The 58,540-nt window shown below is 33.9% G+C and overlaps 2 protein-coding genes across 2 annotated transcripts; both read left to right on the top strand.

Moving 5' to 3' along the window:
• The first annotated feature begins 24,499 nt into the window (after positions 1-24,499).
• On the top strand, positions 24,500-38,859 carry LOC131950619 (multiple epidermal growth factor-like domains protein 6). The gene is made up of 6 exons (XM_059312824.1): positions 24,500-24,641; positions 34,148-34,288; positions 35,954-36,187; positions 36,467-36,640; positions 37,102-37,299; positions 38,593-38,859. Exons 1-6 carry the CDS (start codon positions 24,500-24,502, stop codon positions 38,604-38,606), a joined length of 903 nt encoding a protein of 300 aa, XP_059168807.1. The 3' UTR covers positions 38,607-38,859.
• A 2,488-nt stretch (positions 38,860-41,347) lies between these two features.
• On the top strand, positions 41,348-49,587 carry LOC131950620 (uncharacterized). The gene is made up of 9 exons (XM_059312825.1): positions 41,348-41,417; positions 42,793-42,924; positions 43,606-43,779; positions 44,513-44,707; positions 45,316-45,546; positions 46,197-46,409; positions 47,875-48,018; positions 48,864-49,097; positions 49,505-49,587. Exons 1-9 carry the CDS (start codon positions 41,354-41,356, stop codon positions 49,585-49,587), a joined length of 1,470 nt encoding a protein of 489 aa, XP_059168808.1. The 5' UTR covers positions 41,348-41,353.
• Positions 49,588-58,540: the final 8,953 nt, after the last annotated feature.

Consider the following 58,540-nt stretch of genomic DNA (forward strand, 5'->3'; position numbering starts at 1 on the left):
CTGTTTTAGCTTAATAAACGACTATAGTACCCCAACTTATTCATAGTCTTTTGCACTCACTTAAACGAACGCGCCTGTTTCAATTTAATAAACAATTATAATACTCCAAGTTTATCCGTAAAATACCTACAACATTTGCACTTGATCAATCCCCGCTAATTATGTAATTATTTTTTTTCCCAACATCAAAACAAAGTAATAAAAAGTAAATTCTTTTCCACTAATGCAATGGTTTTATAAAGGGAAGTAATTGTGTTTTTCTAATTTATCAAAGGGAAGTAGGCGCTATAGGACTAAATAAAGACATAATTAGAATTTTTGTAAAAGATGATATTTTTTTAAAATTGTGTTTAATGAACATGCCGACAATTATTACTATCAGTTTGAAAAATGAAAATTATTTCCCAACACTTTCATTAGTAATTTTTTAACTCATAAATTTAGACAAATGCGTACGATAATAGTCTAACACTTTAATCCATCGAAGTATGTCAACGACAAACATATTTATTTTTACATACAGAATTGAGCTTTATATATTAGATGTACTAAAAAATTAGAAAATAAATTATACACTACTATTTAAATTACTATAAAGAAAAGCGCGGGTCTCTTCCTAAATATTAGTAAAGGTATCCAATAGATACTAAAGCGACCCACGCTTTTCTTTATAGTAATTTAAATAGTAGTGTATATTTTATTTTCTACTTTTTGGTGTATTATCACATAAAAGCATTTTATTAAAACGTTTTTTTTTTAAATTTTTATTGTAAAGACTCTCCACTAGAGTATTTAATTGCATGTTGTAAAAATGACAAGAAATACTCACACACGGACTTTAATCTTAGCAACTTCTATAGAAATTTAACTAATAAAAGAATTTTAAATATAACAAAGGTTACTTTGTTTATCGATATAACATATTTGTGCAACTTTCGAATCAACAAACGATTAAATAATAATATCAGTAAGGGGTCGTCCATAAATGACGTCAAACTCGTAAGGGGGAAGGGGGTGTCCGTAATTTTGTGACTGCGTGTGATGAGTGGGAAGGGGTGGGGGTTCAGATGGTGGGACGTCACATTTTTGCATTAACAAAAAGTAATGTTGGATAACGAATTTTAGTCGTTACTAGATTACCCATTATCTAGTTAGATAACTGTGGGTTTCGGGGGTCATCCATATATGACATCACGTCTGTCACTAATTATCACAAAATAACCAGACTCCACATTCAAAAAGGCGTCACATCTCAGACATTTTCCCACGTTTTCTTTAACTTGCTTTCTCTGTTTGTTTTTCCAATCAAATCTTGCGATCGAAATTTCTGGCACTTCCCAGTTAGCTAGCGCGCTGAAATTTTCAGGGAAGCTTTCTTTTGGATGACCATAGAATATTCAATTGTTATTATTACTAAATTGATCAATGGAAACATTTTATTGAGCATTTTAGACCGCTATATAATCTATATATATAATTCTCCTCTGCGAGCCATTAGAAAAAAAACGAGCGACGCGTAGCTCGCCTCTCTCTTGCCGCGCGCAGTGAAGAGAACGATCCCACGTCGCGATAGGCTTAGGGGCAGATAATTTAATTTGAACCGACTTTAAACTTACAGGAGGTAACTATTACCACTGGTGGCCAGTTTGGGGGAGACGATATGGTCGAGTGGTTGGGCACACGATTGCTATCCCACTCGACACGGGTTCAAATCTATGTGTTCTAGTCAGTAACCAGCCCTCGTCCTAACCGCTATCAACTAACCTCTGACAATCATTCACTTGCGATTGAGACCGAAGAAGAAAGGGTCTCTCGTTTTTTACGAGTTGTCTTTTTACGAGTTGTCTTCGTTTACCCAAACAAAAGTGAAAAGATAAAATCGATAGCAAGATTTCAATGCAAACAAACAGACAAAGACTAAAAAGTAGAAAATAATAATCATTAAAAAAGTTTTAAAAAACCCACGTTTTCTGATTGAACTAAAAAGTAGAAAATAAATACTATACATCACAATAATGCAAGCGATCACTCTACTATAAGCGATGAAAAACGTGGGGCGCCGTGATTTTCTTACAGTTTCTAATACTGTTGACTCTCTACAAGCTCCCTAATAAAAGTCAATAGTATTATCTAATCAATAGTAATATAACTTTTACTTCGGCGCCCCACGTTTTTCATCGCTTATAGAAGAGTGATCGCTTGCATTATTGTGATGTATAGTATTTATTTTCTACTTTTTAGTTCAATCAGAAAACGTGGGTTTTTTAAACTTTTTTAATGATTATTATTTGTCTTAAAAACACTGACTTTGTCTAAGCATGGGTCTGACAACACTATCCCTTTAAATGCTGAGGTCACAAAAACAGGTCAACTCTACTTCACCTGCCCAGTGTCCTCACAACTCAGACATGTTTTTGTCTGTGAAAACACAGATTCTGGCTGAGCGTCGGTCTGACCACACTATCTCTTCATATGCTGTCGTCACAGGTGAACTTTACACCTATCTAACACTACTTCACCTGCCCAGTGTTCCACCAAGTCTCAGACAACATGTTTTATCTTTAAAAAAAAAAAATTCCGGCCGAGCATGGCTCTTACGACACTATCCACGTTATATACTGTGGACAAAGAAACAGGTGAACTCTACTTCACCTGCCTTGTATCCCGCTAAGTTCCAATAGGCAAAGGCAACATTATCATTCACAACTTTAAAAAAAAAAAACAGGCATGTCTAGAACCCATGCCACCCACATGGTAATCTAATGTTCTAACCTCTTAGCTATCTAGGCTCATTATCCCGACAAGTTAAAAAATCCTTTCGAACCTCCGCTCATTCGCTATGGTAAAAACTGCATTTGTTCGAGGTTTTTTGGCTTTTCCGGAAAATCCAGATAGGAATTCCGGGAATTTTTTTTTGGCCCACAATCATCCTTGAAACTTGCTTAACATATTTGCTTTGGAACTAGTCCTCGATATTGCTTCGTTAAGGAGGAGATACGACTGAAAGCTGCGGACATCCATCCATCCATCCATCCATCCATCCATCCATCCATCCATCCATCCATCCATTCCCAGAAATGACGAGTTAATAAGCGCAATTCTCCAGAATGGAAATTGCGCTAAAAATATATTGATAGCAGCTGTCGAATTTTAACTGTTGTTAAAAATTTTAATGAGTCCACCATTATTGAGTATTTGCGAGGCATCGCTCACAATCTGTCATTTTAAAGTTATAATAAAAATAAAAGTTTTTGTCTAATGTTTGTTTTGTATTTTTATATTAATTTTGTTTCTCATCATCTTTGGTTTTTTCTTATATAAACCTCAATTGGGGGGTTTTTGTCCAAGGGGTTTATGTCGGGGGGTATATGTCCAGGGGGTTTTTGACCGGGAGCCGCATGGAGGGGTCGCTACGCCTCTGAAGTAATACACACTAAAAACACAATCTATAATTGAAACTATTTATTAAACTATTTAAATCCTCAAATATCGCAGATCTTATAATTCGAGAATGCAATGAATGTATCTTGATCTAGATTCTAGAACATAGATCTAGATTTTCTAGATCTAGATCTAGAGCTACGGAAAAACTAGACTTAAGCCAGGCATATATTCTAGATCTAAAATCTATGCCAATAATGAGTTTCTATACTAAACTATTTCAGGCATTAATTATTTTATACAAATCTTTGTTTGTTTAGCTATAGAATTGGCTAATTTGGAATATAATTTAATTTGAAATAATGGGCCTATTCGCGTAACTCGAGTTTCTTACGCGGACTCTATAAGTAAACTATCCCACTAATTTTGTACGGAATCGGAAGTGCTTAGATAGCTGAGTTGATAGTGCAATAGTTTCCATGTGTGTGGTACGTGTTGGAGACACATGATGGCAATAATAATTCTTTTCTTCATTTTTTCTTAGATCTGAATGATAAAGTTGCCTATCGGGACTTGTCGGGAAACGGGGTAGGTGAAGTAAAGTTTACCTGTTTCAGTGTTCTCAGCATATGAAAGGATAGTGTGGTAGGACCCATGCTCAGCCGAAATAGGTGTTTTTAAAAGACAACTCGTTGCCGGAGGTCTGACGTCTTTTTCAATCTGAGGTCTGACAATTTGGGGAAGAGGTGTGACAGTGGAAAGGTGAAAGATTAAAATCGTCAAATAAATATGACATTTTTTATGGATGACCCCCGAAACACACGGTTATTTAAGAATAACGGGTAGTCTAGTATACTACTAAAGCTCAAGTTTGTTTACAAGTTTGTATGTTTATTATTTTGCACTATGTGTAGAACTGTAAAATAAGTATTTAGGTATAGAATAATGTTCTTTTTTACCAAACTTTTAGTCACAAATTTATTTAAAGACGTTAATTAATTTATTGATATATCCATTGGTAGAATACCACTTTAATTATAAAAGTTCAGAACAATGACTTTGGTGACGTCATATAATTCATTTACTTTTTACATTAAATTTTGGCGGCTTCTATGAAAGATCATGTTGCCCATTCAAAAGATTAACGCATTATAAAGCTAAAGTTTCCGTCAGCTATAGCGTTAACGATACGTCCGTTTGCTATTTTTATTAGGTTTCAACACTATTATCAATTTTGAACAGTTTTTCTAATTTGAGTATACAATACATTTCTTTAGATCTACAGATGAGCTGTCGGAGGATGGGAAAGAACCTAGATCTAACATATAATCAAACCAAAATTAATTAGTTAAAAATAAAAAAAATATAAAAACACAATAAATTAATGAGTTTCTTTATTAAACTATTAGACCTTAAATATTTGATATAAATCTTTGCTTTTTAGCTTCAATGATCATCTAATTTGAGACTACAAGGGATTTATCTATCTAGATCTAGAATCTAGAGCTACGGAAAAATTAGACTTAAGCCAGCCTTAGATTCTAGATCAAGATCTAGCTCTATCTAGATCGAGAATCTATGCCAATAATGAGTTTCTATACTAAACTATTTCAGGGCGTAATTACTTTATAAAAAATTGTGTTTGTTTAGCTTTGGAATTGGCTAATTTGAGATACAATTTAATTTGAAATAATAGGGCCTATTCGCGCAACTCAAGTTTCTAACGCTGTCTCTAGATCTAAGTAAAGTACCCCACAAATTCTGCACCTAATCGGAAGTGCCTAGATAGCTGAGATGATAGTGTAGTAGTTCCCTTCGGGTGATACGGGTTGGAGACACATTACGTCAATGTTAAAATTTTATTTTAATTTTTTTTATTTTTTTTTAGATGTTAATAATAAAGTTGCCTATCGGGACTTAACGAGACACGGGGCAGGTGAAGTAGAGTTTACCTCTTTCTATGTTATCAGCACATGAAGGTATTGTTTGGTCAGACCTATAGTTAGCTGAAATAGGTGTTTTTAAAAGACAATAACGTGTTGCCTGAGGTGTGACGTCTTTTTGAAACAGTGGGAAGGGGAGAGGAATGATATATATATATGTTATATTAAGTGTAAAACAATCGTCCCGTGAGTGGGACCAGTGTTTCTTCCAGACTTTTTTCTCCGGGGTGGGGGGGGGGGGGGCACTTGAAATTGTCGGGGGCGATAGACTTTCTTCGGGGGGGAAGGGCGGACACTGTTAAAATTATATATTTTCTATATAAATTATATAAATTTCATTTCGTTCAGGAGGGCGGTAAAAAAATTTCGGGGGGTTCTAAGCCCCCCCCCCCCTAAGAGATGCCTGGAAGAAACTCTAAGTGGGACAATAGCAGCGAATGCCCCGTGTAGATTGTTACTCAAACGTCCCACTTATGGGACAACACGGGTGTAATTATTTGGGTAACTCATAAATTAAACTTGCACATAGGACCTTTCTAGTGGTGATAATTCTGTTGAAATACTTCGATCACTAGGCCAATGCCAAGCCTTGCCGTCTGTAATTAAATTGTGACGGCATATACCTAAACTAAAAGTTAATATATTAAAAACATATGAGTGCTTACTTGAAATTGTAAATCGAGTGATAATTCTGTTGAAATACTTCGATCACTAGGCCAATGCCAAGCCTTGCCGTCTGTAATTAAATTGTGACGGCATATACCTAAACTAAAAGTTAATATATTAAAAACATATGAGTGCTTACTTGAAATTGTAAATCGACAAAATCTTAGATACTGTAATAATACTTAAATTGTTTTTTTTATTGTTATATTACTACACTATGTATTGTTATACAAATTGTAGCATAGTCTTCAATAGGAAGGTAACCTATATACCAAAAATAGATACATATTAATCTTCGGTATATGATGTCATCTATAATATATATTGTCAGGAGACGAACATTTAATATATCTAATAAGATTCTACTTTGAATTTTCAAGTAGCGCCAAGTTTTAGACCGTACTTTTAATAAATACAAGTTGGCAGGTTTCTATGATTATTAGGAACATTAATACTGGATCTTTAGTGATTACATACACTTAAAAATTACCTCTCATAACGTATGGATTAAGTGTTATCTATTTGGCCTAGTGTTTAATGGTAACACAACTGTTGTTTACTTTTTCATTTGTTTTAAAAATAGAAATATAGCTTAGAGAAATGTAGAATAATATACGACATTCAAATTCTAAATAAACCGGGAGTGATCTCCCCTAACCTTTCTCGAATATCTATCTATAATAATAGTTTCGCTGTCTGTCTATCTATCTATCTATCTATCTATCTATCTGTCTGTCTGTCTGTCTGTCTGTCTGTCTGTCTGTCTGTCTGTCTGTCTGTCTGTCTGTCTGTCTGTCTGTCTGTCTGTCTGTCTGTCTGTCTGTCTGTCTGTCTGTCTGTCTGTCTGTCTGTCTGTCTGTCTGTCTGTCTGTCTGTCTGTCTGTCTGTCTGTCTGTCTGTCTGTCTGTCTGTCTGTCTGTCTGTCTGTCTGTCTGTCTGTCTGTCTGTCTGTCTGTCTGTCTGTCTGTCTGTCTGTCTGTCTGTCTGTCTGTCTGTCTGTCTGTCTGTCTGTCTGTCTGTCTGTCTGTCTGTCTGTCTGTCTGTCTGTCTGTCTGTCTGTCTGTCTGTCTGTCTGTCTGTCTGTCTGTCTGTCTGTCTGTCTGTCTGTCTGTCTGCCTGCCTGCCTGCCTGCCTGCCTGCCTGCCTGCCTGCCTGCCTGCCTGCCTGCCTGCCTGCCTGCCTGCCTGCCTGCCTGCCTGCCTGCCTGCCTGCCTGCCTGCCTGCCTGCCTGCCTGCCTGCCTGCCTGCCTGCCTGCCTGCCTGCCTGCCTGCCTGCCTGCCTGCCTGCCTGCCTGCCTGCCTGCCTGCCTGCCTACCTACCTACCTACCTACCTACCTACCTACCTACCTACCTACCTACCTTTCTATCTATCTATCTATCTATCTATCTATCTATCTATCTATCTATCTATCTATCTATCTATCTATCTATCTATCTATCTATCTATCTATCTATCTATCTATCTATCTATCTATCTATCTATCTATCTATCTATCTATCTATCTATCTATCTATCTATCTATCTATCTATCTATCTATCTATCTATCTATCTATCTATCTATCTATCTATCTATCTATCTATCTATCTATCTATCTATCTATCTATCTATCTATCTATCTATCTATCTATCTATCTATCTATCTATCTATCTATCTATCTATCTATCTATCTATCTATCTATCTATCTATCTATCTATCTATCTATCTATCTATCTATCTATCTATCTATCTATCTATCTATCTATCTATCTATCTATCTATCTATCTATCTATCTATCTATCTATCTATCTATCTATCTATCTATCTATCTATCTATCTATCTATCTATCTATCTATCTATCTATCTATCTATCTATCTATCTATCTATCTATCTATCTATCTATCTATCTATCTATCTATCTATCTATCTATCTATCTATCTATCTATCTATCTATCTATCTATCTATCTATCTATCTATCTATCTATCTATCTATCTATCTATCTATCTATCTATCTATCTATCTATCTATCTATCTATCTATCTATCTATCTATCTATCTATCTATCTATCTATCTATCTATCTATCTATCTATCTATCTATCTATCTATCTATCTATCTATCTATCTATCTATCTATCTATCTATCTATCTATCTATCTATCTATCTATCTATCTATCTATCTATCTATCTATCTATCTATCTATCTATCTATCTATCTATCTATCTATCTATCTATCTATCTATCTATCTATCTATCTATCTATCTATCTATCTATCTATCTATCTATCTATCTATCTATCTATCTATCTATCTATCTATCTATCTATCTATCTATCTATCTATCTATCTATCTATCTATCTATCTATCTATCTATCTATCTATCTATCTATCTATCTATCTATCTATCTATCTATCTATCTATCTATCTATCTATCTATCTATCTATCTATCTATCTATCTATCTATCTATCTATCTATCTATCTATCTATCTATCTATCTATCTATCTATCTATCTATCTATCTATCTATCTATCTATCTATCTATCTATCTATCTATCTATCTATCTATCTATCTATCTATCTATCTATCTATCTATCTATCTATCTATCTATCTATCTATCTATCTATCTATCTATCTATCTATCTATCTATCTATCTATCTATCTATCTATCTATCTATCTATCTATCTATCTATCTATCTATCTATCTATCTATCTATCTATCTATCTATCTATCTATCTATCTATCTATCTATCTATCTATCTATCTATCTATCTATCTATCTATCTATCTATCTATCTATCTATCTATCTATCTATCTATCTATCTATCTATCTATCTATCTATCTATCTATCTATCTATCTATCTATCTATCTATCTATCTATCTATCTATCTATCTATCTATCTATCTATCTATCTATCTATCTATCTATCTATCTATCTATCTATCTATCTATCTATCTATCTATCTATCTATCTATCTATCTATCTATCTATCTATCTATCTATCTATCTATCTATCTATCTATCTATCTATCTATCTATCTATCTATCTATCTATCTATCTATCTATCTATCTATCTATCTATCTATCTATCTATCTATCTATCTATCTATCTATCTATCTATCTATCTATCTATCTATCTATCTATCTATCTATCTATCTATCTATCTATCTATCTATCTATCTATCTATCTATCTATCTATCTATCTATCTATCTATCTATCTATCTATCTATCTATCTATCTATCTATCTATCTATCTATCTATCTATCTATCTATCTATCTATCTATCTATCTATCTATCTATCTATCTATCTATCTATCTATCTATCTATCTATCTATCTATCTATCTATCTATCTATCTATCTATCTATCTATCTATCTATCTATCTATCTATCTATCTATCTATCTATCTATCTATCTATCTATCTATCTATCTATCTATCTATCTATCTATCTATCTATCTATCTATCTATCTATCTATCTATCTATCTATCTATCTATCTATCTATCTATCTATCTATCTATCTATCTATCTATCTATCTATCTATCTATCTATCTATCTATCTATCTATCTATCTATCTATCTATCTATCTATCTATCTATCTATCTATCTATCTATCTATCTATCTATCTATCTATCTATCTATCTATCTATCTATCTATCTATCTATCTATCTATCTATCTATCTATCTATCTATCTATCTATCTATCTATCTATCTATCTATCTATCTATCTATCTATCTATCTATCTATCTATCTATCTATCTATCTATCTATCTATCTATCTATCTATCTATCTATCTATCTATCTATCTATCTATCTATCTATCTATCTATCTATCTATCTATCTATCTATCTATCTATCTATCTATCTATCTATCTATCTATCTATCTATCTATCTATCTATCTATCTATCTATCTATCTATCTATCTATCTATCTATCTATCTATCTATCTATCTATCTATCTATCTATCTATCTATCTATCTATCTATCTATCTATCTATCTATCTATCTATCTATCTATCTATCTATCTATCTATCTATCTATCTATCTATCTATCTATCTATCTATCTATCTATCTATCTATCTATCTATCTATCTATCTATCTATCTATCTATCTATCTATCTATCTATCTATCTATCTATCTATCTATCTATCTATCTATCTATCTATCTATCTATCTATCTATCTATCTATCTATCTATCTATCTATCTATCTATCTATCTATCTATCTATCTATCTATCTATCTATCTATCTATCTATCTATCTATCTATCTATCTATCTATCTATCTATCTATCTATCTATCTATCTATCTATCTATCTATCTATCTATCTATCTATCTATCTATCTATCTATCTATCTATCTATCTATCTATCTATCTATCTATCTATCTATCTATCTATCTATCTATCTATCTATCTATCTATCTATCTATCTATCTATCTATCTATCTATCTATCTATCTATCTATCTATCTATCTATCTATCTATCTATCTATCTATCTATCTATCTATCTATCTATCTATCTATCTATCTATCTATCTATCTATCTATCTATCTATCTATCTATCTATCTATCTATCTATCTATCTATCTATCTATCTATCTATCTATCTATCTATCTATCTATCTATCTATCTATCTATCTATCTATCTATCTATCTATCTATCTATCTATCTATCTATCTATCTATCTATCTATCTATCTATCTATCTATCTATCTATCTATCTATCTATCTATCTATCTATCTATCTATCTATCTATCTATCTATCTATCTATCTATCTATCTATCTATCTATCTATCTATCTATCTATCTATCTATCTATCTATCTATCTATCTATCTATCTATCTATCTATCTATCTATCTATCTATCTATCTATCTATCTATCTATCTATCTATCTATCTATCTATCTATCTATCTATCTATCTATCTATCTATCTATCTATCTATCTATCTATCTATCTATCTATCTATCTATCTATCTATCTATCTATCTATCTATCTATCTATCTATCTATCTATCTATCTATCTATCTATCTATCTATCTATCTATCTATCTATCTATCTATCTATCTATCTATCTATCTATCTATCTATCTATCTATCTATCTATCTATCTATCTATCTATCTATCTATCTATCTATCTATCTATCTATCTATCTATCTATCTATCTATCTATCTATCTATCTATCTATCTATCTATCTATCTATCTATCTATCTATCTATCTATCTATCTATCTATCTATCTATCTATCTATCTATCTATCTATCTATCTATCTATCTATCTATCTATCTATCTATCTATCTATCTATCTATCTATCTATCTATCTATCTATCTATCTATCTATCTATCTATCTATCTATCTATCTATCTATCTATCTATCTATCTATCTATCTATCTATCTATCTATCTATCTATCTATCTATCTATCTATCTATCTATCTATCTATCTATCTATCTATCTATCTATCTATCTATCTATCTATCTATCTATCTATCTATCTATCTATCTATCTATCTATCTATCTATCTATCTATCTATCTATCTATCTATCTATCTATCTATCTATCTATCTATCTATCTATCTATCTATCTATCTATCTATCTATCTATCTATCTATCTATCTATCTATCTATCTATCTATCTATCTATCTATCTATCTATCTATCTATCTATCTATCTATCTATCTATCTATCTATCTATCTATCTATCTATCTATCTATCTATCTATCTATCTATCTATCTATCTATCTATCTATCTATCTATCTATCTATCTATCTATCTATCTATCTATCTATCTATCTATCTATCTATCTATCTATCTATCTATCTATCTATCTATCTATCTATCTATCTATCTATCTATCTATCTATCTATCTATCTATCTATCTATCTATCTATCTATCTATCTATCTATCTATCTATCTATCTATCTATCTATCTATCTATCTATCTATCTATCTATCTATCTATCTATCTATCTATCTATCTATCTATCTATCTATCTATCTATCTATCTATCTATCTATCTATCTATCTATCTATCTATCTATCTATCTATCTATCTATCTATCTATCTATCTATCTATCTATCTATCTATCTATCTATCTATCTATCTATCTATCTATCTATCTATCTATCTATCTATCTATCTATCTATCTATCTATCTATCTATCTATCTATCTATCTATCTATCTATCTATCTATCTATCTATCTATCTATCTATCTATCTATCTATCTATCTATCTATCTATCTATCTATCTATCTATCTATCTATCTATCTATCTATCTATCTATCTATCTATCTATCTATCTATCTATCTATCTATCTATCTATCTATCTATCTATCTATCTATCTATCTATCTATCTATCTATCTATCTATCTATCTATCTATCTATCTATCTATCTATCTATCTATCTATCTATCTATCTATCTATCTATCTATCTATCTATCTATCTATCTATCTATCTATCTATCTATCTATCTATCTATCTATCTATCTATCTATCTATCTATCTATCTATCTATCTATCTATCTATCTATCTATCTATCTATCTATCTATCTATCTATCTATCTATCTATCTATCTATCTATCTATCTATCTATCTATCTATCTATCTATCTATCTATCTATCTATCTATCTATCTATCTATCTATCTATCTATCTATCTATCTATCTATCTATCTATCTATCTATCTATCTATCTATCTATCTATCTATCTATCTATCTATCTATCTATCTATCTATCTATCTATCTATCTATCTATCTATCTATCTATCTATCTATCTATCTATCTATCTATCTATCTATCTATCTATCTATCTATCTATCTATCTATCTATCTATCTATCTATCTATCTATCTATCTATCTATCTATCTATCTATCTATCTATCTATCTATCTATCTATCTATCTATCTATCTATCTATCTATCTATCTATCTATCTATCTATCTATCTATCTATCTATCTATCTATCTATCTATCTATCTATCTATCTATCTATCTATCTATCTATCTATCTATCTATCTATCTATCTATCTATCTATCTATCTATCTATCTATCTATCTATCTATCTATCTATCTATCTATCTATCTATCTATCTATCTATCTATCTATCTATCTATCTATCTATCTATCTATCTATCTATCTATCTATCTATCTATCTATCTATCTATCTATCTATCTATCTATCTATCTATCTATCTATCTATCTATCTATCTATCTATCTATCTATCTATCTATCTATCTATCTATCTATCTATCTATCTATCTATCTATCTATCTATCTATCTATCTATCTATCTATCTATCTATCTATCTATCTATCTATCTATCTATCTATCTATCTATCTATCTATCTATCTATCTATCTATCTATCTATCTATCTATCTATCTATCTATCTATCTATCTATCTATCTATCTATCTATCTATCTATCTATCTATCTATCTATCTATCTATCTATCTATCTATCTATCTATCTATCTATCTATCTATCTATCTATCTATCTATCTATCTATCTATCTATCTATCTATCTATCTATCTATCTATCTATCTATCTATCTATCTATCTATCTATCTATCTATCTATCTATCTATCTATCTATCTATCTATCTATCTATCTATCTATCTATCTATCTATCTATCTATCTATCTATCTATCTATCTATCTATCTATCTATCTATCTATCTATCTATCTATCTATCTATCTATCTATCTATCTATCTATCTATCTATCTATCTATCTATCTATCTATCTATCTATCTATCTATCTATCTATCTATCTATCTATCTATCTATCTATCTATCTATCTATCTATCTATCTATCTATCTATCTATCTATCTATCTATCTATCTATCTATCTATCTATCTATCTATCTATCTATCTATCTATCTATCTATCTATCTATCTATCTATCTATCTATCTATCTATCTATCTATCTATCTATCTATCTATCTATCTATCTATCTATCTATCTATCTATCTATCTATCTATCTATCTATCTATCTATCTATCTATCTATCTATCTATCTATCTATCTATCTATCTATCTATCTATCTATCTATCTATCTATCTATCTATCTATCTATCTATCTATCTATCTATCTATCTATCTATCTATCTATCTATCTATCTATCTATCTATCTATCTATCTATCTATCTATCTATCTATCTATCTATCTATCTATCTATCTATCTATCTATCTATCTATCTATCTATCTATCTATCTATCTATCTATCTATCTATCTATCTATCTATCTATCTATCTATCTATCTATCTATCTATCTATCTATCTATCTATCTATCTATCTATCTATCTATCTATCTATCTATCTATCTATCTATCTATCTATCTATCTATCTATCTATCTATCTATCTATCTATCTATCTATCTATCTATCTATCTATCTATCTATCTATCTATCTATCTATCTATCTATCTATCTATCTATCTATCTATCTATCTATCTATCTATCTATCTATCTATCTATCTATCTATCTATCTATCTATCTATCTATCTATCTATCTATCTATCTATCTATCTATCTATCTATCTATCTATCTATCTATCTATCTATCTATCTATCTATCTATCTATCTATCTATCTATCTATCTATCTATCTATCTATCTATCTATCTATCTATCTATCTATCTATCTATCTATCTATCTATCTATCTATCTATCTATCTATCTATCTATCTATCTATCTATCTATCTATCTATCTATCTATCTATCTATCTATCTATCTATCTATCTATCTATCTATCTATCTATCTATCTATCTATCTATCTATCTATCTATCTATCTATCTATCTATCTATCTATCTATCTATCTATCTATCTATCTATCTATCTATCTATCTATCTATCTATCTATCTATCTATCTATCTATCTATCTATCTATCTATCTATCTATCTATCTATCTATCTATCTATCTATCTATCTATCTATCTATCTATCTATCTATCTATCTATCTATCTATCTATCTATCTATCTATCTATCTATCTATCTATCTATCTATCTATCTATCTATCTATCTATCTATCTATCTATCTATCTATCTATCTATCTATCTATCTATCTATCTATCTATCTATCTATCTATCTATCTATCTATCTATCTATCTATCTATCTATCTATCTATCTATCTATCTATCTATCTATCTATCTATCTATCTATCTATCTATCTATCTATCTATCTATCTATCTATCTATCTATCTATCTATCTATCTATCTATCTATCTATCTATCTATCTATCTATCTATCTATCTATCTATCTATCTATCTATCTATCTATCTATCTATCTATCTATCTATCTATCTATCTATCTATCTATCTATCTATCTATCTATCTATCTATCTATCTATCTATCTATCTATCTATCTATCTATCTATCTATCTATCTATCTATCTATCTATCTATCTATCTATCTATCTATCTATCTATCTATCTATCTATCTATCTATCTATCTATCTATCTATCTATCTATCTATCTATCTATCTATCTATCTATCTATCTATCTATCTATCTATCTATCTATCTATCTATCTATCTATCTATCTATCTATCTATCTATCTATCTATCTATCTATCTATCTATCTATCTATCTATCTATCTATCTATCTATCTATCTATCTATCTATCTATCTATCTATCTATCTATCTATCTATCTATCTATCTATCTATCTATCTATCTATCTATCTATCTATCTATCTATCTATCTATCTATCTATCTATCTATCTATCTATCTATCTATCTATCTATCTATCTATCTATCTATCTATCTATCTATCTATCTATCTATCTATCTATCTATCTATCTATCTATCTATCTATCTATCTATCTATCTATCTATCTATCTATCTATCTATCTATCTATCTATCTATCTATCTATCTATCTATCTATCTATCTATCTATCTATCTATCTATCTATCTATCTATCTATCTATCTATCTATCTATCTATCTATCTATCTATCTATCTATCTATCTATCTATCTATCTATCTATCTATCTATCTATCTATCTATCTATCTATCTATCTATCTATCTATCTATCTATCTATCTATCTATCTATCTATCTATCTATCTATCTATCTATCTATCTATCTATCTATCTATCTATCTATCTATCTATCTATCTATCTATCTATCTATCTATCTATCTATCTATCTATCTATCTATCTATCTATCTATCTATCTATCTATCTATCTATCTATCTATCTATCTATCTATCTATCTATCTATCTATCTATCTATCTATCTATCTATCTATCTATCTATCTATCTATCTATCTATCTATCTATCTATCTATCTATCTATCTATCTATCTATCTATCTATCTATCTATCTATCTATCTATCTATCTATCTATCTATCTATCTATCTATCTATCTATCTATCTATCTATCTATCTATCTATCTATCTATCTATCTATCTATCTATCTATCTATCTATCTATCTATCTATCTATCTATCTATCTATCTATCTATCTATCTATCTATCTATCTATCTATCTATCTATCTATCTATCTATCTATCTATCTATCTATCTATCTATCTATCTATCTATCTATCTATCTATCTAAGAACGTCTGAGCTCCCCCCCCCCTCCCCAACTCAAAAGAAATTTCTTCATCGATACTCTATAATAAAATTACCGCCTAATTAATGTGTCTAATCTAAAAAGTGGTTTTCTTGCAATTTCTTTAATGCAATTCTTCGGGTAGTGGCTAAGCGCGACACCAGTTTTTCTTTCAGACTTTTTCCTCCCCGGAGGCGGGGGGATCTTTTTCTAATCTAAAAAGTGTTTAGTGTGCAGTTTTTTTTTCAAGCATCTCTTCCGGTAGGGCCTAAGCCCCGCCCAGATTCTTCCTTTAGTTTGTATGATCTAAAAATGCGACCAGTGTTTCTTTCAGACTTTTTCCTCCGCGGAGAGGGGTGGGGGTACTTGAAATTTTCGGGGGCGTGGGTAGAATTTTCTGGGAGGGGGCGGACACTGGAAAAGGTATATAATTATATTTCTTTGAATGGGTCGGTAGACATGTTTTGTTGGAGTGTGTGTGGGGGGGGGGGGCTAAGCCCCCTTATCCCCAGTAGAGTTGCCTGAAAGAATCTCTAAATGCGACTTTTGTCATGAATGAGATTAGGTGTATGGTTTATTGATATGCCTATGACTATATTTTGTATAAATTAAAGTACCGAGAAAATAGACAGCACTATCAACCTAGCGCCCGTTGTATCCTTCCTCAACGGGCCATTTTTCTCGTATCTATAATATAAGGGGGCAAGTAGTATGTCAGTCCTTCCTTCCTTTCGTCATCGCTATAGAGTTTGGAACCATAAAAGTAAACATCGCACCATTCAGTGCTTTTCAGTGCACCGCAGTGTCTTTTTATAAATTTTAGAGCAGGGTTTGTTGATATAACGACAAAAGGTTATTTTAAAAATTGCACTGTTTTTACTCTTTCGCATAACGTCAAGAAAATATTAAATACACGCACACTGCTAATACATATTTAAAAGATTAATGTCAAATATCATTTTCGTTTAGATTCCCAGAAAAAGTGAATACATTTTAATAACAATAACAGTAGGGTAGAAAAATCAAATTAATTTAACTCTTTTTTCTAATTTTGACAAGGGAGGTAATTTAAAAATAAATTTAACTCACGCTAATTTTAAAAAATGTGAATGCAAATCTACGGACGTTTTAGAAGGAATTAGTGTTGCAATAATATAATTAGCAAAATGTCAATGCAAATTGTGCTGATGTGGAAGTGGAAATTATTGTTAGAAAATTATAATTAGCATCGATTGATAAAAGGCAATCTTTTATTTATTTTATTCACTGAATGTACTGTTTACTACTTATAATTTTTAATCAACTATTCCGCACAATTTTAGACGCGTCATCACGTTCATTGGGTGCACAATGGTTTTAGTTATGAAACTCTATTGTACATTTTTAAAATTTAAAGTACTTGGAAAAAATGCGTGAATTGTTAAAGTGATATATGGTAGGTAAAACACGGAAATTTTAAATATTTCCTATTATTAATTGTATATTATTTATTATTATTCTATATTTCGGTTTGCGGACAAGCTGGGGGTTTTATAGGAGAGGCGTAGCGAGGGGAGGGGAGGGGAGCATATGTCCGCGAGTGCCGACCTTAGGGGGCGCCAAAGTGGGTTGGAAAAAATTTGCGGGGGGGGGGGTGGAAATCGAAAGTTTGAAGGGGGTGCAAATCAAAAGTTTGAGCAGGGGGAATTTCAAATCAAAAGTGGTGCAAATCAAAAGTCTGAGAGGGGTACGAATCGAAAGTTTAAGGGGGTGGGGTGGAAATTGAAATTTTGAGGGGAGGGGGTGCAAATCGTAAGTTTGAGGGGGGGTCAAATCGAACGTTTGTCCCCGGGCGCAGGATAGGGTCGCTACGCCTCTGTTGTATAGTCATTCACTGTGTCAGATGCGTCCGCCGGCGCTCGGAAAGGTCGCGATTTGGCGCTACGGGCTAGACTGTGAGCAATACGCCTTTATGGTTGCATTTAAATTGTGTTTATGTTATGAGTGTTGTGTTTGTTTTTTCGTTTGTGTTTTTTTTTTGCTTTCGTTTGTGTTGTGTTTAGTTTTGTTATGTTCCCAAGTTGGTACATTTTAAAAATATTTACCGTGGCGGAGCACGGGATGCAGCTAGTCTTATATATCACTACGGGGGATGGCAACTCAGTATATAGACATGATTTTAAATCCATTTTTACTTTCTCGTATAAGCGAAGTATAGACAAAGTCTTGTAATCGTGCAAAAAAAAAAAGATTTTTGCAAATATCGACGTTTTACAGCTCCCTGAGTCTGAAAAACATAGTTTTGCAATCTTGTGCGTAGATCTATGTCTGTTTAAGTTTAGTATTTTAAGTGGATTAAAAGTCATGTCTATATCCCGAGTTGCCATCCCCTGTTTGTTTTATATAAGAATATTCAAGAAAGTTTAGGGGAGATCTCGCAGAAGAAAGAATTGCGCACCAAGTCAACGCCAAAAAAATGCACTTAAAAAAATTTCAAAAATGTACAAAAAATTAGTACTTTATAAATTCACATGCGTTTTTTGAGAAATCAGAAATAGCAAACATTACTACTTTCGGTCAACGGAAATTACTCAAAATTAGATTGAAGGTAGAGAAATAAATATTATACGTGCATGTGAAATTTCATTTATCTATCTGAAATAGTACTCAAGTTATAGGCTTTTGTAAAATAAAAAGTAGAAAAAGTTCCACTTACGGTTATCGTAAATCGCTCAAAAGTCGCTCCGGATCTACGATTTTGATATAATACTTATATATGAAATTTCATCAACCTAGCCGTAACGGTACTCAAGTTATCGTGTTTACAGACAAACACACACACACACACACACACACAGACATACGGACAAGATTGCAAAAATCTCGATTTATTTTTGCACGATTACAAGACTTTCTCTATACTTTGTTTATACGAGAAAGTAAAAAAAAAAATTGAAATCAATGATAAAAACGTATTCAAAATATCTGGTGTTTTTTTAGAAGACGTAACCATACCCAGTGCTTTCGCTACAAGCCCGACGGCAGAAACAAGCTACCTAGTAGATGGTAACGACAACACCTGTATCAATATAACATCAATTACCTATGATGCCATGGGTAGCGGGAAGGCCACCATCTTTACATGGATGAGGATTATATTTCAAAACGAAGGTAAAAAAAAATATGTGTAAATCCCCTTATAATACATCCTGATATTAAGAGTAAATTTAACAAAGAAAATATGCATATGTTTGTATGTTGCGTGTTACAATTATCAATAGAATATTGGTATAATTTTTGTATAATTTTAGCTGTTGGGAAACATTTAATTTATTATGGTTTATCGAAGTTCATATGCATTAATTATCAATTCCACAACACGGAATTAAAATAGGGGAACAGAAAATTCGTAGCATTTTGTTTTGCACACGGTCATTTAAAGACGCCAACCCCTAAACACTGAAACTGGCTGAAAACTACCCTACCTACCCCGACCGCCCTTTCCACTCCTCACTTATATGATGCAACGGTAGAGAAAATATTTTTAATTTAACCACTCTGTTCAGGAAACAATACATCACGATTTAAAATGTTCGTGGATTTTACGGCAGTCTAACATACCACAATCTATAGAAAAGGTCTTGAGCAGTAAAATAAATTACATTGTAATTATTGTCTAGGACTATCCATACAAAGAAATAATTGACTACAGCACTAAATCCAGACAGAACTTTTTTGCAAAGGATAATAAGTTATTTTCTTTATAAATTGGTAAAAACGAATTATATTAGAGATTGTATTTATCAAAAGTAGAAATTAAATGACCTCAAGAGGACATTTGAAGAGTTCTGTACTGGTCGTGAACATCGACATCACCCACCAAAGACGATGAAGGTGATACAAATTTTCTTGTAAACGACTGGTCAAACTCATAGAAATGAGTCAAAGACCAGAAGAGGTGAAGATTTTTTATACCGAAACCGGATTCCATCTCGAGTTTTGTAACATTTTCTTGTTCGCATATACACATTTCTGATGACAGGACAAATTATATCAGGTAAAATATCTCAACGACAAAATATATGTGGACAAAAAAATCTCCGAACAAAAGAAATAAGATATTCTCAGATCTTTGTAATGTACCCGAATAGCTACAATAGTCGTAGTTATAATCGAAAAGCACTTTATGAATGCGTCTGTGTTTTTGGTAATGTATCTCTATTCTCGAACATAATCAACAAGTGTTTCTTTCTTGTTTTATTTTTTTTAAACCTAGCTGTAAGTTACGATACTAGTTACAATTAATTTTTTTTTTCTCGATTGGCCGAAGGAATGACAACGCACCCCGTGTACTTGAAATTCAAATCTTATTTTGATGGACACAATGACACATGTGAGAATTTCCAGAGCTACGTGGTGGACAGTAGGTCACGTGACGTGTACTGTTACAGAACGCAGTTGGCGACCATTGTTTACCTTGATTTCGGTACACCAATAACAATATGTTCACTGCAAATTAGTGGCGGTAAGTGGTGGGTAGTGGTGTGTAGGGTAATGATGTTTAGTGGTCTATCCAACCACACCACACGCGTCATCAGGTTCAATAGCTGCGCCATCACGTTCAGTAGGCGCGCAATGGTTTTTAGTCATGTAACTCTATTGTAAATAAAACATGTAAAGTACTGAAAAAAAAATTCATGAAAAACGTAATAATGCACTAAAAAGTAAAAAGTAAATTATAGACTATTATTTAAATAACTATAAAGAAAAGCGAGGGTGTCTTCCTTAACATTAGTAAAGGTATCCAATAGATACTAAAGTGACCCACGCTTTTCTTCATAGTTATTTAAATAGTAGTCTATAATTTATTTTCTACTTTTAGTGCATTATTACATAAAAGCGTGTTATTAAAACGTTTTTTATGATTTTTTTTAAAATTTATTTTGAATACACAATACGCTTGCGTCCAGCTTTACCATAAAAATATACAACCAATAACAGAAATAACTTGGAACTATAGTAGTACAATTTTACTAGCTAGGCTTTATTACAGAAAACATCAAATCTAGATGAATATGTTCAACGTTAAGTTAATTAAAAATTTTGCATATTTCTTTCAAAACAAGTTAATAAAAAGTCTGGTGACAATTTAAGCGCAATTTCCTTATGTTATCCATAACAATTTTAAATCGAGATAAATCATATATTCAGCAAATAAATAATGCAATACAAGTAGTTTTAATAATTCAAAACAAAATAGAAAAAATCCTTTCGAACCTCCGCTCATTCGCTATGGTAAAATCCTTTCGAGCCTCAGCGCTTTGCGCTAAATCATCCTAGGCCTACACGATGCTCAGTTTAAAAATTCTTAATTAATTTTTTGTGGCCGAACGAAAGGATATCTTTGAAAACTTTCTTCGGCAATATTGTTTTAAATTATGGCAGGAATCGATTGGTAAATGTTTCAAGTCAAGTCAAGTCTGGTTGCCGAGATATGGGCCAAAAACCGAATTTTTTTAGATTTTTTGGCTTTTCCGGGAAATCCAGGAAGGAATTCCGGGAATTTTTTTTGCCTATGTTCATCCTCGGAACTTGCTTAACATATTTGCTTTGGAACTAGTCCTCGATATTGCTTCGTTGAGGAGGAGATACGACTTAAAGACGACTTAAAGCCGCGGACACACATCCACCCATACATACATCCATTCCCAGAAATGACGAGTTAATAATCGCAATTCTCCAGAATGGAAATTGCGCTAAAAAGTATACTTAATTTCAGGACACAACGTAGCTCTAAAACAGCAGGTGAAACTGTCAGATTTATTCAACAACGACACAAAATACAACGGCAGTAACGCTGTAGACGGTAAATTCAGCGACAACTGCGCAAACGGCGGCTGTGCTTTCACTGGCATCAACAACACTGACCCATCACTTGTGTTGACGTTGACTATCCCAGCGTTCGTCTACAGAATGAACGTGTATGTCGGTCACTTTTTCAACGAAAAATGTAAGCAGCTGTGTCAACATCTTCCTATCGAATAGAATGTCATGGCGTGAATTATAAGTTCCCTTGAGATTTGTTAAGCAGCATTGCCTTACAATAGTATCAGAATTTAAGGGCAAAAGCGGGGGATGAAAACCAAAATAACCAAAATGCTTTTTTCTAAACCTAATATTATAATTTTTAGCCTATAGTTATCACCCAAAGAGTTAAGTCTAAAAGTATTAAAAATAAACCGGGAGTGATCTCCCCTAAACTTTCTCGAATATTCTAATATAACACTACGTGGGATGTCAACTCGGAATATAGACATGATTTTTGTTTACTTAAGCTTTTAAAAATAGAATAAAATCTAGTAGAAAAAAAAATTGCGCACCAAGCGAGCACCAAAACCAAATGTGCGTAATAGTGCGCAATATTATTAGTACATGCGTTTTTTGAGAAATCGGAAATAGCGTAAATTAGTACTTCCGGTCAACGGAAATTACTCAAAATTTGATAGAAGGTAGAGAATTAGATCTTTTACTTACATGTGAAATTTCATTTATCTATCTGAATTAGTACTCAAGTTATAGGCTTTTGAAAAATTCAAAGTAGAAAAAGTACCACTTCCGGTTATCGGAAATCGCTCAAAAGTTGATACGGATCTACGATTTTGATATAATACTTATGTATGAAATTTCATCAACCTAGCTGTAACGGTACTCAAGTAATCGCGTTTACACACAGACACACAGACACACAGACACACACACACACACACACACACAGACATACGGACAAGATTGCAAAATTATGTTTTTCCGTATCAGTGAGGTGTAAAACGTCAAGATTTGTAAAAATCTCGATTTTTTTTTTGCACGATTACAATACTTTCTCTATACTATGTATATACGAGAAAGTAAAAACTATCAAAAATGGCCGAAAATGTAATGCCATTGCCATTTATTTACCTTTTTAACATCGAAATAACTAAAAGATTGTTGTGCGAATTCTATAAAATCTTACGGGGTTATAGAGATACACGTTGCTAAAAATCGTGATCGATTACATTTTAAAATTTTAAAATTTTAAAATAGTTTTGTTTTTACACATTTTTTTTTCTGAAAATCACTTTTAAAAATCGCAATTTTTGATAAAAATACACCGTTTTAACTGTAAAAGAAAAACCATAAAAACGTTTAAAATATTTCAATGTTAAAATTGTAAAAAAAATCCAAGATGGCCCCCATCACTATGGCGACGGCAGGAAATTTCGGCAAATTTTAAATTTTTAGACTTAACTCTCTGAGTTATAACTATATTAGATAATATAGCCTTAGGTTTATAAATAAACATTTTGGCTAGTTTTGTTTTCATCACCAGTGTTTCTTCCAGACCTTTTTCTCCGGGGGGGCACTTGAAATTTTCGGGGGGGGGGGCGGTAAACTTTCTTCGGGGGGGGGGCGGACACTGTTAAAAGTATATATTTTCTATATAAATTATATACATTTCATTTCGTTCGGGGGGGGGGGGCGGTAAAAATTTTTCGGGGGGGCTCCGCCCCCCCGAAGAGATGCCTGGAAGAAACTCTGTTCATCACCCGCCTATGTCCTTTATAAAAAAAACTGTACGATATCTTTATACATCATATGTATAGTATTCATACTGTATTCTTAATTATGCAGATTTTTAAATTTTATAACACTATTTCTATGGACAATGATTCATTGCTAATGCACATAATGTTTTCTGAATTATTATCTCTATCTCTATAGATGATTACACCCAGACATGGTACAATTTTACAGCCCACAGGTCTAATGGAGAGGTAGAATTTTATATGCCAAGCTTTAGATTTGGAACTGAATTCAGCCTCATTTATACCACCAGTATTAACAACCCTATAAAATTTATTACAATCAAGGACAGCAACAAAACAGACGGCATTTTTATCATTCTTCGCGAGGTAGAACTCTACGGAGGTAAGTGGATTTAAATCATATTCCTAAATAATTTCAATAAACACTGATCATTTTAAAAATAACTGAGAAATGTAACAACGAGGTGGTAGTATTGTTTGCTGACATCTACAAAACAAAAACGATAAAAAAGCGCATCATGTTGGATCCGGTTCAATTATACTACACAAAAAGGGTTCACTGTCAAAAGCTCCCGACGCATAGACCCACATTCTTTATAATAACAGGCTTTGAATGCACTGAATTTTTTTTCAAAAGGAATAAAGAAACATTTTAATTACAAACTTTTATTTAATAATGCACTAAAAAGAAGAATAAAAATTATTTTCTTACAAAATATAATAATACACTGCTATTTAAATAACCGTGAAGAAAAGCGTGGGTCACTATATTATCTATAAAATACCTTTACAGATATTTAGGAAGATACCCACGCTTTTTATTATCTATCTATCTATATACCTCTAAAACTCAAGTTTGTTAACATGAATATTTATTTGTCTGATTGACTATTGTAAATGGTTGTACTCGATGTGGAGAGCTGTAAAACAGTATGTAGGTAGAGAATAATTTTTGATTGCAGACAGACTGTTAATCACAAATTTATTTAAGACGTTAATTAATTAATCGATTTATTCATAGGTAGATTAACCACAATAATTTTAAAGTTTTAGAACAATGGCTTAACTTTGACCGAATAGTGACGTTTGATAACTAATTTTGTGTTTGTTTTTTTTATCTGATTTGTTATTGGGGAGAATCTGCATTATGTGTAGAGCTGTAAAATAAGTTTTGGGTGGTAAATATTGTTCTTTCTTAAACTCACTGTTAATTACAAACTAATTTATAGCCGTTAATTAATTCATTGATATATTCATAGGTATATTAACCACATTAATTAGAAAAGTTTAGAGCAATGACTTTAGTAATAGTGAAAAAAAATTATTTTCTTTTTACAACAATGTTTTCAATTATATTTTTCTTAAGGCCTACATGTGAATGATAAGGTTGACTATCAGTACATCGCGGGGCACAGGGCAGGTGAAGTAGAGTTCACCTGTTTCTATGTTCTCAGTATATGAAGGAATAGTGTGGTCAGAGCCATGCTCGGTCGGAATCGTTTTTTTTTAAATTCAAACATGTCTGAGACTTGGCGGGACACTGGGCAGATGAAGTAGAGTTTAGTAGAGTTTTTAAAATATAAAAAACGTCTTTTTTAATGTGGGGTCTGGTTATTTTGGGATGATAAGTGCTGACAGACGTGATGTCATTTGTGGATGACCCCTGAAACCCACAGTTTTCTAACTAGATAACGGGTAGTCTAGTAGTTATTTAAATAGTTAATGTATTATATAATGAAAATTCATGAAAAATTAGTTAGGCATCCAATCAAGTCAATTTAATGTCAGATAACATTGTCATTGGGTCTTGAACCTCGTCATTTTGAAGTGCTCAGAATTTCCTTCAGAACTTTCGATCTATGACGAAGCACGACAGAAGAAGCAAGTTTAATAAAAGCTTGTAAAAAAAATAAACCGGGAGTGATCTCCCCTAAGCTTTCTTGAATATTCTTATATTCTTATATAACACTACGGGGGATGTAGAGAGGAATGGACAGAGAGGTGTACTGAAATGGGTACCCCCGACCTTTACGAAAGAAACCATAACCATCATTCTAGAAAACATCGCCATCCCCAATGAACCTAAAACAGCAGTCCAAATCGGGAAAAGTGATAAGTGGGCCGTGGACTTCTGCCCTATGGCACCTACGGAGGAGCTGCCCCACTACATCGAAGTGGAGGCAGGTGAGGAGAAGCACACCCTGTTACTCCAGCTCGAGGGACGGAGGACGGTGTGCCCTCTGTGCAAGACCACCAGACACGGGCCACTTGCATGTAGGAATCAACATATCAGAGAACGGGACAATATACATCTGGACAGGGAGGGACAATACATAGTGGACCGCGAAGACGAAGAACTATCGACAACTGATGACGAAACTACGACCCGGTGGGAAGCAGGTGACCAAGAGGAACGACAACAGGATGAATGGCACACTGTTAATAGGAAAAAGAAGACAGCATATAGACATCAACGAGCCAAGACCATCAGCAGAATTAACAAAGCAGAAAGAACAGACACGATTGAGCAAATAGCTAGCCCAACCACTACATACGCTGGCGTCTTAGCCAACAAACCGGACAGGACAAACAAGAGACCACCAGGGGAATTCATCAGCCCCCCAAGCCCCAAATCGACCAAGGCAGGCCACGTATGGGAGACAACATAGATAGCCTCACAATCATCACCCTCAACATCCAAGGCATCAGACATAAAGATAAGTACCTAAGGCAATTAATACACACTTACACACCAGACTTTATAGCAATACAAGAAACTAACTTCAAGGACAAACACACAGCGGACAGATTCACACGTAGCCTAGGACTCACCCAAGCATATCACAGCCTAAGTAAGCTTACAACAGGTAGCGACACATCCATATTCAACACCTCCAACCATTACAAAGTAAAAGACACGTATAACGACATAAACGGAAAACTGTTAATAGCGACTGTACAAGGACAAACAGGGACACTAGCAATAGTTAACGTACACGGACAGACGGAAAAACGAAACACAAACTATTATAATGACCTAAATAAACTGCTGACAACAAGGTATAAACAACATAAAATCATACTATTAGGGGACTTTAATTGTGTTGAAAGAACTATAGACATATCTTGAACGACGGAAAAGAAAAATAGTCGTATAGAACGAGACAGACCTCAGGTAAAACTGATCCAAAACATTACAACACACTTCAACCTAGTGGACACGTTCAGAACATTATACCCCCACTCACTACAATTCACCCGCGGTAACAAATCACAAGGTAACCTAGCTAGGCTAGACAGGATATATGCCCCACAGGACATGAAAATAAACAGAGTGGAACACCTTACACACACCCTAAAATTTAGCGACCACAGTGCAGTAATAACAACACTAAACAACTTCGAACCAAAACTCAAAAGAAACACACCGTGGAAACTAAATAACTCACTACTCTCGACGAAAGATACAGATCTAGAATTAAAGACACTATCCAATTTTACATACAATCAGCGCCTAGGATAGATAAAATACAACATTGGGAAGACTTCAAAGCAGATATCAAACAAACAACTATACAAATAGCCAAAAGCATCAACATAATCAGACAAGATAGGGAAAAAAGAATAGAAGACCAACTAAAAACACTTAAGAAAACAAATGGCAGTAGGGAAGACATCGACACATTGGAAAACCAATTGACAGAAATACAAGAATACAAATACAGAGGAGCACAAATAAGAAGTAAAATAGACAGGATAGGATCAGAAAACCCTACACACCACACACTCATACTAGAACAAAGCATACAAAGATCCAAACAAATCAAACAAATTGTGGACGAAAACAACCAAGAAACGACAGACCCTGAAAAGATACAATCCTTATTTATAGACTATTACGCGCGACTTTACAAACGAGAAGCGACACAACGAGAAACAAGACGAATACCTAAGCTACATCAAACCACTAGACGACAACGACAAAAACATAATAGATACGCCCTTTAACTTAGACGACATCAGGAAAGCCATTCAAAAACTTAACGACAATAAATCCCCCGGACCCGACGGCCTGACAAGTGAATTCTACAAAACTTTCATAGCAGACTTAAGCCCCCTCCTACTAGATACATTCAAAGAAATATACATGCTAGAACAATGCCACGAAAACTTCAATACATCATACATAACACTCATCCATAAACCAAAAACAGACCCTAAACTAACCAAAAACTATAGACCCATATCACTCCTAAATACAGACTACAAAATACTAACCAAAGCACTCGTAGCCAAATTAGAACCACACCTACCAAAACTAATACATACAGACCAACAATGCAGCGTCAGGCAGAAACATACAGAACCACAACCATCTAATTAGGGACATTATACAATATACACACGAGAAAAACACGCAAGCCTGCATTTTAACATTAGACCAAGAAAAAGCATTTGACAGAGTCTCACATAAATACCTACACAAAGCACTCAAGACATATAATTTAGGCAGTTATTTCAAACCTTGGATCAAAATAATTTACGCAAATGCAAAAAGCCACCTCCTTATAAACAGTAACATAACCAGGCCGTTTAGTATAGACACATCAGTTAGACAAGGATGCCCCCTATCACCCATATTATACATTTTAACCCTAGAACCTTTATTAGAAAATATCAGACGAGACGCAGACATTAAAGGAATAGACATACCGAACTTGAAGAATAAAAAGATATTGGCATATGCCGACGACACCGCCTTTACTTTGCAGACGGAAAACTCAATAAAATTAGTGGTAGGAAAATTCATTGACTATGGACAGGCTAGAGGAACAAAAATTAACTTAGACAAGACAGAAATTATGGGACTAGGACGTTGGAAAAACAGACAAACATATCCACTAAACATGACAGCTAAAAACGAATTACACATATACGGCATAACACACCAGAACAATCCCTCGCTGGAAAATAACAAAAGATGGAAAGAAATTATAAACAAAATTAAGAAAACTATAGACTTCTACAAGTACAGCACGACAACAATTTTTACAAGAGCCGCAATCACAAACAGATACATTATACCCCAAATAACATACATCGCCACAGCCCAAACAGTCCCAAAACCAACAATCAAAGAAATAAACAAGCTCATTAGGAGATATATCTTCCAACACACTATAGGCAACATCAGTCACAACACACTAGTCCAAAGCAAAATACACGGGGGAATAAATCTACACGACATACAAACTAAAATAAACACATTTAGGCTAACACATGTAAACAGAATAATTAGCGAACCACAACACCACCCATTAGCACATTATTACATAGGGATTAATCTAAATAAACATATAAAAATTAACAATAACTCCCCACATTTCATAGGACAAAAATTAAACAACTTCTATACAGAATGTATACAAATCTTTAAAACTAACGAAAACCTTTTAAAAAAGAAATCTCAACAGATTTATAGGAAATTAGTACAGAAGCTTGCCACCCCTCTTTACAATAGAATATCCTGGTGCAGGACATTCGCTTTAACAGACACGACGGACACTTTTAAAAACCTTCATTTCAAAACAATAACACCTAAGGAAAGGGAAATAACATACAGACTGATTTACAACACAACACCACTGAGACACGGACACCAACACAAGACCAACACACCACTAGCGACACGCAAACAAAAATCTCTATGTTATCTATGCAAACAAGACACTCCAGAAACAGAAACACACATCTACCTAGACTGCCCAACCATCCAGACCATGAAGAAAACGTTAGAAACCAAAATAAGAAGTAAGAACGAGACCTTCAATGTTGATATAGGAATAACGCTTAACAAAGTACCAAAACAACAAGACCGGACTATACTGGAAAAAAAAATAAGAACAGTAGCAATATACAGACAAATAATTTGGAACTGCAGAAATAGGGCAAAATACAACGAGACAGAGTTTAACAGACAGACTTTGGACTTGATTTTTAACAGACGACTGGACAGGGAAAACACACGAACACACACACTATAAATATGATACCACAGCCGTTAGGTCACGCAACACCGCTCCCAGTACATGGCCCGCCACACCCAACCAACTTCCCCCTCCCCTCACACAAACCTACCCTTGAATAAATTATTGGTTACTTTACTTATAAATAATCTTTGCAACCCCTCTTTACCCAAACCACTTAGCAAGAGTATAAATCTGTTATTTGAAATCTTTGTAACTATACTACCCTTTTACTTTGCCATACATGGAAATCCACCCCACTGGTAATGTTTCACTGTGAATGTTTAAGTAAGATGTTACTAGTTTTACACTCTTATCGTGAGACTGGGAGTTTTTATCTCCTCCTTGTAGCAGTCATGTCACGCAACATGACGCTATAAATGTAACACCACAGCGTTCATTTCACGCAACAACGCTCCCAGCGCCTGGCCTGCCACAGCCAACCAACCCCCTCCCCCCACCCCCAACCAAACTTCCCAGTGAACGATTTTTGTTTACTCAGCGTAGCAAAAACGATCACGCTATCTAGGTCGCCTTACCCAACCAACCCCCACCCACCACCCACCCCCCTCACTGACCCACCACCGCTCCCCTTTTATAAAAGTGTCCTTTTATGTAATTCAAATACGTTCAACATATTTGATTTAACGATCATCTCTGTACATTACCTACCCAAATTAATTAATAAGTTTGTTTTGAAGTTTAAGTATTTTAAAATTTTGATTAAAAAAAAAAAAAAAAAAAAAAAAAAAAAAAAAAATGAAGACTGTTTGCAGATATTAGTTACAAATGGAAAGTGTGAATGCAAATGACTACCTATTTTACATAATATATCATGTTTTTTTTTGTATACTTCAGACATAACTATGTGTACTTCTCCCCTCTTTTAGGAAGCCTAGACAAACCTTTGAAGCCAATGTTGTTAATATAAAGTTTACTACAACTCATCACTTTTATTTATCATAGACAAATATTGTCCCCTTTCAAACTTTATTATTTATTATTTAAAAATAGCAACTACCTATTGTACATAACATATCATGTTTTCCTGTATACTTCATATATAACTATTTGTACTCCCCCCCCCCCCCCCCCCACCCTTTAGGAAGCCTAGACCAACCTTCGAAGCCAAATTTTGTTAATATAATGTTTACCATAACTCAGCACTTTTATTTATTATAGCCAAATATTGCCCCAATTATAACTTTAATTTTCAGAAACAGCAAATTGCTTTTGGCCCATGAAATAACCCCCCCCCCTCCCTATAAAATACATATTTTAGTCTGTAAATAACATGTAAAAAAAAATTTTGAGAATGAAAGTTTCAGGAATAGTTTATATTGTAAATCTGCATCAGTCTTCTTTATGTCGCATGATGAATGTAGTAAAAATCAGCTACTGCCACCACTCATTGGCTGGGCGCGCTGAAAGTCAAATCTACAATACTGAGACGTAAAAAAAAAAAAATGAATGATAAGGTTGACTATCAGTACATCGCGGGGCACAGGGCAGGTGAAGTAGAGTTCACCTGTTTCTATGTTCTCAGTATATGAAGGGATAGTGTGGTCAGAGCCATGCTCGGTCGGAATCGTTTTTTTTTTAATTCAAACATGTCTGAGACTTGGCGGGACACTGGGCAGATGAAGTAGAGTTTAGTAGAGTTTTTAAAATATAAAAAACGTCTTTTTTAATGTGGGGTCTGGTTATTTTGGGATGATAAGTGCTGACAGACGTGATGTCATTTGTGGATGACCCCTGAAACCCACAGTTTTCTAACTAGATAACGGGTAGTCTAGTAGTTATTTAAATAGTTAATGTATTATATAATGAAAATTCATGAAAAATTAGTTAGGCATCCAATCAAGTCAATTTAATGTCAGATAACATTGTCATTGGGTCTTGAACCTCGTCATTTTGAAGTGCTCAGAATTTCCTTCAGAACTTTCGATCTATGACGAAGCACGACAGAAGAAGCAAGTTTAATAAAAGCTTGTAAAAAAATAAACCGGGAGTGATCTCCCCTAAGCTTTCTTGAATCTAATATATAAAGCTCAGTTCTGTATGTAATGCATATGTATGTCGTTGGAATTGTACGAATTTAAGTGTTAGAAAATTATCGTGCGCATTTGTCTAAATTTATGAGCTAAAAATTACTATTGAAAGTGTTGGGAAATAATTTTCATTTTTCAAATTATAGTAATAATTGTCGTCATGTTCATTAAACACAAGTTTTAAAAAAAATATCATCTTTTACAAAAATTCTAATTATGTCTTTATTTAGTCCTATAGCACTTACTTCCCTTTGATAAATTAGGAAAAACACAATTACTTCCCTTTATAAAACCATTGCATTCCGTGAAAATAATTTACTTTTTAATTACTTTGTTTTGGTGTTGGGAAAAAAAATAATTACATAATTAGCGGGGATTGATCAAGTGCAAATGTTGTAGGTATTTTACGGATAAGCTTGGAGTATTAAAATTGTTTATTAAATTGAAACAGGCGCGTTCGTTTAAGTGAGTGCAAAAGACTGTGAATAAGTTGGGGTACTATAGTCGTTCATTAAGCTAAAACAGGTGATTCCGCCCCGGGCGTTTATGTTCGCGTTAGTGTTTTCTTTGTGTTTAGGTGGGTTTGCGTTAGTGGTTGCGTTTTAATTTGGTTCGTTTTTGTTCTTTCTTTTTTCGTTTTTGTTTGTGTTTTTTTTGTTTGGGTTTGTATTTGTGTTTTTGGTTGGTTTTGCGTTTGGATTTGGTTTGTTTTCGTTTGCTTTTTTCGTTGATTTTTTTTTGTTGGTATTGGTGTTTGTGGTTGGGTTTGTTGTTAGGTTTTTGTTTTCGTTTGCTTTTTTGTTTGTTTTTTCTTTGTGTTTGTATTGGTGTTTGTGGGTGTGGTTGTGTTTGTTGTTAAGTTTTTGTTTTCGTTTGTATTTGTAATTGTGTTAGCGTTATGTTTGCGTTTTGTTTTTTTGGTTTTGGTTGGTTGTGGTTTGGGTGGGCAATGCCGGGTTTATGATGATTACTAAACACACAGGTAATGGTCTTTAACAGAAAGGTTTTTCACAGAAGCCAGAGCAGGGCCTGGCCGGGACGGCTAGTATTCTTATATAACACTACGGGGAATGGCTACTCGGGTATAGACATGATTTCTAATCAATTTTTAAATACTTGATTTTTTTTAAAAATAGAATAGAATCTCGAAGAAAATGAACTGCGAAAACAAGCGAACATCAAATAATGTGTGTATAAAAGAGATGAACATTAGTAAGCCTACTTTATAAAGAAAAACTTAATTTTCAAAGAGTTAAATAATCATCTAATGAGGTAACATTTTATTTCACAATATAATTATTGTCTTCGAGTCTTGACCTACGTGAAAAGTTTAAAATAGCTCGATCCGTTAGAAGAGTTCGAAATTTTGTTCGCAATTTTCAAATCGATTAGGACGATACACAGAGAAATAAGTTAAAAATAAATTCATATTAGGTTGTTTTTGGTGTTTTTTTTTGTTTTTTTTTTTTGAGAAATCGGACATAGCGTAAAGTATTACCTTCTCTCACATAAATTACTAAACCTTTGACAGAAAGCAGTTGAGACAGCTATCTGCCCTTTTTAGTTCGTGGTCGACTCTCAGGCGTAACGTTTTAGCCAACCGTAACCAAAAATATTTCGTGAACCACAGCTCAACAGACTGATCGGGCGATCACATCTAACTGTTTTTTTTTTTTTTAATAATTACTGACATTGAACCCTCATTAATTGACGTCACAAAATTCTATCTGATAACATCTACTGGCTTATCATAATGGCACACAAATGATTCTATAGAATTTTTAAAAATTGTGGGGTTTTTTTCACGCAAGAACTGAACTGTCCTACGAAAACCTACGGACTTGGATGTCAGAAAAAATGCAATTGTGCCCATGGTGATTCGTGTTTTGTCAGCACTGGAGGCTGTCCGTCTGGTTGTCCTGTCGGCTTCAAGGGCATCGACTGTACAGAAGGTAAGTTCAATATTGAATGATATAGTGGGCATTTCTTTAAAGACACTCCATAATGTGGTATACAATTAAGATGGCAAAGTGATTATACCACCATCTTAGCTACGATTCCAGCCAGCTACCTGCATTGTCACTACAGTTCACGTTTCTCTAGCTGTCATCTGATTTCTTCTCGGGCATATGAGGCTCGTTAGCTGGGGACAGCAGCTATTCGAGTAGAGAATCCAAAATCAAACAACTGCTGCCATTGTATTTGTTCTGGTTGGAAAAAGGCTATAGAAGCAAATCCAAAAAGAAAAGCAGGCTGAAATCAGAGTCAATGGCGCATAACCAGTTGACACGTATATTTAATTGAGGTGGTGGCTATCCCCTCCAACACTAAAATTAAGAACGCAGAAGAAGAAGAAAAGCTGACTTCTCGGCCAGTTTTACCGAGATTAAACGGAAATGTTGACTGTAGACACACTGTCCACGCAAATAGGTAGACTGTCCACGTTACACAGACAAGTGTCGCATAAAAAGGTTAGGATACTCGAAACTCTACACTTTACTAGCCCTGAGCTACACATGTGTTGTGTACACCAGGTGCAGCCTCTTGGGTTCCTCTCGATCGTGCTCTGGTTATATATTTTTATCTTTATGCATTTTATAATTTTGTATTCATTCTTTATTTTTTATATGTAAATAATGTTAAGTTTAATTATTCATCGCCTTATTGTTCCGTTAACCCTGGTTTTTTTTATAAGTAACTTATAATTTTACTAAAAGGCCGTAAACCGCGTGCATTAATTATCACTTAGGCCTTAGGCGATGGGCCAGGTTGTTAAGTATGCTGATAACTACTTCTTGTTGTTACTAGCTACTACAATTTTATCATAGCTATAAAAAAAATGGTATCCTGTCCGTGACGTAGATTCCCATGGCAGTTGAATACATTACTTTACCTACTGCCTGTTGATTACTTTCATGTGGTAATAGAATACATTATCAATTATCATTTTAATATCTTATCCTGCCCGTGTTTTATCACACTGAAAAGAAGACCTATATGTTATCACATTTTACTTTATTCCTGAGAAGGGACTCTGACCCTGTTGAATTGTATTACTTTGTTGTTATCAGTATACGGTAAAACTATCATGTTTACCGATGATAAGACTCAAAACTTGAAATATAAACATCAAGGAAAATAGTTGGTTTGGCAGAAATTAAGGGTTGTTTTAACATTATAATGTCTGCGGAAATTACGGTCAGAACTATAACTATCAACAGGACTAATAGAGTACTGATTAGTGTTGATTTGAAATCTAATATACAGTGTTTCTTCCAGACTTTTTTCTCCGTGGGGCACTTGAAATTTTCGGGGGGCGGGGGGGGGGGGGGCGGTAGACTTTCTTAAATCTTAATCTTAAATCAAAATTATCAATCGAATTTTAAACCTCATGAAACATACTGACACTCAGTCACGCCATATAAAATCTGTCAAACTAGAGAAAACGCCAAAATCCAACAACTGTTGAAATCTGAGTCAACGGCCTAGGTGGTGCATAACTAGTAAATCTCTTCCAACATTACAATTTAGAATTGAAAAAAAATTGGTAAAGTTGTAAGAAAAACACTTAAGAAATTATCTTGTAGGCCTATCAGATTGATGTTTTACACTTTCAGCCTGTGGCCCAGGGTATCACGGCGAAAAATGTCTACTCGCTTGTAGCAACAACTGCACCAATCAGTTATGTGATCGGATTACAGGACACTGTTTTAAGTGTCACCCTGGGTACTATGGTGATACCTGTGAGCTCAGGTGTAGCGATCACTGTGCTGGTGACGGGATGTGTGACACCAATGGTACCTGTCTCTATGGCTGCTTAGATGGTTACCATGGTGACAAGTGTTTGGACGGTATGAACAAATTAATTAGAAATATTACTAACCACTTCCATTAAATCGTTGTAGAAGCATGAAGAGACGAGTATAGTAGGAATGTAAAGGAAATAAAGACTTTCTAAGCTTGAAATTGCTCTCTACTTGACGGTTTGAAATTAATTGCTTTATTACGAATGGTTTAAAATTTAAAATATAAAAAATTCGACCACAACTACCCGGAGAGATAGAAATTATGACCTAAGACAAATTTTGTACAAATCCTGCACTTGCCTATACTTTCGTTATTTTTTAAAGCTGATCTACCGTTTACAGCGTGTGACGTGATGAAATTTGGCCCCTCCTGTACACAAACCTGCAGTCCCAACTGTAAACCTGTCGAACCTGCAAGGTCTACCACCTGTCACTATGTTACAGGCGCCTGTCTGTTGGGATGTCGTAACGGTTACCTGGAGCCTACCTGCACTGAAGGTAAATACTTTAAAACACTAAAAGACAAGTAGAGTTAAGCCTTTATCTACCGACGGTTCTTATCAGTAGCACTTAAATTAAGCGCTTATATTATTTTTAATTTAAACATTTTTGATAATACTAATAGCATTATCTCTTTTGAGTCTCCAGTAGGTGGCGGGATCTGTTTTTTTTTTTATTTCCTGTGCGGCGCTATTTTCAATCTGGTCCTGTACGGTAGTCAGAGCTTCTTCCAGGCATCTCTTCGGGGGGGGGGGGGGGAGGAGGAGCAGTGTCTATAGAATTTAAAGAGATAAGAAAATTCATACTTTCAGTTTCTGGAGGACAAGATATACTTTAATGAATATAAAGAAGGGTAAGGGGACTGAGTCGCCTTGCCATTCCCGAGTTCCGCCAATACATATACTAACATAGATAAAAAGAACATTGGATTTCCTCTAGTATGCTTTGTTTTTACACAGCTTCGGTCACAACGACTACCAGTCAAGTAGTCAACATCATCATCGGCGTGGGTGTAGTTGTTGTGCTTGGGGTGCTGATTGTTGTCGTAGGGTGTGTGGTGTACAAGCGGCTCAGTCGTGTCAGAGAGGACGTGGGGTTAGGCAGCTCCAATAACAACCCAGCAGGATATGATGTGGCTGATTATATTTACGATACTGGTATGTTTGCCTGAAAGGCTCATTTATATACTAGAATAAACAAGAGTATACTAACACACACACATTATATATATATATACATATATATATATATATATATATATATATATATATATATATATATATATAGGGTATATATATATATATATATATATATATAAAGCAATGTATGTCTGTGTGTCTGTGTATGTGCGTGTCTGTCTTTTATGCATTACTACACCTCTCATCACTTCGCCATGAAACTTTCGGAAGTTGTTGTAAATATTCCTGGGGAAGTTTATGTTCTGCGCGGGAAAAAGTTCAAATTCGCAGGGGTGGTGCCCCGGCAGGGTGCGATTTGTTTTCTCTATATATATGGTATATAAAAATAAACTCCCCAAAGTTTGATGGCGATCGGATGAACGATGTCAAACCGCAATCGACTTTTATTTTTTTTTAACCTAAATAGAGAAAAATTGCACCCTGCTGTGGTTCCGCCCTTGCGAAAATAAAAATGATTTTTTACAGAACCTTTCCCTGGAGTGTTCTTATCAACTCCCTAAAGTTTGATGGCGATCTGATGAACGGTGTAAAACCGCAATCGACTTTTATTTTTATAAACCGTATATAGAGAAAAAAAACAAATCGCGCCCTGCTTGGGCGCCACACCTTCGATTGTGATTTTTTTTCAGTAGAAACCTCCCCAGATATATTCTTAGTAACTTCCCAAAGTTTCACGGCGATCGTGTGAACAGTGTCGTTGCAATTCACTTTTATTATTTTAATATACAACATGTAGAGAAAAATCGCACCCTCCCGTGGCGCCGCCCTTGCGAAATTAAAAATGATTTTTTTTTCAAAACCCTTCCCCAAAATGTTCTCATCAACTCCCCAAAGTCTCGTGGCTATCGGATGAACGGTGTCAAACCAAAATCGACTTTTATTTATATATACCGTATATAGAGAAAAAAAACAAATTGCGCCCTGCCGGGGCGCCACCCCTGCGAATTTGAAATTATTTTGAAACCTCCCCAGGAATATTCTCAACAACTTCCCAAAGATTCAAGGCGAAGTGATGAGAGGTGTAGTAATGCATAAAAGACAGACAGTGCGCGACAATTACTCTAGTGTATTAATAATTATCTATCATTATTACCAACAGTTTCCAGATGTAATATTATAAATGATATGCTTTTTCTATTATTTTTACGTTTTTCATGATTGTTAGACAGTATAGCTTTTTTACTATGTAAATTAAAGTTATATTATGTTTACAATAATTATATTAACCCTTTGTAATTATAAAAATTCTAGGTGACAGCAATTAAGAGCATAACATGAAAGAAGAAATGCCACATGATGTAAATTATGATCGGCTCAGTGCCTGCATCTCTCCTGACAATACCTATAGCCAACCAATATCACCAGACCTAGACCCTGCGGAGGTGTAATTTGGGGGAGTCGCCCACTCTCCCTTGGACAATTTTTAGAATAGTGGCGACATTTCGGAGAGTAATAAATCAAATAAAATTTTAAACAAGCTATAATTACAAAAATATTCTTAGTTTACGAACCTCGAACTGTTAGTAGTTATATTTAAATGTTCTTTTTTATGTCATGTAAATATCCAATGTATTAATGACTTGTCACATCATTATTTCTTGATATATTTCTTTATATATATATATATATATATATATATATATATATATATATATATATATATATATATCACGCTGTATTATTCATATTTGATAGAAAAATAACAGCATTTTTTAAATATTTAAACACTTTTTTTCAATTTTGCTTGAATTAAAAAAGCTTTTGAAAAAAAATCATTGTTTGCTGTTGCATGTATTACAACTGTTTGAATCCATCGGATGAATTAACTCCTCTGTGACCATCCATCTGGACACATCTACCGAAATAAAATGTGTTCGGTTTTCTCCAGATCCGGTTTCAAAATACTTCCTGTCGTACTTTTATTCTTTTAATCAAGGAATCATTTCTATATTAGACATCTTGCTTTAAATTCTGGACGAGTACCAAAGATGGTTCGATATTTAAACAGTGTCAAGGTCAGGGTCACTAAACAGACCAGACAGCTGCAAGCCGTCATAGAGCAAACACCGGGATCCGTTCCTGTAACATCACGATCTTAGTGTTCATACAGGCGCTTTTGTTGACTTGTTGCAGCGTTAAAACGTGGTTAACTGGAACACGATGCTTTACTGCAGGGGTCTCCAAACTTTTCAGCCCGAGGGCCGCATTAACTATCAAATATAAGTTCGGGGGCCAGGAGTTTCTTCCAGGTCATCTCATTGGGGTGGCATTTTTCCGCAGCCACCTACAACAAAAACTTTTTTTTTTCCGTGGACAAAAAGATCTCCGAGGGCCGGATGAGAGGACCTCGCTGGCCGCATCCGGCCCGCGGGCCGTAGTTTGGAGACCCCTGCTTTACTGGGTTAAACGTGTGGTCCACTGATTGTTCCACTGAGCAGATGATGTAGAGTTCGTTTAATTCTCTGACCTTGACTGATGAAGTGATGGCATGCTGTTGTGAACACGCCAACAAAACACAAGAAATCACATAAAAAACAGTTTTCCAACCCCACCTATAGACATTAAAATATATTTTTAGTTTCTCGATTATACGAAGTATAGAGAAAGTCTTGTAATCGTGCAAAAAAATCGAGATTTTTACAAATCTCGACGTTTTACATCTCACTGATACGGAAAAACATAATTTTGCAATCTTGTCCGTATGTCTGTGTGTGTGTGTGTCTGTGTGTCTGTCCGTGTGTAAACACGATAACTTGAGTACCGTTACAGCTAGGTTGATGAAATTTCATATATAAGTATTTTATCAAAATCGTAGATCCGTATCAACTTTTGAGCAATTTCCGATAAGCGGAAGTGGTACTTTTTCTACTTTGAATTTTTCAAAAGCCTATAAACTGAGTACTATTTCAGATAGATAAATGAAATTTTACTTGTAAGTAAAAGATCTAATTCTCTACCTTCTGTCAAATTTTGAGTAATTTCCGTTGACCGGAAGTACTAATTTACGCTATTTCCGATTTCTCAAAAAAGGCATGTAAATTTATAAAGTACTAATAATATTGCGCACTGTTATGCACTTTTTTATTTGGCGTTTACTTGGTGTGCAATTCTTTTGTCTACGAGATTTTATTCTATTTTAAAAACTTTAAGTATTTAATATGGATTAAAAATCATGTCTATAGCCCGAGTTCCCATCCCCTGTTATTTTATATAAAAATATTCGAGAAAGTTTTGGGGAGATCACGCCCGGTTTATTTATATAGTTAATATATTCTTAATAAGTATCTGCACACTTAAATATTAACCCCCCCCCCCACACACACACACACACACACACACGTTTAGTGAAATCTGTCTAAACAATCTGTGACAATGATAATTTCAATCCACTTTTGCAACAATACCACATAACACAGTATCATTGAGTCTATTCTAAACAGCTTCTATTTGAAATAAGACTTTGTTAAACGTATGAGCATACAGTTCCTTGTTGAATATATAACGCCTAAAATTATTTCAATAAAACTCAGATTTCACGCACTTTATAAAAGACCGTAAAATACCCAAGGTAGAAGGTAAGAAAATATTTCTTCTCTCTAACAAAAGCGGTGGGTGTCTCCACTCAATTTAGTTCCTTATTTGTCCTACTATTCGCTAGTGTAGGCGCTATTGAATCAATATTAACTCTAACGGCAAATTCGTGAGGACTTCAGTAGAAAATTTTCTCACCAGCGATACAAGGCAGGTGCAAGAATTGGGCCCACCCTGTTCAAATTTACGAAAGTAGAACTCAAAAGTTAAAAACCAAACATAATTTTCATAGTTTATATGAAAATCATGACCGTTTTGAAGATCCTCGAACTTAAGTCACGTTTAATTTCTAATTTACTTTATTTAAAAAGTCAAAAAAAAAGTTTTATATTTAAATTTAGAGTCACGTGGTTCAGAATCGGCAGTATATCCATGTGACCCTCGCATAACTCGGCGCATCAGATTTGTGCAACTGGTAGAGATGGATATCAGAACATTTGTTCTTCTCTTAGTTTCAGCTGGTCTCGTTCATACTGTGGTCACAGGTATCTTAATGTTTTTAACATTTTAGATTTCACGTCGCAAATGCAGATTAAAAAAGTGTTGTTGTTTTTTTACTTTCTCGTATATACGAAGTATAGAGAAAGTCTTGTAATCGTGCAAAAAAAAAATCGAGATTTTTACAAATCTCGACGGTTTACACCTCACTGATACGGAAAAACATAATTTTGCAATCTTGTCCGTATATCTGTGTGTCTGTCCGTCTATCCGTGTGTAAACACGATAACTTGAGTACCGTTACAGCTAGGTTGATGAAATTTCATATATAAGTATTTTATCAAAATCGCAGATCCGTATCAACTTTTGAGCGATTTCCGATAACCGGAAGTGGTACTTTTCCTACTTTGAATTTTTCAAAAGCCTATAACTTGAGTACTATTTCAGACAGATAAATGTAATTTCACATGTAAGTAAAAGATCTAATTCTCTACCTTCTATTAAATTTTGAGTAATTTCCACTGACTGGAAGTAGTACTTTACGCTACATTCGATTTCTCAAAAAACTAATGTAAATTTTAAATTTAAAAGTACTAATAATATTGCGCACTATTATGCGCTTTTTTATTTGGCGTTCACTTGGTGTGCAATTAATTTGTCTACGAGATTTTATTCTATTTTTAAAACTTTAAGTATTTAAAATGGATTAAAAATCATGTCTATAGCCCGAGTTTCCATCCCCTGTTATTTTATATAAGAATATTCGAGAAAGTTTAGGGGAGATCACTCCCGGTTTATTTATTCCAGGTTAAGGGAGATGAATATTTCTACATGAATAGTTTGATGCAAATCCCTTAAGAAGTATTATACATAGTATTTAAAAAATATATTCCAATTTTTCAAATTGTTTACCCAGAATCAAATAAAAAAGTATACAATAAAGTAACTGGACATGATGTCAAAATATTAGAGGAATCATTTTTTAAGTGAAGAATTTAAATCTGATAACAGAAATGCGTTTTTGTGTGAACACAAGCCGGAATGCCTGGCACTACAACAAAACATATTTTATTCAAAGTGTGAGCTTCGTTCATCGAACTTTGAGCTTTGTTAATCGAAGTTTGAGCTTTGTTTATTTAAAGTTGGAGATTTGTTCATCGAGGTTTGAACTTTGTTCATCGAAGTTTGAGCTTTGTTTATCGAAGTTTGAGCTTTGTTTATCGAAGTTTGAGCTTTGTTTATTTATAGTGTGAGCTTTGTTCATCAAAGTGTGAGCTTTGTTTATTTAAAGCGTGAGCTTTGTTTATCGAAGTTTGAGCTTTGTTCATCGAAGTTTGAGCTTTGTTTATTTATAGTGTGAGCTTTGTTCATCAAAGTGTGAGCTTTGTTTATTTATAGTGTGAGCTTTGTTAATGATTTCAGCTTGTGACTACGGCTGGTTCGGCCCAAATTGTGAGTACAAATGTCACTGTGGTTCCACCGGTCTCTGTGATGTCAACGGTTCTTGTGAAGAAAATTGTGAAAGTGGGTGGTTTGGTCCAGCCTGCCAATATCGTGAGTACTAGCTGTTTAAATGTGTTCTAGCTATATAGAACGTTATAGAAAGTCGACCGAAATTGATAATTTTACTACAGCTGTTATGTAAGGTGTTTAAAGTAAAGCACAACAACAATAGCTGCTTAGAAATCTGAGAGACTTAAGTGTGAAAAGCCTGAATGTTTTAATATATCAACTGCGTGGGGATGGGACGGATAGATGGATTACATTGTGCTTCCCCCAAGCAATGTTTCTTCCAGGCATCTCTTCGGGGGGCGGATAAAGAACCCTTCCCCCCCCCCCCTCCCGAAGAGAGTCTACTACCTTCCACCCCCGAACGAAATGGAATTAATATAGAAAATATATACTTCTAACAGTGTATGCCCCCCCCCCCTCCGGAAATTTCAAGTGCCGCCCCCCCCCCCCCCCCCCCCCGGAGAAAAAAGTCTGGAAGAAACACTGCCCCAAGTTAGGGTACAGGTCTTTTGCCTTGACTGACAAATCGCGTTTATCATCAGGCTATGGAGCATTAGTTCTTTGCTAATGTAGATTAGTGTTTCTTTGCTTAATTAATATCTTTGTACAAATTAAACGAAACATTGTGTTTATGTAATATGTGTCAAGTGTGAACATGTACGTACTTACGTATAAACAGCAATACTACTACAATGTTGTATTTGGTTTGCTGTGATGTTGCAGAAGACCTAGCTGACGCCAACATACTTACGACAACACCAACAAAACCTGCCCTGTACCTCACTGATCAGGACGATAACTCTTGTGTAGATAACATTACACAAATTGCTGTACACCTCGATGATGAGAATATAACAACCATTTTTAGCTGGTTAAGGATCAAATTCTTAACCACGGGCAAGTACATACATATATACACACACACACACATATATATATATATATATATATATATATATATATATATATATATATATATATACATATATATATATATATATATATATATATATATATATATATATATATATATATATATATATATATATATATATATATATATATATATATATATGGATAGGGATATATATGTATATGCTTATTAATATATATATATATTTATTTATTTATTTTATATATAATTATGTATATATATATATATATATATATATATTTATATATATATATATATATATATATATATATATATATAATATGTATATATATATTATATGTATATATATATGTATGTATGCATGTACGTACACGTTTATGTGTATATGTATATAATATGTATATGCATATTACATATAAGTATATATAAATTTATTTTTATAAATATTAATGTATGGTTATATATATATATATATATATATATATATATATATATATATATATATATATATATATATTTATATATATTTATATATATATATATATAAATGAGTGTGAGGGTATATGTGTACTGCAGGGTATATATTCTTACTGTTAATTTTCATCATCTTGTCAAATCAACGATGTTTTAAATAATTTAACCCTTAAACAATTGTCTTATAAGTGAAATCAACACCATCTTAATTAAGCATGATTATGTTCTAATGAATCACTCACCAACGACGTCACACCACAGACATGAGCACCAGGACAATGTCCTTAGCCTTCCAGTCCCCAGACCAGTCAAACCTGGTTGAATGTCCGGACCTCCAGAACTTTATGATAGACCACAGAACACGTGACCTCCATTGCTACAGGACTGGGATCTCATCTTACGTGTACATTCTCTTTAATTCCAGCACTACAGTCTGTACTCTTCATATAAGTGGAGGTAACTGGACCTAAATATTTAATTTAGTCATGCTTGTAATATAACAGTCAAAATGTATGATCTGAAAAATCTGAAACATTCATTGTATGAATTATTTTGTTTAGAAAGCTCCAATATATAAAAATACACCATTTTCTTAGTAAAATTAATAAATGTATAAGTTAAATCGGACTCGGCGACCTATATTTTAAATAAATTTTAATTTTTTAGACAAAAGACTTTGAAGTGATTTTCTATGGTTCAACAAACGGCTGTTTATACATCGGTATCTCTTCGTCTTAAAACAACTTAAATTTAAATGAATGAAAATAAAGTAGACTACATGTTAGAAAGAAGTATTTATATTGTAAAACTGTATCAGTCCTCTCAAGCCGATGATGAAAACTAAATTTAAAGCGAACATGCCAGGCAAACTGTAAATTAAGGGGCACTTGATATTTTTAGAGGAGCGGACTAAATTTTCCCGGGGAATGGGGGTGGACACTAGTTAAAGTATATATTTTCTATATAATTCCATTTCGTTCGGAGGGTGGTAGGCTTTCTTCGGGGGTGCCCCCCCCCCCCCCACCAGAAGAGATGCTTGTGTCAAAAATGCTTTTCTTGTTCAGGTCGTAATGTGGCCCTCAAGCAACAAGCCCTGCTGTCGAGTGTCTTCAATAACCATACAAAATACGGCGCCAGTAATGCGGTGGATGGCGTGCTGATCAACAACTGCAAGAAGTACGGATGTGCCTTCACTGAGACGAACGCCACAAAACCAACACTAATTATCAAGTTGTCCATACCGGCTCTAATATACAGATCACGCTTTTATTCTGGGCTTTACACCCTCGGCAATAGTATGTCAATACGTATTAAGTTAAGTCATATTCAGATGTCATTTCTAACCATATCCTACTGTTCTACAACCTTTCGATCCTCTAAAATTTGTTGAAGTTGTTTAATTAAATGGGATTTTGATACTGTTGTTTTCGCACTGATAATTGCTGGCAATGGCATTTTAGAACGTGCAATCAAAACTATTTAAAATCACTTTCTGATAAAGTCATTCAGTATTGATAGATCCGTTTGATGGATCAGTCTGTTTAGTAGTGGGACCTTGAGTGGATAGGGGAGTTAAGCCACGGAAGGGACAGATAATCAGACCCAAATTTGGTTTCAAAATTAAATTCAAATTATTTTCTAAAATATGTTCTTATATTGGATTTTGGTATTAGCCTAATCCTTAGAGAAGTCATTATTTTTTGAATAAGCTATTTTGAGGGATTTAGTAGAGAGTACAAAAATAAATTAATTTAGAAGATTGTAATGTGCTTTTATCATGCTCATTGTGTTATCATACTCATTGTGATGGGTATTACAGTAAAAATTATATAATATTTAAACAACCATACTATTTCTAATCACAAAATACCCAATTGGCATTTACCATCGTTGTTTTATTAACAGTTTGAGCATATTGTACTAAGCTGTTTTTTTTTCTAAACAGATAATTACTTTCAAGAAGGCATAAACTACAAAAAATTGAACTCCGACGGAATTGTTTCAATAGAATTCGACAGCGAAATCCAATTTGTGGACCTCCTTTTTACTTACGCAAGAGAATTTAAAGAACCTACTGCTAGCATCAGTATTTCTAATAGTAATAGTCACCTAGCTAACGGTTCTTTCATTATATTTCGTGAAGTGGAATTGTATGGAGGTCGGTAATATTCATAACAATTTTAACTTAACAATTATAAATGTGAGGATTTTACAAAATATTTTAATAGCTTTTGTTAGCGAATTTATTTTATCCCCCCCCCCTGCGGTTGTCTGCCTAATCCTATTTCTAAATTCGTTAAGGCAGCAGAGTTGCCTTTTCAGTCTTAGGTGCTTAGACCACAGGTGCTTTGACCATAGGGGGTTTGACTATAGGGGGTTTGACCATAGGGGGTTTGACCACAGCGGTGCTTTTTCCACAGCGGGGCTTTGACCATAGGGCCTTTGACCATAAGGCCTTTGACCATAGGGGGTTTGACCACAGCGGGGCTTTGACCATAGGGCCTTTGACCATAGGGTCTTTGACCATAGGGGGTTTGACCACAGCGGAGCTTTGACCATAGGGCCTTTGACCATAGGGGGTTTGACCACAGCGGGGCTTTGACCATAGGGCCTTTGACCATAGGGCCTTTGACCATAGGGGGTTTGACCACAGCGGGGCTTTGACCATAGGGGCTTTGACCATAGGGCCTTTGACCATAGGGGGTTTGACCACAGCGGGGCTTTAACCATAGGGCCTTTGACCATAGGGGGTTTGACCACAGCGGGGCTTTGACCATAGGGTCATTAACCATAAGGCCGTTGACCATAGGGGGTTTGACCGCCTCTCCGTGTCATCCTTCTCAGTCGTCTGCTAGTTTTAGTGAATCTACGAACGACAATCTGGTCCAGTCCCTGATATCATACAGCCATCTTCCGACCGGAAATTTAGTAGTTTCAGTTAGGTAGACGTAATTTCATTCATAAATACAAAACCTAAAACTTGGATTACTCTCATGTTTTTGAGTGACCTACAATATCTGGAAGTGGTAACAATGACTTTATTTCCGTTGGAAGACATTTCATATATAGGTGAAAGATCTTATTCTCTTTGAAATCTTAACAATTGAATGATTTCTGGTGAGCGGAAGAATGTACCTTACACATACAACCATAATTGTTTGATAATTTTATATCAGGTTTGGTGCTTGAATCTTTGTTCTACGCCTAACCTATTCTACTTAAAGAAAATGAGAGAGCGACAAATTACTGATCTATATTTATCTGATTGACGATTTCTCAAAAACACTTACTCTCATAAGGCATATTATAAGAAATGTTTACCAAAATGCGTTTTCTCAAAAAAAAAAAAAAAGAAAGAAAGAACACAGAGTACCGCCTTTATAAACAGCTTCTAAGGCCGGACTAATCTGGGAGTACCATCCCAACCTCATTGTTATAGAATAATATACGTGAAAGTTTAGGGGAGATCAGTCCTGCATTTTTTGTGAAGTGTTCCCTATAAGCTGACAATAGGGCTGGTAAGTAGGTCACCAACTAGTTCTACGACTCAATAAAACCTGCATGAGCCATAGAACTGGTTAGTGACCTACTTACCAGCCCTATTGTCTTCATCATTTTTCCAGAATCCGATTGTTTTGATGGAACCTACGGACTCGGCTGTCTGAAGACCTGCAACTGTAAAATCAGGGGCGAAACTTGTTTCGTCAGCACAGGAAGTTGTCCGTCTGGCTGTCCTCTTGGTTACCAAGGTGAAGGATGTAAACAAAGTAAGTTGAACGCCTTAAAATGTAAATACAATAGTTCAAGCTGCAATAAAATAAAGAATACGTTTCAGACAAGAGTAACAGAAATTCATTTACTACAAACGAAAAATATCCTTAGAAGTAGGATGTAACATACATTCGTTGTATGCTCTTATACAGAAAAGCGAGCTATTCTAAAAAGCGAGCTTTTATAAAAACAAAAAAAAACAAATTGATTTCCTCTAACATTCGTTTTTAGAAATATCTAGAACACTTTGTTGTTGTACTACAATTTTTGTTCGATGCTATAACGAGACATTTAATCATGGGGTCGCCTCCATCGGTGCTGAGGGGCCAAAGTGTGAATTTACACTTATAACAACAGCTGACACAGTTTAAATTTCAAATTATATATGTATATATGTATATATATATATATATACATATATATATATATATATATATATATATATATATATATATATATATATATATATATATATATATATATATATATATATATACACAAAGCAGTTTATATATAATCCTAACATTATTGTCCTACACATAAATTTTACTAAAGGACAGATCGACTTTAACTTTCTATTACTACAACGATTTACTCTAATATAACCTAACTATTCCATGTTAATATTCAACAACTCGCTACGCTATGTCAAAGTTGTTGTTATACGTTCAAGTGACCAACTGTACGCTGACGTCATCTCGTTTTTAATTGGTCGGGCTCTACGATTGGTTCTTGATCTACCTCCTCTCAGCTGATAGACCTATTTTTAACTTTATCTTAGTTAGCGTCATCACAATCAATACAATATAATGTAGTCACCATGGGAAATGATCTCTTACAGTCTGCGACCCGGGGTATTTTGGCACCAACTGCTTACAGAAATGTGGTGACACCTGCAGGGATGTGCTGTGTCACCACCTGACGGGACACTGTATTAGGTGTCACCCTGGGCACTATGGTGATACCTGTGAGCTCAGGTGCAGCGATCACTGTGCTGGGGACCGGATGTGTGACGTCAATGGGACCTGTCTCTATGGCTGCACAGATGGTTACCATGATGACAAATGTTTGTTTGGTGGGTATATCACAATTTTCACACAATGTCTAAAAAAATATTTTATTTCTTAAAATCTCGGTAAATTATACAAAAGATAAAACAGTGTTTAAATGTAGTGTATTAGGTCAAATAGATGAAAATATAAATAAAGTTTTAGCATGTTGACGCCCTGAAATTCGGTGCCTCTTACCAGAGGCGTAGCGATGGAGGGGGCGGGGCGGGGGTACATATGTACTCGGGAGCCCACCCTAGGGAGGCGCCAAATTAGGTTGAAAAACAAATTGAAAGCTCATTTTAGCTGCAGCTTTGCATTATAACTATATAAAAATATATGGGGGGGGGGCGCAAAATTGAAAGTTTATCACTGGGCGCCGGGAAGGGTCGCTACGCCTCTGCCTCTTGCAGGTAATCTTGTTGCACAACAGGTGAGGTCAAGCACCTGTCATCAAGTCACGTGTCACAAACACTGCCTGTCATGGGTTATGAGAGCGTGTACAACACATCATAGTCTGTGATGTGTTGTATGTAGGTAGCTCAGTCAATACGATGTGAACAAGTTAAGTCTATATCTACACACATACCTCCGACACACACGCATATATATATATATATATATATATATATATATATATATATATATATATATATATATAATGTGTAAGTGTGTGAATATATTTATGTTTATAATTTACATATAGAGCTCTATGCTAACGTTGTTTGATAACAGCAGAGTTTCTTCCAGGCATCTCTTCGGGGCGGGCTTTGCCCTTCCCCCCCCCCCTCCCCCCAAAAGAATTCTACCGCCCGCCCCCCCCCCCCTCCCCCGAACGAAATGAAATATATATAATCTATATAGAAAATATATACTTTTAACTGTGTCCGCCCCCCCCCCTCCCGAAGAAAGTCGACTGCCCCCCCCCCCCCCCGAACATTTGAAAAAGTCTGGAAGAAACACTGGATAACAGAAAACCGAAAAGTTTAATAATCGCGAACTACAACCTTATCATGGCACCCCATATATAGCTAGCGAAGAATTGGCAGCAACATCTTTTAGTTAGTATTTGCTTTTTTTGTTTGTATTTCATAAGTTTGCCCTATGTTCTCTATACATTTTTTTTTCAATTAATTTTTTAACTGTTTAAAATAAACGAGCTGGCCCGCGACGTAGTATACGCCGCCATCTAGTTGTTTTATTTTCTGCTTATCAGCACTTCATAATTTGTGAATTCAACACTACCCCTCCCGCCCTCCCTTCCTCCCCCCTCCCGTCCAGTTAAAACAGCCATTTCACATTTACAGACAAAGAAAAGATCAATCATAAATGTTTACGTCCCCTTTGTTTCAAATCGTTTAATACTAAATTATCTGCCCCTAATAGCCGTCACTAACCCGGCTCTACGGTTGTAAACATTCGGGGTGAACCACAGCTCACCTGACAGTTGAGGATGAGGGTGGTGGATAAGCTGCGTGGTGTTTTCTAATGTCTCTACGAACAGAATTATATATATATATATATATATATATATATATATATATATATATATTGCATGATTATCTTAACCACAGAAGCAACATCTACCAATGACAATGTTAACATGCCAATTGGTGTTGGTGTTGGTGTTGCTGGTGCTGTGTGTGTTGTAGCTGCCGTCCTAGGTTGTGTGTGGTACCGACGACGTCGATCTGACCAGGTGCCAGGGTCACGTGTCAACCACAACGGTCCCAGCAAGACGGATTCCAAGATGTACATTGGTGAGTACTGCTCACGTCTACTCACGCCACTACACGTGTGCTATGGTTGGGTTATAACTATGGACAGCATCGAGTGTGACAAACGGCCTACTGTCATTATTTTTAGAAAACGTGTTTTTGTATTCTTCTTCTTTTGTTCTTCGTTCTTAATTTTAGTGTTGGAAGGGCCCCTCCATCACAATTAAGGATACGTGTCAACTGGTTATGTGCCATTGAGGCCATTGACTCCGATTTCAACCTGCTCATCTTTCTGGATTTGCTTCCATAGCCTTTGTCCAACCAAGAACAAACTACAAGGCAGCAGTTGTTTAATTTTGGAGTTGTCTCTCCTAGAAGAGTGGCTTTTCCCTGCTAACCAGTCTCATCTGTCAATTCTTCCTTCATAGTGGCCAAAAAAAATTAAAACCTTAAGTCTGAAAACATTTAATCAATTTAATATATTAAGAATGAATGTTATAAAAGTTTCAAATGTAGAGAACTTTTAAATAATTTTCGGTGTTTAAGACTACATCTCTATTTGTTTTCTTCATGATAAAATTATAACACTTTAGCTTTCGTAAGACGAGCAATGATTGGCGTACAGAAACTCTATGGTCGATCTTCTGAAAACCCCACTTTGTAGTAATTTGTACTCAAAACTTTGCCGAAAGAATTTTTTTATATACTTTTTAAACCCTATGACCTAGTTATGCCATGTTTATTTAAATTTTCAGTGAGAAAAAAAAACTAACCAAATTGTTATACGGTTTTATTTTAAATTTGTCTAGTTACACAAAATGCTAAAAACATCAAATTCATCCAATCTTTATAAAAGTCCAAACATCACAATAATTTTTTCATAAAAATATTAAATGCATGTTATGAGGCTAAACCATTTCTTAAAAGTTTATAGAAACTTTCACAGAAATTTAATATTTCTAGAATCGATTATGTAAACGATGCAAAGACAGAACGAAAAAAAAATTACTTTGAGAATGCGTTTCCATGGTAAACATGGCCGTATTTTAATAATTTTGTTATTAAATATAAACATTTCCGGGTGAATTTTTATTTTTGATTATCGCGCCTGATATGGCTATATATAAAAATAATTAATATCATAAAAGTATTACTTGACCGTGTATTTTCTTATCAAACAGCAGAAAATCTTTGATTTTGTCTCAACCACCACATGAAAACTCTTAACTGTTTTTGTCTTTTTTATAATGTTGTTTAAAGGCCGAAATTACTGAAACATTCAAATAAGTCCGATCTTTAATAATAGTCCGAAAAAAACCAAATAATCAATTTTTTAGAACCACATTCATTTTAATTATATTGTACCCGATTTTTAATACAACTAATGAACCATTAGAGACGATTCTATACAATTTTCGGTTGGGTTATTAATAAGTCCAATATTCGTGTATAAAAACATAGTCTACTAGTATGGATTTCCCAAACATAGCCTAAAGATTTATTTTGAATTTTTCAGTGCCGGTGTATAATGAAGAAGAGAAACCTGACCAAGTTGACCAACCAGAGTACGTGGACATTGTCCATCAAAACTATGACGACTACATCTACGACACAAAATACACGCATAAGTAACTTCTTACACAGTGTAACAATAGATTGACATCATGTAACAAAATATCTTACACAATGTAACATCCCATCTTACAATGAGAGTATCAATACATCCCAAACTTTGTAACAGGAAATCCCATCTATAGCAACTATATCATTTTTTATATGTTGCTGTTACAAAATAAATTCTGAATAAAGCTTTAACAAGATCAAACACAAACTCTCGCTATAGTGTTATGTGTGTTATGTTATGGTTGTTGTGTGTGTTGTGTGATGTGTGTGTTATGTGTGGTGTGTGTATTATCTACGTTATGTGTTATGTGTGTTATGTGTGTTGTGTGTGTTACGTATGTTATATGTGTTATGTGTGTTATGTGTGTTGTGTGTGTTATGTGTGATATGTGTGTTATGTGTGTTGTGTGTGTTACGTATGTTATATGTGTTATGTGTGTTATGTGTGTTGTGTGTGTTATGTTTGATATGTGTGTTATGTGTGTTATGTGAGTTATGTGTGTTATCTGTGTTATGTGAGTTATGTATGTTGTGTGTGTTATGTGTTATGTGTTATGTGTGTTATGTGTGTTATGTGTGGTGTGTGTGTTACGTATGTTATGTGTGTTATGTGTGTTGTGTGTGTTATGTGTGATATGTGTGTTATGTGTGTTGTGTGTGTTATGTGTGTTATGTGAGTTATGTATGTTAAGTGTGTTATGTATGTTACATGTGTTATGTATGTTATGTGTGTTATGTGTGTTGTGTGTGTTACGTTTGTTATATGTGCTATGTGTGTTATGTGTGTTGTGTGTGTTATGTGTGATATGTGTGTTATGTGTGTTGTGTGTGTTACGTATGTTATATGTGTTATGTGTGTTATGTGTGTTGTGTGTGTTATGTGTGATATGTGTGTTATGTGTGTTATGTGAGTTATGTGTGTTATCTGTGTTATGTGAGTTATGTATGTTGTGTGTGTTATGTGTTATGTGTTATGTGTGTTATGTGTGTTATGTGTGGTGTGTGTGTTACGTATGTTATGTGTGTTATGTGTGTTGTGTGTGTTATGTGTGATATGTGTGTTATGTGTGTTGTGTGTGTTATGTGTGTTATGTGAGTTATGTATGTTAAGTGTGTTATGTATGTTACATGTGTTATGTATGTTATGTGTGTTATATGTGTTATGTGTGTTGTGTGTGTTATGTGTGTTATGTGTGTTATATTTTATGTGTGTTATGTGTGTTATGTGTGTTATGTGTATTGTGCGTTGTGTGTTATGTGTGTTCTCTTATGTGTGTTTTGTGTGTTATGTGTGTTATGTGTATCATGTGCGTTATGTGTGTTGTGTTATGTGTGTTATGTGTGTTGTGTTACGTGTGTTGTTTGTGTTATTAGTGTTGTGTTTTTTGTGTGTGTTATTTGTGTTATGTGTGTTGTTTGTGTTATTAGTGCTGTGTGTGTTGTGTGTGTTATGTGTGTTATGCGTGTAAGACGAACTAATATATGAGGCTTCGCTGTGTGAAAAGACTAATTAATTAACTTCCTTGTTTATAGAACTTTCGTTGTGTGACTGTTGTCATTGGATAGCTAAAAGTTCCCCAAGCATTAATAACTGATACGTTCACCCATTCATTAATGCACTAGTATTAATTAAAACATGGGAATACAAAGATTTTTACGAGAAGACTTTTTCTTAATTAAAAATAAACATTACATTTCTGACAAAATGAAATAGTAGCCTTAATATGTATACAATTTAAGATATTTTTTTTAAATGATCTAACTAACATTGCGCATAAAATACACCTAAAAAATGAGACATTTTAACCCTTCCCCCCCCCCCCAAACTATATAACATTAAATTCCATTTCTTTATATTGCAGATCATCATATCCTCCTACTTTAATAAGAACACCCCCATGAAACACTTTTACACAGCACAATCTGTAATTTTTTAAAAATCAAAATCCCATCGATTAGAGAAATACTATTAGTATACATCCATTTAAAACGGTTGTAAAGTCGTTTTTTGTTTTGTTGATTTTTTTGTGATTGTTGTTCAAAGACACAGTTTTGATCTGTCAGCACCAAGCTTTCAAAGACTGCTACGCTCAAACTTGGATTCAGTTACGATTAGACGACATGATAAGCTTTGAAATTTAACAAAGGGTCGAGATGACTCAGAGCCGTAGCGATGGGGGGGGGGGGGGGGCAAGGGGGTACATATGTCCCCGGTTGTAAAAACAAATATAAATGTTATTTTAGCTGCATTTTTGCATTATAAATAGTTTGATGGGGGGGGGTGCAAATCGAAAGTTTGAGGGGGGTGTGCAAATTGAAAATTTGCTCCCTAGGGGGGCGCCAAATTGAAAGTGTGTCCCCGGGCGCCGGGAAGGTTCGCTACGCCTCTGAGATAACTATAATGAATACACCATATTAAATTGATATGAACTTAAAGTTCAGCGATAAAGACTTCGATTAATACAGATCAAATTGTTCTGAACTTTAACAAAGGTCTGCAAGGAATACCTAGATTATGACACATCAAACAGCTTTGTACTTTAACAAAGGGTTACTGGGAATACCTAGATTACGACACATCAAACAGCTTTGTACTTTAACAAAGGGTTACTGGGAATACCTAGATTATGACACATCAAACAGCTTTGAACTTTAACAAAGGGTCACTGGGAATACTTAGATTATGACACATCAAACAGCTTTGAACTTTAACAAAGGACTGCAAGGAATACCTAGATTATGACACATCAAACAGCTTTGTACTTTAACAAAGGGTTACTGGGAATACCTAGATTATGACACATCAAACAGCTTTGTACTTTAACAAAGGGTTACTGGGAATACCTAGATTATGACACATCAAACAGCTTTGAACTTTAACAAAGGGTCACTGGGAATACTTAGATTATGACACATCAAACAGCTTTGAACTTTAACAAAGGACTGCAAGGAATACCTAGATTACGACACATCAAACAGCTTTGAACTTTAACAAAGGGTTACTGGGAATACCTAGCTTATGACACATCAAACAGCTTTGAACTTTAACAAAGGTTTACTGGGAATACCTAGATTATGACACATCAAACAGCTTTGAAATTTAACAAAGGACTGCAAGAAATACCTCGAGTATGTCTTGTATTGACTCAGGATTTACAGAACTGTCTGGTCAATAAAATCTAATTTGATTTTCTATGTACTTTGTCGATTTGGTGCTAGAGCGGGTAAACAAAGACACTCCAGACGGTTCTACATTCAATGATTTAGGTCAATGGACAATTTTGATCTAGCTATCGGTAAAAGAATAAAGGTTCCTTTTTAGGTTAATAGAAAAAAAAATTCAAGTTGAAGCTCAGTTTTAAGATCAGTATAAAATATTTGACTTGTAGCTCATTGGTAAAGGCTAGTCTTCTTTGAGCTTATTTAGTAAAGATTGGCAATGTTTTAACTTAGCTTCATAGTCCCGGAGCATCAGTTCAGTAAAGATGGTTACTATTTGAAATCAACATTAAAATAGTAAAATCGATTTTTAAAATTGGTATTTTACTATTTCGGAAAACCAATGGTGCCATAAAACTGGAACTTGTCAATAGTTAATTGTGGATTATGTTTGGTAGATAATGATTTTTGTTTCTTTTGATTTTTCTTTGTTTGTTTATAATTATAACGACAATTGATCAGGTTGCTGTTTCCATATTGTGTCAAGACAAATAAACCACACAGCTTCCTGCGCATGTCAAAATTAAGTAATTTATTTATTTTTTTACTAAAATTTTCTGATGTAGATTTTTTTACTATATTTGTACATTGTAATAACAAAATAAACAGATTGTATAGAAAAACATGTATAATTCATTTTATTTATCAACTGCACCTATGAAGTATCGGTTGTTGTCGTAGAGGACTTTATACAAATTGTATCGATATATATAATTCACTTCTTGGAGACGCTAGAAAACAAGCTGTAAGCGCGCTCCCTACCACCACACCCCTACATGGTCTGGTGAGCTGTGGTTCACGCTAAATGTTTACAACCGTAGAGCCGGGTTTAGTGACGGCAGATAGGGGCAGATAATTTAGTTTGAAACGATTTTAAACTTAGGGGAGATAACTAAGAGGAGGCTGCTTTCACGGGGGGGGGGGGTAGGGTAGGGGTTGGGGGAAAGGAGGGTGGGGGGGGGGGGTTATCGTCCTAACGACCTACTGATAGTGTTTTAAAGCAAATATTTTCAGTGGCAGCATTGGTACTGTCGAATTCACAAATTATGAATTACTGAAAAGTAGAAAATGAAACAACTAAATAGCGGTGTATGATATGCTGCGGGTCGGCTCGTTTAATTTAATTCCATAATGGTGGTGCGTCATGTTAGCTCTAATTCATCGTCTCCTACGGACACTATCAAAAACTACACAATTTTAATTAAATATGTATTTATCTTCTATATTAGTTTAATTTTATTTTAATATTTTAATTACATTATTGATGTCCTTACATATTACATTTTATTACCCTTACGTCACACGAGGCCCTTGCCACTGGTCTGAATGAAAGAACTCTGGGAACAATTTATCCATCCATTGTTGTCACGAGAGCTAGATCAATCCATCTTAAACAAACTTTTTCGCCACGTCCATTTACAACTTTTGTTTACTTGCTCGCTCAAGATATTCATCTATATCTTCATATTTTTTTTCTACGTCCAGAATTCAATATATATCTGAAGTTTAATCGAAAAAGTTCGAATATTAATTAGTCCGGTTTTAAATCCGCCAAGAGTATTATTTAGAGAACTTCTTAAGAAAATATTTTAACATTTTTAGTGAGTTGGTAAAACAGATGTGAGTGTTAATAAACCTGACCATAAGACACAGGTAAATGCAGGTGAGATGCATAGATTAAAGGTGAGACAACTTCTGCTGGTGGTGTCTGTAATTATTGCTTTAGGTGAGTCCAATTGTTGTTTTTTACTTTCTCGTATATACGAAGTATAGAGAAAGTATTGTAATCGTGCACAAAAATCACTTGAAATTTTAACAATTTTCACCGTATTACACCTCAGTCCTTCATCACATCCGAAGTATAGAGGACTTATTTTAATCGGGCAAAAATTATCAATCCAGATTTATCAAAATTAAGAGGTTTTATGCGTAATCCAGTCTGAAAAACTGGGCTTTGCCATTCTGTCCGTATGTCTGTGTGTCTGTCTGTCTGTCCGTGTGTAAACACGATAACTTGAGTACCGTTACAGCTAGGTTGATGAAATTTCATATATAAGTATTTTATTAAAATCGTAGATCCGTATCAAATTTTGAGCGATTTCCGATAACCGGAAGTGGTACTTTTTCTACTTTGAATTTTTCAAAAGCCTATAACTTGAGTACTATTTCAGATAGATAAATGAAATTTCACTTGTAAGTAAAAGATCTAATTCTCTACCTTCTGTTAAATTTTGAGTAATTTCCATTGACCGGAAGTAGTAGTTAACGCTACTTCCGATTTCTCAAAAAACTAATGTAAATTTTTAAAGTACTAATAATATTGCGCACTATTATGCACTTTTTTAATTTAGCGTTCACTTGATGTGCAATTCTTTTGTCTACGAGATTTTATTCTATTTTTAAAACTTTAAGTATTTAAAATAAATTAAAAATCATGTCGCCCGAGTTCCCATCCCTGTTGTTTTATTTAAGAATATTCGAGAAAGTTTAGGGGAAATCACTCCCGGTTTTTTACTTTCCATTTTAAAATCTAAAAGATACATTTTAGTATTCATATTGAATCTTTTTTTTTGAAAGCTAATAGCCCCAAATAATAATTATATAAAGTAGCTTATGAATAATAACATAATTTAAAATTAATAATGATAAAATAAGATGAAGAAATAATTATATGTCTATCAATGTATGTCAATTAAAATATTAATCCCTAAAATATTACATTTAGTAAACGACTTTTGTTTCATTAAGTAATGTTCCTCTTTACACCAAGTGATCTATTGGGCAGATGAATTGAGTTAATATGTTCTTAACCTCAGATTATGAATGGACGGTGTAGTCAGCACTATACCCAGCCGCATTTAATTTTTCCCAACGTATGTCAGGTACCCCTTAGAGCTGGGTGGCCTCAG

This window comes from Physella acuta, unplaced genomic scaffold, assembly GCF_028476545.2.
Source record: "Physella acuta isolate Inbredline_101_S28 unplaced genomic scaffold, ASM2847654v3 ptg000774l, whole genome shotgun sequence".
NCBI lineage: Eukaryota > Metazoa > Mollusca > Gastropoda > Physidae > Physella > Physella acuta.

Coding starts and splice junctions, on each gene's coding strand:
- LOC131950619 (XM_059312824.1), top strand. CDS start 24,500: ATGCCAAGCTTTAGATTTGGAACTGAATTCAGCCTCATTTATACCACC. Junction 24,642..34,147: donor CGAGGTAGAACTCTACGGAG/GTAAGTGGATTT, acceptor TTTTCACGCAAG/AACTGAACTGTCCTACGAAA. Junction 36,641..37,101: donor GGAGCCTACCTGCACTGAAG/GTAAATACTTTA, acceptor GTTTTTACACAG/CTTCGGTCACAACGACTACC.
- LOC131950620 (XM_059312825.1), top strand. CDS start 41,354: ATGGATATCAGAACATTTGTTCTTCTCTTAGTTTCAGCTGGTCTCGTT. Junction 41,418..42,792: donor CGTTCATACTGTGGTCACAG/GTATCTTAATGT, acceptor TAATGATTTCAG/CTTGTGACTACGGCTGGTTC. Junction 45,547..46,196: donor GCTTTACACCCTCGGCAATA/GTATGTCAATAC, acceptor TTTTCTAAACAG/ATAATTACTTTCAAGAAGGC.